Source organism: Podarcis gaigeae, assembly GCF_964106915.1.
Source record: "Podarcis gaigeae genome assembly, chromosome: 7".
Classification (NCBI taxonomy): Eukaryota; Metazoa; Chordata; class Lepidosauria; order Squamata; family Lacertidae; genus Podarcis; species Podarcis gaigeae.
The window spans coordinates 63,059,421-63,126,274 of NC_139683.1; the positions used below are offsets into that span (position 1 = coordinate 63,059,421).

Consider the following 66,854-nt stretch of genomic DNA (forward strand, 5'->3'; position numbering starts at 1 on the left):
GGCCTTCACTTCAACTTCCTTTACAGAGGTTGAAGTCTAATTTATAAGATAGATCATTCACATCAGTGATTCTGTCTTTGACATTTTTTTCAGCAGCAGCTGGTGTCTGAGAGTCTTGTATGATACTCCATACACGTTCCTGTTAACATACACAAGTGCCACATACCCCCTTTTTAAGATACCGTATTTTTCGCTCTATAGGACACACTTTTTCCCCTACAAACTTAAGGGGAAATGTGTGTGCATCCTATGGAGCGAATGCAGGCTCCTTAGCTTCAGCAATAGCAACGCAAAGCCTCCAAAGCACAGAGGGAGTGCTCCCTCCGCGCTCTGGAGGCTTCAGGTTCCTTTAGCTGAAGCCTGGAAAGCGAGAGGGGCCGGTGCGCACCGACCCCTCTTGCTCTCCTGGCTTCAGCAAAAGGAACCCGAAGCCTTTGGAGCACAGCACGAGATCCCGCTGCGCTCCAAAGGCTTCAGGTGGCTATCTCTGAAGCCTTGGGAGTGCAGCGGGACCTCGCGATGCGCTCCGGAGGCTTCGGGTTCCTTTTGCCGAAGCCAGGAGAGCAAGACTCTCCTGGCTTCAGCAGAGGGAGAGCTGTGCAGCGCCCCTTCAGCCAAGCGGGAGGTAAAATGGAAGGGGCTCCGTTTCTCCTGCCGCTTCACTGAAGGGGCACTGAGCAGAGAGGGGAAGAATTTTTTTTCCTTTTCTCCCCCTCCTATGTGTCCTATAGAGTGAAAAATATGGTAAATTGTTTTCAGCTTAATATATAGCAGGGCTGCAAGCTTTCCGAAGTTCACTAGGTTGGTTTGCAGCATGACCCTGTGCATCTTTAGGCAGAAGTAAGTCTCTCTATGTTCAGTGGGGCTTGCATTCTAGAACGTATGCCCAGGATGACAGCCCAAATTTACTAATTGGTGGCACCCAAATTTCAGTCAGAGAGCTAAAGGCATGTTTCTTTTTTATACTTATTTGGTTCCACAGCTACATATGACCAACAAGATATTTCAGTAAGATATCCTTCCTTTTATTTAACAATGTTTTGCAACTTTTATCAGCAATCCTGTGCTAGATACACAGTTTTCTGAAATGTGGGCTTTTCGTGGATTTCTACAGATTTCCACCACCATCCCATTTTTCATAGGGCAGGATGTGATTCAATCCCACTGAATATGGCTCTGGGGAAAGAATTTTGATTTTCAACAGAAAGTAGAGAAACATCTTCTCAGATGCTAACATTAAAACATCTGAGGTCTGAAGTGAAGGAAACTGGGTTACTAAAATGCATAAACGGCACAAGCAGAGCAATTCTAACTCCTGATTGGCTGCACTGGAGCAGTGGTTCTGACCTTCCTCCTGACTCTGCTGGGCTCAACCAATGAGGGGTCTCCACCTCAGAGGTTCTTACTGCACAGAAGCCAGTGCAAAGCCCTAAACTGAGGCATTATGGAGATATAGAGTGGATATGGAGGTGCTGGAGCTAGGCTGGGCAAGGATCCATTGGATCCTAAATACGGATGTAAGGAGGAAGCATATTCTGTTCCACCCAGTATTAGTAGCATGTGGCACTGCTTCTCTTCCACTGCATTTCATCTTCTGCCAAAAAACTACATTATTTGTCTCACTGCCCAGTGTTGTGAAATTATGTAAACTACGTAATTATGTAATTTACATAATGAATTCTGTTGTCACTGTATTATTCCACCCCATTCATTTCAGCGCAAAGGAAACACGATGCAAATGGGTGTGTGTTTGTAATCAATTACATATTGCTTGCAGACTGAAAGCAACAACAGCAAATGCCAATCGTATTTTCTGAGTTGAATTGTGTTCCAGACATGGGATGAATAAGTGAACGTTGGCAATTCCCGTTTCCGTTTTCACTGGAATTCTCTGGTATCCCCAGTGCTTTACATGATTCTATGATGTGCTGGACCTGGAAGATCCTATTAGAGAAGATCCTAAAAGAGAAGGAAGCGCAGGCGTTTCCTTTCGCCCTCCCTGCGACCTTCTGTGGTGGGTGAGATCCGCAAGTGCCACTATACTTGTGGATCTCTGGCCTGGACTGCTGGTATTTAGATCTCTTTTTGTTGTAGCTTGGGTGACTGATAAGCATTTTTAGCCATTAAATGGAGAATGTCTGTGGGATGCACATAATGTCCTTTTCTTCATCTCTCCCTCCCTCTCCCCGATTTGAGTGGTTCCGAGGTGATGGATGATTGGGCTTTGGAATACTTGATAAATGGCTTGATTATTTTAACAATTAAATATGTAATGAATATTTGGAAAGGTTCCACACAATTCTCATTTTCAGCATGGTTAAATATGGGCTTGCATAATTAATTTTCAAGAATGAGAAAGAAAAGTGGAGGAACGGTGAACAGATACGGGATATTTTATTAAATGCCATTCATGGGAAACTCATTAATATACACAGTGAGGGTAATAATAATCTCACATAGATGTGAGGGCAACGGTGGTTATTTGCTTGTCAAACCATTCAGCTCAGCTAGATGGTTCCATAATGTAATGTCTATGTGAAGTCCCACAAATCGAATGCTTTGTGCACATTCTGAAAGATGTAATGCAAAACTTAAGCTCTCTGCCATGCATGCTCAGAAGGCTGAGGACAATAAAGTATGAGTTTTAATTGTTCTGGTTGAAAGAAGGATGTATTTTTCTATGTAGGAAAGGGATATTGTAGGTTATGAGATCATTTCATATCTTTTGGATTTGGGGACATATTATAGACTAGGTTTCAGATGGAAAAACTGCCAAAGAGTTTCAGACTTTGTGTAATTTGTATTAGTTTCTCATTTGAATCAGTTTCTCACTTTTCCAATCCTAAATTCAGTTCTCCACATTGCCAGAGCAGTTTGTGGGTTGTTTCTTTAAATAAATAATAATAAACCCTCATGAAAATTTCTTAGCATTTCAACGTGAATTTCTTCTAATATACACATTTTTGTATGCACTCTTAACTAATATGCACATTTTGCAAGCAATTTCCCCTAATATAATGCATTTTGTATGTCATTTTAACCAATACGTGCCATTTAAGCACATTTCCCCCCCTCCCCAACACATGCATGTTTGGTTGGACAACTGCATTGCAAAAACTGAAAAGGTCACAAAAACTGCAAATTTCAAGGACAATTGTGTTTCTGATGACGTATCTGTCTGAGAAGTGTGATTTTGGTAGTTTCTCGTGAAAACAAAGCAAACAAAACCAAATTCCTCCCCATCCCTAATTAGCATACACTTGACTAAAAAAAACCCAACCTCTGTCTTGAAAATGCATATTTCAACGGGGGGGGGGGGGGATAGATCAGCACTACTCAGAAGAAAGTCCCACTGATCTATGACTTACTCTCCTATTAAGGATATCACTTGTTTATATCTTCCTCGGAATGTGAGATGAAGAGAGAGGGAAAGGGGTGGGATTTGCCTGCGCAGTTCTGGGGTCCTGCAACCCCTTGCCCACATTTGGTGGAAGGGGTGAAATAGCCTGTGTGCATGCAAACTGCAGGCATGTATTCTCTAGCTCTATGAACAGAACCCATTCCTCAGGCTAAGAGTACAAACAGAGCCTTTGCATGTTCAGATTGTACACATTACACTTTTCGATCACACATGTGTGTGTGAGAGAGGGACTGGATACAATCCCACCTCTGTTGGCATGTTTAGAGAAATGTGTGGAAAGAGCTTAAGTGTACACTGGAGTGCAGATGTACAAAGTGATAGGATGTAATGACTTGGAAAAAGCTGCATCTCTCCTAGTGGAAGATATATGCCAAGGAATCAATGGAAAGGAGGTATTCTTTTCAAAATAAGATGCTCATTTTAGTTAGTCCCCCTGTGTCAAGGTCACACGTTTGCCCAAGGCTGCACAGGTAAGGCCAGAAGGACTAAATTATCAGATCAAGTTTCATGTCTAGAGGACTAAATGCATTCAATATTTAACTTTCCTTTCTATCCATAGCCTCCTAAATCCTCAGAGGATTTAGAAATCACTCAAGTCTCCTTCTTAAGTCCTTTCTGAATCTCTCTAAGAAACAGAAATGGCCTAAAAAAAAATCCCTCTTCAAGCTTATGTTTCCGTTTCTACAGAATAATAATAAGGAATATCAGCAGAAATGTTTAAGGAGGCAAATACCTTCTGCTGTCTTTGCCAAGTAACGAGTAACAACCCCTGGCGCAGTAAACCTAAGGAAGCATCCACATAATCGCCTGGGATTTACAAACGTTGTGAATGTCCTGTCCTGAAGACACTTTCCATAATGCATCTTCATGTAAAGTCTTGACAGCAAATGAGGGTCAAACTAGATGTTACATTAATTGCATCATTGCATCTAATATGTAGGGTCGCTCTGGCTTTCTTTTCTTTTTAAATAGCTTTAGCTAGGAGGATGTTTAATGACAGGGATTGCAGCAATGTGGAGGAGACAAATTTAACCACTTCCTCCTTTGCTGCAGCCTTTCGGAAAACCCCTCATTTGTTTTGGTGTCGATGTAGGTAGCACCTTCAAATGAGTGGTTTTCAACAGGATGCAAGGAGAGTAGGAAATGGATTAATTCCAATAACTACAGCCACCCTCCCTCTGAATGCAATGTACTCCCCCCCCCCAAAAAAAAACCTTACTTATTAAATGTAAAGAGCACTTAGCATCATGTCTAATATGGCTCTGTCAGCTATTCTATGCATCAGGGCCTCTCAGTAGCACCTCTGAAATTTGTTGGGGTTTTTTTGGTCATTTGACACGAGGGATGAGAGACTTTGGGTCCACCAGATGTTGTTGGACTCCAACTCCTATAAGCCCCAGCTAACAGGGCTAATGGTCAGGGATGATGAGAGGCCTAGTTTAGCGACCACAGGCAAGACCAACCCAAAACATTTTGGCACCTGAGGCAAGCTACAAAATGGCGCTCACACACCCCACCAGGAAGAAGTGAAGCTCTACACTGGGAACAAGGATGTGCGCCTGAGGGGAGCATCAAATCAACCTCACACGATACGATACGATACGATACGATACGATACGATATCTTTATTGTCAGTTTTTATTAAAGGATTTTCCTAGTTAACAAGGACACATACAACATCTCTGTTTTCAATTCATAGAATCCTTTCGACAGGTCAGTTGACGTGGGAATGATAGGCTGTCATGGGGGGCTGCTCTGAATCACACCAGGCAAATGCAGACCCCCAGGGCCCCACCATTTCCCCCCTAAGGGTGGGAAGAGAACAGCAGCACCTGTAGAGGCAGCATTTTGGGGGACTGCCAAGGAGGCAGTAGATCTGTCCCCCAAGGATCACTCTGCAACCATTGCTGCCACCATGGCAATGGGCGATGAGTTCCTTGGAGGTCAGATCAGCTACCCTGGAGATCCTACCACCCGAAGTGATCGCCTCATGGGTGGGCAGGGCCTGAAAACACATCCTCACTCTTATTTTACATGCATCTGTAATGCCACCACTATAATTGGAACCAGAGAAAGCATGTCCTTATATTAGTCATATGTAAAACCAGAATAAGTTTATAAAAAGGTAAAGGTACCCCTGCCCGTACGGGCCAGTCTTGACAGACTCTGGGGTTGTGCGCCCATCTCACTTAAGAGGCCAGGGGCCAGCGCTGTCCGCAGACACTTCCGGGTCACGTGGCCAGCGTGACATCGCTGCTCTGGCGAGCCAGAGCTGCACACGGAAACGCCGTTTACCTTCCCGCTGGTAAGCGGTCCCTATTTATCTACTTGCACCCGGGGGTGCTTTCGAACTGCTAGGTTGGCAGGCGCTGGGACCGAGCAGCGGGAGCGCACCCCGCCGCAGGGATTCGAACCGCCGACCTTTCGATCGGCAAGTCCTAGGCGCTGAGGCTTTAACCCACAGCGCCACCTGCGTCCCCTCGAATAAGTTTATACAAGCCAATAAAAGATAGCTTTGACATAGACAGTTATTAGCTGGTCCAGACCTAAGCTGTAGCATTGGTCTTGGCTATTCCTTCATCAGGGTTATGGCTTATGGCTTCAGGTTCTTGCCCCAAGGAGCAGATGCACTAGCCTAACCTAACTTAAAATATTGGAAAGCTACAGAATAAGCTCCATCTCTAGATGAGTTTCCCTGGCTAATTATTAGTGACCATAAACTCTGAATGTTTTTTTTATGTTGGATGAAGGGCCGACACATATATAGGAAACTGAGATCACATCCATGCTACCCAGAATGAGAAAGTACACCACAGCAAAGTGTCTACTGACATATACTCCCAGATTACTCAGATAAGTGAGCCAAGCCACACCCTGTGGGTTTTCATCTACATATAATCTACATATTATCACAAAATTTGACTAGAAGACAGCTAAAAACTGAAGAAAAGGTCCAACTTGCCCTGTATCTTTTTTTTTTTATAATAATTTTTTATTATTTTTACAAAACAAAAAAAACAGGGAACAAGGGTATAGGAAAAACAAACAAATCACAGACAAATACATAAAACATGACTTCCCCATACCTCCCCTTCTCTGCATCATTATTTTATAATGTGTCAGCAACCCTTCAGTCTATTTCTCTATATATTCTCATTAAGTTTCCCCCTTTAATTTACGATTTACAGCTGTAGTTCTTTGTTTCTAGCCTCTCGACATCTTAACCGTCCAATATTTTACAGTAGTTCTTAAGGTATACTTTAAATTTTCTCCAATCTTCCTCCACCGCCTCCTTCCTCTGGTCACGGATTCTGCCGGTCATCTCTGCCAATCCCATATATTCGATCACCTTCATCTGCCATTCCTCCAGAGTGGGTAGTTCTTGCATCTTCCAATACTTTGCTAAAAGAATTCTTGCTGCCGTGGTAGCATACATAAAGAAAGTCTTATCCTTCTTCGGTACCAATTGGCCCACCATGCCCAGAAGAAAAGCCTCTGGTTTCTTTGAAAACGTCCATTTAAGGACTTTCTTAATTTCATTATAGATCATTTCCCAGTAGGCCTTAATTTTTGGGCAGGTCCACCAAAGGTGATAGAAGGTTCCTTCAGCTTCCTTACATTTCCAACATTTGTTATTGGGCAAATGATAGATCTTAGCAAGCTTGACTGGAGTCATGTACCACCTGTAAATCATTTTCATAATATTTTCTTTCAAAGCAGTACATGCTGTGAATTTCAAACCGGTGGTCCATAACTGTTCCCAGTCAGCAAACATAATGTCATGACCAACATCTTGTGCCCATTTAATCATAGCTGATTTTACCGTTTCATCCTGTACATTCCATTTCAGCAGCAGGTTATACATTCTAGATAAGTTTTTTGTATTGGGTTCTAACAGTTCCGTTTCTAGCTTTGACTTTTCACTCTGGAATCCTACTTTCCTGTCCAGCTTAAACACTTCATTTATTTGGTGGTAATGTAGCCAATCTCTAACTCTATGTTTTAATTTTTCATAGCTCTTTAATTTAAACTTTTCTCCATCCTTTTCTAGCATTTCATCATATTTTAACCAATTTGAGTCCATGTTAAGTTTTTTAACTGCTTTTGCTTCCATTGGTGATAACCATCTGGGGGTTTTATTTTCCATTAAATCTTTGTACCTGATCCAGACATTATACAATGCCTTCCGTACCATATGGTTTTTAAAACTCTTATGCACTTTCACCTTGTCATACCACAGATACGCATGCCAGCCGAGGTTATTATCATAACCTTCTAGATCTAAGATGTCTGTGTCCTCAAGAAGTAGCCATTGTTTTAACCAGCAGAAAGCTGCTGCCTCATAGTAGAGCCTCAAGTCCGGCAGGGCAAACCCCCCTCTATCTTTTGCGTCTGTTAAGATCTTAAACTTAATTCTGGGCTTTTTGCCCTGCCAGACAAATTTAGATATATCTTTTTGCCACCTCTTGAAACACTCCATCTTGTCCAGAATTTGTAAAGTCTGAAACAAGAATAACACTCTCGGCAATACATTCATTTTGATAACAGCTATACGGCCTAACAAGGAAAGTTTCAGTCTAGACCATATATCTAGATCCCTTTTGACTTCTGTCCAACATTTCTCATAATTGTCCTTAAATAAATTAGCATTTTTTGATGTTAAGTTTACCCCCAGATATTTAACTTTTTTAACAATTTCCAAACCCGTTACATTTTGAAATCTATCTTTTTCTTCCGGTGTCAAATTTTTCCCCAACACTTTGGTTTTTTGTCTGTTCAATTTGAATCCTGCCACTTGACCAAATATCTCAATTAGGTCCAACACTCTTTTCGTACTCTCCTCTGGCTGTTGTAATGTTAGAACTAAGTCGTCTGCAAATGCCCTTAATTTATAATGTTTCGCTCCGACCTGAATACCTTTAACCAGCGGGTCCATTCTAATCATGTTTAACAAAACCTCCAGGACAGATATAAACAGGAGGGGAGACATAGGGCATCCCTGTCGTGTACCCTTTTCTATTGATATATCATCCATCACCATACCATTCACGATTAATTTTGCTTTTTGTTCTGCATATATCACACCTATACCATTTTGAAATCTTTGGCCTACCCCCATTCCCTGGAGATTCTTCATCATAAAACTCCAATTGATATTGTCAAAGGCTTTCTCCGCATCCACAAAGATCAAAACTGCCTTTTTGTTAATGTCCATTTCCAACAGTTCCAGAATGTCTAAAATATTTCTCACATTACTTGACATATATCTCCCTGGGAGAAAGCCTGTTTGGTCCTTATGAATCTCCCCTACTAGCACTCTTTTAAATCTTTTTGCCAGAATGTCTGCAAAAATTTTATAATCCACATTCAACAGTGATATAGGCCTATAGTTTTTTACTTGGCTTTTGCCAGTCTCTGTCTTTGGTATAAGTGAGATGAATGCCTCTTTCCACGATTCGGGAGCCTTTTTCCCCTCCAAAATTTGATTGCAAACTTCTTTCAATGGTTGAGTCAACCATTCTTTTAACATTTTGTAATATCCTGCAGTTAAACCATCCGGTCCTGGAGATTTCCCCAATTTCATATTCTGAATGGCACCCTCTATTTCTTGTTCTGTTATTCTCCCATTTAAGGTCATCTTATTCTGTTCTGAGATTTTTGAAAGTCCATATTTTCTGATGAATTCCTCTATTTCTTGCTCGTTTGTTGGGCCTTGCGCGTACAGTTTTTTGAAGAAGCTTTGAAAACAATTGCTTATCTCATTTGGTCTAGTGATTATTCTTCCATCTTCTTCCAAAGATGTTACAGTATTCAGTTTTTGTCTTTTTTTCAATTGCCATGATAGCAGTTTCCCGCATTTATCTGCCGATTCAAATGTCTTTTGTCTCATCTGCTTTATCTTCCATTCTATTTCTTGATTCATCAGTTCCATATATTGCATCTGATAGAATTTTATTTCTCTTAATATTTCTTGTGACTTTGGTTTAGATCTTAACTTCTTCTCTTCTTCCTTTATTTTTTCCAGGATTTTCTCTTCCCTCTCCTTTTGCTTTCTTCTCTTTAGGGAATTCTGCTGAATAAGAAAACCACGCATCACGGCTTTACTTGCATCCCAGATTGTTCTTTTCTCCACATTTGTTCTTAAATTTATCTCAAAGTATTCTCTTAAAGTTTTTTGGGCCTTCTTGTAGATTTCTTCATCTTTTAAGAGGGTGTCATTCATTCTCCATCGAAATGTTCCCGCCGTTGTTTGTTTCATTTCCATTTTTACAGCATTATGGTCGGAGCATGTTTTTGGGCAGATTTCTATCTTCTTAACTTTTGATGCCAGATTGCTGGAGATCCAAATTTGGTCAATTCTAGTCCATGTCATCTTTGCTTCGGAGAAAAAGGTTCCCTCTCTTTCTAGAGGGTTCCTTGTTCTCCAAATGTCTATTAAGTCCATATTGTCGGTCATTTCAAAAAAAGCCTTTGGTAGTCTCCCGTCCTTGGATATCACAAGTCTTTGAGCTTTGTCCATGTTTATGGAGACTACTCCGTTCATATCGCCCATCATTACAATTTTATAGTCCATAAAGTCTGATAGAGTCTCATGCAGTTTCTTGAAAAATTCCGCCTTCCCCTCATTAGTTGCATACACCCCTACTATTAAAAGTTTTTCTCCTTGCGATTGAATTTCAACTGCCAAATATCTTCCTTGCTCGTCCTTAAATATCATTTTTGGGGCCAATTTTTCTTTAATGTACATCACTACGCCTCTTTTTTTGACTTTATCTGATGATATAAATTCCAATCCTAGTCTCTTATTTATCAGAAGCTTCCTGTGGGTCCTGGCTGTATGTGTTTCTTGGAGGCATATTATGTCCAATTGTTCTTTTTTTAGAATGTAAAAAACTTGTTTTCTTTTTCGGGGAAGGTTCAAACCATTACAATTCCAGGTTAATAGTTGCAGAGACATCTTTGTTTATTGATGGGTATCTGTTCCTCCGACCGCACCCAATAATTGTTCTTCTTCGGTTGGTGGTGGTGAAGTAAGTCCAAATGATAGATTTGAAATGTCTGTTGGTTCTCTTAGGGTCACAGTCCCTTTTTGTAAGTCCTCAAAGTTTCTTTCCAAAAACTGGTCCTTGTCCTGTATTGTTTTGATCTTTATCTTCCTCCCTTTAAAGTTGAAGGACAATCCTTGTGGGAATTCCCACCTAAATGGGATGCTATTTCCCTTCAGCAGGTCAACAAGGTCTTTAAAGTAGGTCCTTACTTGCAAGATGTAACGAGGGATGTCTTTAAAAATCTGTATCTGAGAGTTTCCTATCACCAATGCCTTCTGAAAATGTAGATTTAATATTTTGTCTCTCTCTTCTCTGGATCTTAATGTGATTAGACAATCCCTCGGCTTTTTGCCTTGTCTCCTGCCCAGCCGGAAGGCTGTGGTTATCTCAAAATCTTCTTCTCCTTCCCAGTCCTCCAACCAAAATCCATGAATATTCTCTGTGAGGAATTCCTTAAGGTCGTCCTTTTCTTCCTCAGGGACAAGTCTCAGCTTCAGATTCTTCCCTTTTCTCTCAAGTTCCATCAAGGCCAAAGTTGCATCATGTTCACCCACTTTCCTCTCAATTGGAACAAATTTTCCTTTAAATTCCTCAACCGTACTTTGAGCACTCTCGGCTATCCTCCTCGTTTCTGTATTTTCCTGTATTAATTTATTTATGGAGTTGGTATGAGATGAAATCGTTGTTGTGTTCAGGTCTAATCTTGTTGTAAGTTCTGTCAATTTTCTGGAATTTTCTGCCAACTTCTTGGAGTTGTCTGTGGATTGCTTTGTCAATGCCTCTAGAGACTGGTTTATTTTAAGCAGTGCCTGTGTCATAGAATCCATTGATGCTGTTGTTACTCTTTCCTGTGCAGCTGGTAAGCCTGCCGTGGAGGCCCTTTTCTTTTGTGCTTGTGCTTTTGTTCTGGCCCTTGTTGATATTTCCTCCACTGGATTGCTCATAGCCAAGGTCGTTCTCACAGGAAAGGTTTAAGTGGAAAATCCCACTGTTATTTTTTCCAATGGAACAATGTCTCTCTTTCCCTCTAGGGGGAGTAAAATGTATCCCAAAAGTGAAAGTCACAAAGAAGCCTTAAGCATATATCGATACAAATCCAATAGTCCAACACGAACTTTACTTTGTATCAAGGTAAAACAATCTTCTAAATAAGCCAAAACCGTTACTTTTTGTCAAATAGAGTCATTCACATCTACCGTCCGATTTTGACAGCTCCCTTTTGACAGTTCCCCTTTTCCGGCGATACAACTCTGATCAGGCAGCCCCTACCAGGGGGGTTTAGCGGTGAGGGGGGATGACTTCTCTTAATGTTTTCAGCAGGTTAATAATGTCTCTTTTTTTCTTCTCCCCCCCCCCTATTCCTGCCCAAAAGGGGGGGAGGTTACTCTCTGATGTCGGGCTTGTAGTTTTAAAAAGCACTTGTCATATAAAAACAACTTGATTTTTTCGTTGCTTGATTAAACATGCAGTTTCCGGGGGGCAGACTTCCTTGATTTAATGCCTCCCGTTTTCAGCCAAATCCAAGTTTTTAAGTCCCGTTAATAGTTGTTTTGAAGTTCTTACTCACGGGTATCGATGCCAATTGTAGTTTCAGGAAGGAATCGGCGCTCTCCGTTAATGGCGACGTGGCTTCACTCTGCGGGCTGGGTAGCGACTCTCAGCACCGCGCTCACACCCGATGCCGCTCCGGAGCCTTTAAAAAGGCTCTTTCGCAGTACCGGGGGGCGCAAAGGTGCCCACCGAGTCTCCTTGTTCGCAGGCTTCAGCGCCTGCGATTTTAGGGGTCCCCCGCTCGCCGTAGCGGGTCAGACCCGAACTCGCAGAGCAGTCTCGCCTCGGAGCTCGAGGCTAAGACCGCCATTAAAACGCTGGCGCCGACCGGAACCAACTTGCCCTCTATCTTGGGCATAACAGTTAAGAGTTTTCCTTAATTATGAATATAATTATAATGGATTGTTTTGCGTCTTACCGCTGAAGATGGTCCTTTCAGATCTGTATGCAGACGAAGCCTGTAGCAAAAAATAAAGCAAAACCCCACACAGATGTTTGCTGTGCACCTACCTGTACCATACAGAAACAGAATTTGGCCATGCTGGGCTGTCAATCTGTTACCTTTACGGTCCCTTCCATATGCCGTCCACACACTTCAGAGAATAAACTATTTAAAACAGAAGACAAGGCCTTAAATATTAAATATGGAGGGGGAGAAATCCTGTGATGAAAGCTGTCTGCAACTTTGCTAAAGCTATACTGCATGCTACTTTAAAGGAGAGGGTAGGGAGAGTCTCCTTGAAGCCACTGGAAACAACTTTCCCTGTGCATGGAATATGTTTGAAGAATCTTGAAATCTTGATAGTGTAGGCTAAGCTTGTGATTTTCATTCTCTCTCTCCCTCTCTTTTAAAAAAAGAATGCAAGTGTCCAACATTGACATAAGGAGAACTGACCCATAAAGTAATTAGAGGAAGAATTTGCCCTTTCCTCCACCTTTCCATCTCAAAGCCAGAAAAAAATGAAAGGTGAGCTTTGTTTACTTCCTGATCTATCTAATTTCTGTAACAAGGACCATCCCAGACTCCCCAGTTTTGCCGCAGCTGCTAGAAGCCCAACTCAGGAGACTGCCCCAGGCACCACAGCACCTTCTCAGGACAGCTTGGCCCTAATGGATTAGCTTTTCCCTGCACAGGTGGCGGACTAAACTTTTTACACTTATTACGAGGGCACTGGTGTCAGAAGCAGTGGAAACAGAGGCCAGTGCTCCCTTCTCGCATTTCTTTCCACATGGATGCTTTGGTAGCTGCCTCATTTAGTCCTGCTGCAGTTAGAAACACAGGCCAATGCTGGTCCTTAGGAAGGATGTCAGGAGCATTGGAAGCTGCCATTGGCCCATTTTGCTCAGTATAGTATTGTCTACACAGACTGGTAGCAGTTCTCCAGGGGTTCAGGGAGGAAGCTCCTAGCTGGGAAGTGAGTATGGGACCTTCTTCATGCAAAGTAGATAATCTACCACTATTTTATTCTCCATTGTTCAACTGAGATCCAGCGCCGAGGGCCTTCTGGCGATTCCCTCATTGCAAGAAGTGAAGTTACAGGGAACCAGACAGAGGGCCTTCTTAGTAGTGGCGCCCACCCTGTGGAACACCCTCCCTTCAGATGTGAAGGAAATAAGCAGCTATCCTATATTTAAAAGAAGGCAGCCCTGTATAGGGAAGTTTTTAATATTTAATGCTGTATTGTTTTTAACACTTGATTGGGAGCCGTCCAGAATGGCTGGGGAAACTCAGCCAGATGGGCGGGGTATAAATAAATTATTATTATTATTATTATTATTATTATTATTATTATTATTATTAGGAGTTTGATACGTCAATAGATTATCATTCTTCAAGGAGGCAGTGATGACAGTGAAGCTGTTCTTAATTACCCAAAGTCCTCAGAATAAGGCGGAATGTCAGTCAAAATTAATTAACTTAGCTGTAGAGTACATGATTTGCTTGCAAGTGGTTTGAGGTTCAACCTCTGGCAATCCCAGTTAAAAGGATTCAGTAGTGGGGAAAAGCTTCTGCTCTGGAGCGCTGCTGTCAAACAAGATAGATGTATAAACAGCCTGGGCTGGTAAAAGGCGGTTTCTTCTATTCCTAAATCTTCACACCTCCATGAGTTGATCTTTCAGCTCATGGATAGAACTGAGGAGTCACCCCTACACTAACGTGGTCACCAAATGCTTCCACCATTAGCTAGGGATGTAACCAGGCATCACTTCTTGGCCTGTCCCATGTTTGTCGCATGCAGCACTGTTTCCATTCTGCTGCAGTTTGTCTTCCTTTAAAAATGACATGATTTGTCTAGCTCTCCACTGTGGAGAAAATACATAGCTTATGTAATTTATGTCACTAATTGACTACATTACACTGTCATTTACTCTCTGGCTTGTGGGACATCTTAGGAGGCTTAGGAGTAAACCCTACACAAATCCGGAGTGGAGTCTCTAAGACATCTTGTACGCCTCCTTCCAGCAACTCCTGCAGCCAAGCTGGCGCCCAATGCATTGCTCTGCTTTCCTTTGGTCCACATCAGCAAGGCTGAGAGTGGGGTCTTGTCATCTGGGCTCATTATCTTCATGCCTAGAGAGGTCACTTTGGTGCTGCTAATGCAGCAAAAACAACACAGATAGCAGCAGTTACAAGTTACCAGTCTCTGCAGCCACACCAGGCGCTGTGATTCTCCAGCGGTTTGACTTCACCCACCGAAGGCACACTCCAGTGTCTCTCGAGACAGAGGAATGCCAACAACAATGTCATTGTGTTTTTCTGCCTCATTCATTTCAGTGTGAAAGAAACCCAATGCAAATGGGGGAGTATCGTTTGTGGAATGAAAGCAAAGGAAACCGTGCATACTGATCACATTCAGTGGATCGGGATGAATAAGCGAATATTCACATTTCTTCTCCTGTTTCCATCTTCACTAGAACTCTCTGACATGCCTGTCATTAGCTATAGCAGTTGAATACAGTGTCAGGTGTGTCAGAACCTTTGGTTCTATTGTTTTTCTATTTCTATAGTGAAATGATTCATGGAATCAGAGGACACTAAGTTCTCAAAGAAGTCATAGTATTGGATACATCTTGACCCACGATTTTGTCAGTAATTAACAGTTTTTGTACCAGTGCGGTGTTTTCTGGCTTCCATCATGCTTAAGGTAAAGGTAAAGGTACCCCTGCCCGTACGGGCCAGTCTTGACAGACTCTGGGGTTGTGCGCCCATCTCACTTAAGAGGCCAGGGGCCAGCGCTGTCCGGAGACACTTCCGGGTCACGTGGCCAGTGTGACATCGCTGCTCTGGCGAGCCAGAGCCGCACACGGAAACGCCGTTTACCTTCCCGCTGGTAAGCGGTCCCTATTTATCTACTTGCACCCGGAGGTGCTTTCAAACTGCTAGGTTGGCAGGCGTCCATCATGCTTACTTGTGCTTTAAACTGAGGCAGAAATATAAGAACAAGTAAGATAAATCCAATTATCCAGATAATGTAGTTTCATATTAAGGCAATCCAAAATAAACACCCCTCCTATTCATATGCATATCAGATTATTCCAGTGTTCACCAAGCCACTCTAATACATAAAGTTTTGCTATTAAAATGAAAACCATGAAGCTTTCTGAATCTCCCTGGCTAAACTTGTCCCATAAACTAATTAAAGCCTTGCTTCCATCTGTACACTTCATGTTGTATGTTCCCTTATGACAGATATTTGCAATATCTTTCCTATTAACATTCAAAAATATTCATCTTCAATAATTAAAGTATAAATTAAAAATAATTCCTCATCTTGCTTAACTATGCAGAGGGTAATAAAGCAGAATGTCCAATTCGCAGGCCTTTTTTTCTTATTTATACTTTATTAAAGTTTTTCTTTACATGTATTTTAATGATTGCTGATTTAGCCCCTATTAACGCAGAGCAGTGCATTATGGGCCCCTTATGGTGAGAATGACAAGCTACAGGAAAGTCTAAGTAGGAAAGCTGTCTTCTCTTCCAGGTCAGAGGATGAAATTAAGGAGACCACAACAGGAAGAGCCACCAAGAGGGGGTCACTGCTGGATCAGGCCCAGAGCCAACAGGGGGCTCAGACTCTGAGCTTCCATTTTTTAAAAAGTAAGTCTCCAACACTTTTGGAATGAAAGCTATGAAACAAAATGTGGAGGCAAACTTCAAATCAATTGCTTTCTGAGATATATGACCCTGCTTCCAACTTTCAGAGATTTTAGCCAATGAATGGGCAGAGCTGTGATCAAGGAGAAATTTAGAGTTGCATAAGACCAAATGAAGAAACATAAATGACCCATAGATTGGAGGTGAAACTTTCTGGTTCATCGTGAAGCTGGTTTTCTTCTTGGTGTCTGTGTCACTCTTCATTTCCCCCCAGATTCAGACAATGAAGAGGGATTGCCTGGTCCATTTTGAAGCTGTTTTTAGTCTTCCTAATACAGAAGCTATTGTTGCCCAGACAAAATAATGAAAAAACTTGGAGCCGTATTCAACTACATTGTTGCTCTAGAAGACACTGCAACAATGCTCTCTAGCACAATGGATCTATTCTTCTCTCCCCACTGCAAACCTCCTGCCCCCTCTCCAAATCTGCTTTGTGGGGTCAGGAGAACCCCCAGAACAGCACACAAGAGGAGGAGAGGGGAGATTTTTCCTTCAGGAAAGCAGTAAAGCTTGCGCTGACAGAACAATCTCCTTAGTGCTACATCTCCGGAGGAGAACCTGTGGCCCTCCAGATGTGGTTGGACTTCAGCTCCCACACATCTCTGATCACTGACCATGTCAGTGTACCAAGTTTTGTACCAAGCGTACTTTATGACTCCATAACTGTATAATGGTTAGAGCATGGTGCTGCTAATGCCAAGGTTGCGTGTTTGATCCCCTATGGGACAGCTGCATATTCCTGTATTGCAGGGGGGGGGGACTAGATGACTCTCATGGTCCCTTAAAAAAAGCTGCAAATTAGCTTGGTTCTTTAAAAATGTGGATTGAGTAAAATTCTCCTTCAGGCTCAAATGGGATGGCTTTCATTCCCAATGCAGTAAAAATAGAGCCTTCAAACAAAAAAGAAGTCTGGTGTTATTTCATCAGTGAATCCATAGTTGCAGAAAGTGTGTGTTCTCCTCAGCATGTGGAAACTCTCCCATCATACCAGAGGAAAGAATCCTGAAGATTTCCTAACATAGGATTCTAACATAGAATCCTTTCCTGACTTATAGCATGCAAACAAATAAAGTATTTGCTGGTAATTCTCAAAATGTAGTTCTACATGGTAAAAGAATGCCCAACTTTTTAATCTACATTAGAGATGCTTGACACATCAGGACTGATGCTGAGTTAGTAATATAGAGATACAGCATTGGAAAATTAGACGCTGAAGCGTATTTCAGAACAATCTAAAATACAGTAATGGGTTTATTTAAATGTAGCCTCTGTTCATTTTTGATTTTACATTACATTGTTATTGTAAATTGTTCTGTGAATGGAAATGAATCAAAATATAATTATGGAAAAGAGAAAAGGCAATCTTTGCTCATCTTGCGAAAGATGTCGTGAGTCTGACATAAGTTGTTTAGAACTCACAACAGCTGCACCTAGATCACTCATCTGCCCTGGCTGAGTTACTAATGCAAGGCTGAACTGAGTCAGATTGCCCAAATAGCAGAAATGAGCTTGATCCAAAAGCCAGTGGAACATCTCCCTTTCTTTTTATTAGCTTTTGGGCAGGGCCTTATTGCGATGCAAATGTACAGATATATATTTATTACTAGATCTTATAGTCTGTTCCGCCAAGTGTGTGGCAATACACTCCTTCCACATTTAGCATATTCTATTGTCCATAGCAAATGAAAACAAAACGATACCTTGAGGATTAAAATTATGCACTACACTTTCCTGGAGCGGTGTGATATTTAACTTGCGTAATCTACCGCGATGTTTTTGAGTTTCGTGCTACTTTGTTGATTTTGTACACCAGGGGTGGGAAATCTATGGGGATTGAGGGGGCAGTTTTGATGCTGATGAAAAGCTGTTGGGAAATTCCAGTAGCGGGAAGTGGCAGACCATAAAGTGGGTGAGGCCAGACTGGCACACAATCATATATCCATGACACAAACATGCATGTGCATGCAGACACAAAGCCTTCTCACGTGGCAGTACTGGCCTATCTTTAATTCTTAATAATGCTACTCAAGTGTCACCTTCCATTTTCTTCATGGGTGGTTTTTTCTCTCTGCAAAGCACGCTCCTTTATCTCTGGAAAATAAAAGTACTGTACAGTTGTACCTTGGATCCCAAACGCCTCGGTACTTGGACGTTTTGGCTACTGAACACCGCAAAGTGATTGTTCCAGTTTGCGAACATTCTTTGGAACCCGAACATCTGATGGAGCTTCCGTGGCTTCCGATTGGCTGCAGGAGCTTCCTGCAGCCAATCAGAAGGCCCGCTTTGGTTTCTGAACATTTTGGAAGTTGAACAGACTTCTAGAACAGATTCTCTTCGACTTCCAAGGTACAACTGTAGTTTCTCCTGAGCTTGTTCCTGCAGGAAGGGTATTCCTGACTAAAACAGGTTGCATGCATATACAGGTGTGGCTATATATGCACCCTAAGTTTTCTTTTTAATCACATGTAACATTTCTGCTTATGTTAATTTTGTTCGTCTAAAGAACTTTCAAAAAAGTAGCTGTGCTTGGTATACATTTGCTTGAGTAAACTTGCTGCAGCTGGAAGCCTATTTGAAATTCAAAGCCACATGCATTCATTGACTCAGATTGCCATATTTCCCATGCTATTGTTATCTACTTTGGCAAGTAGCTGCACTGCGGTATGTCAATTTCTAGTCAATTTGTTGTCATTGTCACGAGAGCTTGAAGGTTTCAGTGACATCTCCAAAGCTGATTAATTGATCTTCATCAGGTGGAAGCTTAAATGAACACTGTTCTCATTAGAAGTGGATTGCTGTTTCTTTTTCAGTGTCACCCACAAGTAGCAAAGCCTATGGAGAGGGGCTCGCAGGGGTTTTGTTTGTGTGTCAATACCTACTGTCCTCTTCTAGCTCCTAGGCTTCACAGCTGAGGCCACATCCACACCGAACATTTAAAGCACCCTTGTACCATTTTAACAGCCTTAACACCATTTTTAGGTGAACCCTGTTCCCTGGGAATTGGACTTGATTGTTTAACCACTCTGAGAAGTGTAGCTCTGTAAGAGGAATAGGGGTTTCCTAATAACTCTCAGTGCCCTTAACAAAGTGGTATGATGCTGTGTAGTGCAGATGGGGTCTGGAACATTTGTGTGGTGAGGAAAATTGCACCTGTCTCATTTCTATTTGTTATGCAGCTCTTAATCGCATCTAATGGTGCTCCAACCCTGTAGATCAGGCATAGGCCAACTCAGCCCTCCAGATGTTTTGGGACTACAACTCCCATGATCCCTAGCTAATAGGACCAGTGGTCAGGGATGGTGGGAATTGTAGTCCCAAAACATCTGGAGGGCCGAGTTTGCCTATGCCTGCTGTAGATCTTGAACAGTACAAAAACAAAAAACTAAAAACTGGTGGGATTATGACCCAGGAAGTCTCGATTATAATTTGCTTCATGTGTCTACAATTTATGGAACAACTGCTAAACCTTTAACCACTGCAATTGGCCTGATTGCTGCCCAAACTCTGGTAGGAGAGGGGATCTTGATGTTAATGTTTACATTCAGCCCATGAGAACCAAAGTCTGAAGCAAATTTCTTCCCTGATCTTGCTCTGCTTAATGACTTCCTCTCCCCGATTACTGAGGAAATCATTAGAAGTAGAAAGTGTGCAAATCTTTCATCGTGCCTTTTTAAACACAAGGGAGGTCACCCAGTGGTAAGTTGAGAAAAGATCAGTTGTTCCAAAGTTTTCATAAGACTTATTATGCTACAATTACTTCCATATCGCTGGACTTGACTTCCTACATTCATTCTCCAGCAGGCATGTAGCTGGGATGCATGCTCCTCCAGGAAACTTCACAAAGATGTGGAGATTTTCACAAACCTGTCAACTGGAGGAGGAAAGACTTGGTTTGTAAAGATCAAATCAGCACCAGAATTCTAGGGAGCCAGTATGGAATAGAGAGTAAAGTGTCAGGCTTGGTGGACTCATATTCAAATCCCCAAGATCATTGGATGGTCTTACATCATTCACCTTATATCAGCTAAACCTACCTCTCAGGTGTGTTGTGCGATAAAAAGTGGTAAAGAGAACCGCATGTGCTGCCTTGAACTCCTTGGGTGAAGGGTAGGATATAAATATATAACACCAAGAAGTTTAAAGGCATATTTCATTCAATAATGAGCTTCTCCTCATTCCATTTCCCACCCCCATTTGATTCATGTTCTGTATAATTTGGGACTTGTGCACAGAGTTAATGCATGCAATAATTATAATTCTCCCTTACTGCATTATATTTAAAGGTGTAAACTCCTCAATCTGCCTCCTTTAGGCAAATTACCCCTGAGAGAGCTTCTACATTACAGATGGAGTGAGTGTGATCCCATTAATTGAGCCAGAAAAGAGAGCATTTGAATCGCAGACTCCAGAGCATAGCAAAAACCCTTATCTCATTAAAAGAGGAGCTGAAGAGACTTTCCTATAGGGCCGCAACCTTGGCTGTCCCTTTGAACTGCATGCTGAGTCAGAAAGGTGAGTGATGAATAGATTTATCTGCCTCTTGAGGCATTTGGGTGGAGTTCCTTTGAGAACACCTACCTGGCTGTACTCGCCACCCGGGTGGAATCTTCCCCACAGAAGCAGATACTCAAGAAGGCATCTGGGACAGCCATAGAAAATTAACCTGGAAGAAGATAACTGTTCCATAAGCTACTGATGTAGGTTTAAATGATTCAGATAGGTACTTATTGCCAAGTTAATCTTGTAAAATGCCCAGGTTTCTTTTTGTAGGAGAGGTGTCATGCAACACAGGGGTGGGCAACCTATGTGGTCCTCCAGATGTCGTTGGATTCAAACTCCCAGGGGTGGTGGGTTTTGTTGCAGTCCAACTTCTGGGCCACAGATTCACCATCATTGAACCAAAACACTACCTTTTCAGCATCAGGTTATGGTTATTCAGTGAACCACTGCCAGTTGCAGGCGCGCCATCTGTGCAGGGCCACATAAGAACTATGGGACATCACATACACACGCCAGGCCGCTGCAGTGTGGGGCAGAACCCGGCATGCCTAGCCTGCTGATAGGTGAGTGTCTGTTGTGATGTCTGTGGGGTGGGGGGAAGCCTCAGAAATTCTGCTGTTTCCCCCCTCGTATAGCTCTTTTGGCATCCTTGAGGCATTTGCTTGAGGCTCAGGACCACAATATCTCAAGGACCGCCTCTTTCCATATGAACCTGCCTTCAAACCTACCTGGACCCTGAGGTCATCTTCTGAGGGCCTTCTTTGTGTGAGTCCTCCATGAGAGTTTTGGAGGGTGGCAACATGAGAACGGGCCTTCTCTGCAGTGGCTCCCCATCTGTGGAATGCTCTCCCCAGGGAGGCTTGCCTGGCGCCTTCATTGTACACGTTTAAGCGCCAGGCAAAAACATTCTTTTTTAACCTTTGGTTCACCTAATTGACATCCTATACCCTTTTAAAATATGGCTCTTTTGGGGAGGGTGTAATTGGGTTGTTGTTTTTATTTTGATTTTATATATTGCGATCTTTCCTGCGAATCACCCTGAGACATCCGGGTATAGGGCGGTATATAAATTCAATAAATAATAATAATAATAATTGAGGAGGAACTCCCAATTCAACTTTAAATTGCTGCTGGTTGTCTGTGCTTCATGGAGTTCACTGTTCAATGTGGCAGGAGAAAGTCAGCGCTAACCTCTTGAGGGATCCTTGGTAGGAGTTCGGGTCCGCCTCCACCGTCCATTTCTGGGGTACAGCACACGTACAAGCAAGTATTATTGAAGACAGCACTCTTTCCCCTTGGCATGCACAGAGGGTGTTAAGGTGCACATTGGGGCTCTAACTGATGTGGCCTGATCCCAAAGCTTCACAACTTCATAGGACAGGGGGGCTAATGCCAGAGCCCCAGCTCACACCTTAACACTCCAATGCATCTGTCCCACACTTCCATTCAGACTGCCTTGCAGAAGACTGGCTTCCATTTGGAGGTAGTTCAAACACCTCCAAAGTGGGCCCTTTAGCCCAGTAGCTGGAGAGGGTCCAAAGTGGAGCCAAATCCCTAGTAAACACAGAATTCTAGTTGCTGGGTGCTGGAAACGTCAGAAACTTCTGTAGGGTATTGTAAGAAAGCGATCAATAATAGACGGGATTGACTCACTAGCAATGAATCCTACAACAGGTGACACTGGCGATCCTGGAAAACAAATCCATTCCTACAGTCCTGTCAGGAACAATGCACTACAAAAGATGTTCTTGGCAGCAATATTGTCTGTTTCCTTTCTTCTCCCAGGCTACATATGAAGTCTTTCCTCTGGTCTCCTCCTCCCTCTTGCCATCTTCCGCTCAGCGTGGCTCCCATGCATCCCCCTTTTTGGTGGTGATACATGCTGTATTCAATGCCGTTGGAGGCTGAGAGTCCTCAGCATGAGCCAGATAAACAGTGTTTTTGTCAAATTTCCTAGACTGATGTACTGTAAAGCCAAATCAATGCGTATTTGAAATGGGAGCTGATCAACTCCGCTGCGGCAAGCTCTGAACAAAGATAGGAAAGGGGAAAGCAGATGAATTAGTACAGCGTGCAAAGGCTTTTAGAGAGATTTCTGTGTGTTTGCGGAAGTGGGGAAAAGATGGGGTTGCTCTGGGCAGGGATGGGATTGCATAGATTTTAATTGAACATACAATGCTCTGTACAATGGTAAAAAGCAAGAATGTTTTGATTGCCATTGAACTACCAAGGAAAAGAAGCTAAGTGCTAAATAAATACACCCAGACACTTTGTGGCAAGGGGGGAAAAATGAAGGCAAAGGTTTCACACTGAATTAACTGGGATTGGTCTATGAAATTACTGAAAAATTGCAGTCAAATGGAAAAGAATTAAATATTTTAATGAGAAATTAATTAGATTGCATTTGTCACGGGCATGGAAAGCAAAGTCACCAATATTTGAAATGAAGCAATTTTATGAAAGAAAAGAGTGGAGAGAGCATACGCATAAACATATTTTTTTAAAAAAATTACACCTGATAATTTCTAACTCAAATTCACTTCCAACAGATTAGAAATTGGTAGGACAGTCTTTATATCTGTGATGGCAGCCACAAGGTGAAATCCTGAAAACAGTAGCCATGCATGTAGCCTGGCAAAATCCCCATGGCAAGGAAAGTAGCATTTATTCTGTGGTAATCAGAGGCGCTAAAGCACTATCAAATTCTCATGTGTGTGCCCTCCTTAAGGGGAGGACCTCAATAATTTGTTTATTTATTTATTGCATTTATGGCCCACCAGTTCCTTCAAGGAGCTTTAATTATTATTATTATTATTATTATTATTATTATTATTATTATTATTATTACCCTGCCCTCCCCAGCCGAAGCCAGGCCCAGAGCAGCTAACATCATACACAGTACACATAAAAAAAGGAATCAATTAATTAAAATACATTTTAAGATTATTTCAGACAAATTAAAATCTGGACAAATGGCAGTTATCAGGTTAAGATTGAGAGCGGTTAATACTTGTCAGGACCAACTGTTTCACTGATCATATAAGGACCTGTGAACAGGCTGAGAGGCCTCATTCATGCTTGTTCTTATACAAAGGAAAATAGGTCAGACTGCCCCCTGGCCAAAGGTTTATTCTGTCCTCAATTAATCTCCATAACAACCCTGGGAGGAAGGTTAGATGGAGAGGCAATGACTGTCCCAAAGTCACCCAGTGAAAACTTCAAAGCCGAGTGCAGATTCGAACCCTAGTCTCCCAGGTCCTAGGTCCAACATTCCAACCACTACACCATGCTGGCTCTCACATATTTTCTAACATTAAATAATTGAGAGGAATGAACTACACATTGCAGAGATTGGGGTGGTGGTGGCTCCAGATGTAAGCCCACAGAAAGGGATGGCCGAAGCTGACATCCCTGACCCCTTCTCCCCACACAGCCTCCCCACTTCAGCCCCACAAAAACCATTCTCCTGGGAGCTGGGTGGATTCTGCTAACTAAGGAGGACTCCGGCGCAGGAGATCCCTCTCCCCCCTCAGTTATTCATGCCTCAGCCCACCCCTATTAAGCAGGGTCTCCTGCAGTAGCAGCCAGTGGGGTGGTGAAAGTGAGGTTGCATTGCTAACCTGACTTCCCAATGCCAGGAGTCATCCCCTGACACTTCTCCCCTAGGGTCTAGAGGTTCCCCTCCACCAGGAGGTTCTCACTCTGAGACAGACACCTTGGCATTGTCTCCCATACCAGGGCTGGAGAGACCTCATGCAAAATCCCCACTAAACCATGAAGCCAACTGGGTCACCTTGAACCATTCACTTTAATAAAATTGTAGAGTTGGATGGAATCTCAGGGGTTTTGTAAGCCAACCCTCTGCAATGCAGGAATCTCAGCTAAAGTGTCCATGACAGATGGCCATCCAACCTCTGCTTGAAAACCTCCAAGGAAGGTTCACCTGCCTTCCAAGGGAGTCTGTTTCACTATTGAATAGCTCTTACTGTCAGAAAGCTTTTCCTGATGTTTAGAATCTTCTTTCTTGTAACTTAAAGCCATCGGTTCAAGATCTACCTTCCAGAGCAGGAGAAAGCAAGCTTGTTCCCTCTTCCATGTGACAGTCCTTGAGATGGTTGAAGATGACTATCATATCTCCTCTCAATCTCCTCTTCTTCAGGCAAAATATACCCAGCTCCTGAAAACGCCCCTCATAAGGCTTGGTTGCCCTCCTCTGCACAAGTTCCAGCTTGTCAACATTCTTCTTGAATTGTGGTGCCCAGAACTGGAGACAGTATTCCAGGTGTGGTCTGGCCAAGGCACAATAAAGTGCTTCTATTAGTTCCCTTGATCTGGACACTCTACTTCTGTTGCTTTCTGTTGCTTTCATTCAGCCTAACCTACCTCACAGGGTTGCTGTGCCCAACAGACATCACAGGATTGTTGTCAGGATAAAATTGAATTGGGTAAGCATGAAGTTCACCTGCAGCTCCTTAGAAGAAGGGCAGAATATACTTGCAACCAACCTATCTCTCTATATATCTACCTATCAATGTTTCAGCTATGGTTTGCAATCACACCATTATATTACATCAGCACTATAATTTGAGGACATTATTTGGACCATGCTTAAAAGAAGAAGATATTAGAAGCCACAGTGATCCTCATACAGAAAAAAAAAACCAGAAGATGAATCGTTTGAAATGGAAGCCATGAATCAGGAGAACTCAGTCAAGTTGTTTTGCTGTTGCTACTCAAAATATGTTGGCCATGGAGACGGAATCTGTCCCGCCCCAATGAACTTGTCATACCTCCTTCAACTGTGAATCTTTTTTTAAAAAGAAAAAAGAAAAAGAAAAGGCATAACATTTTACCTATCAGAAAAAAGACAACCTATAATTATTTCATGACTTTAAAGGATCACAGTGAGCTTCCACCAATCTCTATAAGCAAGGAGATCAAAGTGACAATGTGATTACAGGTACCACTTGAAGGAAGTTATAAGGTGCTGCTGTTGGCTGTTGTTTCTGTCTCACCCCTGGAGTCCTATTTACAGTTTTGTCTTTCAAAGTGATAACTTGGTATAAAACCATTGTTTGTTTTCAAGGCATGCTCTTTCTTCCCAAAACAAACGGTTTAGTACCTCGCATTGCGGACATCAATTGCTCTAAGATCATTTTAATCTCATGTGCTGTGAACCTTTGAGTTGGTTTTAACAATTACTAACTAGGCTAATTTGTATGGCAACAATTTAGAAGCAAGGTACAAGAAAAATAGAACACCCAAGCTTTGCCTGTTGATGGGTTAAAAAAAAAAAGCACCACAGAAGCAATTTTAAAAGTTCACATTTGCCTAATCTATAAAACTAATTTATGACTGTGGAAGTAGGAGAAACAAAGGTTAACAATTAATGGCCTGAGTTATTTAAAAATGACTGAGGTAGGCAGATTTTCCTCCCATTTTGATGACTTTTCACATGCAAATGCTGGCTGCATTGTGCAGGAGTTTACAAAAAAAGTAATCTATGCAGATGTAGCATTTCTTGCCCTGCACCAGAGGGATGGAAATGTGGTTCCTTTGGAAATATTTTTTTTAAAAAAATAAAATAAAAATAAATCCAGTATGATAAATCCTTTAACATAGCATGTCTGCTTAAGATTTTGCAATCTTCAGCAGAATGACCTAATTGACTTCATATTGGGCATTGCAACTTGATTCTCTATGAATTCCGAATCACATTAAGAGGGACATGAAATGAGGATCCTGCTTTGTGAAACTTTTAAACCTGTCATAAAAATATATATACCCACTGTTTCAGCTATCTTTGGGGGTACAGTTGAATATGTTTTTAAGCCTTCAAGTGAGTGCCATGTGCCAGTTTAAAGACCAACAGAAACCAACTCCACCTCTTGATAAAGTTCTGAGTAAAGTTGTGTGTCTGGAGGAAGTGAGGAAATAATCATAGAGAGCATTGTTCGGCATGAAAAAGATTTTTAGTTTTTATGACATGTGGCTCGTCTTTCAACAGAAACTTCATCTCTCAGCCACTACATTTTGTCTCCACCACATACAATGGTTGTGTGGATGGTGTCACTATGTACTGGTATGTGTTATTCACTAGTTGGCATTAGACTTGGTTGTTTCTGGGTGGAGTCCGAAGTTTCCTGTTCTTGTGGGAAGGAAACAATGAAGTTCTTGTCTTCTACCCTGACTGGTGTGTCCTCTGAGTCTTCTGTGACAATGGAAACAGAAGGAAGTGGTACATTTATTCTCCCATTTTTCACCCTATATTAGCCTGCTAGCTGATACAGTGGTACCTTGGTTCTCAGACAACTTGGAATCCAAACATTGCAAACCTGGAAGTAAGTGTTCCGGTTTGCAAACCTTTTTTGGAAGCTGAACGTGCTCCGTTTTGAGTGTTACGCTTCCGTTTTGAATGTTACGCTTCCTGTTTAAGTGCCATACTTCTGTTTTCAGTGCCACACTTCCATTTTGAGTGTGACACTGAGGTCTGTCTGTTTTTGCTATTTATTTTCCATTTTTGTTTTTGCGGCGCGTTTTTTGTTTTGTTTTTGTGACAGTGTGGAACCCAGTTCAGCTATTGATTGATTGATTGATTGATTGTGTGGCTGCAGTACATTGTTTATTGCTTTCATTTTTATAGATCACTGGTCTCATTAGATAGTAAAATTCATGTTATATTGCTGTTTTAGGGATTGTTTTTAAAAGTCTGGAAAGGATTAGTCCATTTTGCATTACTTTCTATGGGAAAGCGTGCCTTGGTTTTGGAACGCTTTGGTTTTGGAATGGACTTCCAGAATGGATTAAGTTTGAGAGCCAAGGTACCACTGTACTGATCAATAGTGTACGTATAACACATAGTTTTACTATAATCTTCATTTGTGTTTTGCACTGAAAAACCAAGAGTCTTGTGGGATAAGCTTTCACGGGCCTTCTTTATGCATGAGGCCTTCCAAATAACAAGATGTTACTTGCTTTTAATGGATATTTTTAAAGGAGTACAATATTGATTATCACTGTATCTCAGAGATAGTGTGGGATGGTGGGAGTGAGGGGTGGGGAGTGGAATGAAGAATGCTGTATTTCCCACAGACTCTGGTATGATCTTATACAAGTGATAACAGAGAAGAGTGCGCACGTTGGTTCTGTGAAGATCACTGAATCAAGCTAGAGTTAATTAATCTTATCAATCATCTCAGAATAATCAAATTAACAAAAAAAGTAGTCTGATTCCAGACACAGCAGCTGCATTTTATCATATGAACAAATGGTTTTTCCTTCATATTTTAAATGACTGAAATTTGAAAAATAGATTTGTTAACATCATAAAGGGCAGCAAATGTTATTAAAAAAAGTGGTTGGTTAACTTGTCACTGTTCTGTCCTGAAACCTGGCATAATACATACAGTGTGGTATTGATAGAAATTGTGTCTTTTTTAGAGAAGGCCATCATAACGATTCCCTGGGAAAGATTCATTACTGAAAACCCTAAAGTAATTTTCATTTTTCTCCTCCCTCCACAAGATTTGATCTTGTGTACAGCTAAGCGTGTCTATATATGCTGTATTACTGTGAGATCTGTATTACTCAGAGATCATAAAAAAACGTGCCATTTTTCATAATACAGAATGGAGACTTTATAAACCCCGAGTATGAAAGACTTTAAATTGTATTGGAGCTACTGGAAACATTCAATGTGAAGTCAGTCTTCTGGTCTGATTAAAGGGCTAGACATCTGGCCTGTAGCTGACATGAGATGGAATCTTCTAACCCATTTGTGGCAGTCTGGAAAAAGTCCAAACAACTTCCTTGAAACAGCTCCAAAGCAAGTGGTGTAAGGCTTATACCAGAAACTTTTGGGAATATGTGTGAGTCTACACACACATAATATCTTAATTCCCCAGCTGCATTCATCATTTTCATCTGTTGAAGTCAATCACAATGAATTATTTTCCAAGGGCACTCCAGTCACAGAAATTTGGGGAAGGGCTTTAAAACCTGTGAAACTATGCAACTCAATGGAGAGATCTCTATTCTATCCCCAAATATCCATGCTAGAAGCAACAATGTGTTTGTGTGTGGGGATATTTAAAAGAATATTATTTGTAGTGTGGGAGCTTGTTTATCTTAAGCAAAAGCAATATTTTTATTTTATAGGTCAACAGGGCAATCTCATGCATAGGATTTAGGGATGTGTCAATCTGTCGGTTTTGATTTCCCTCCATTTCTCATTTTTGCTATTCTTAAATTCAGTTCTCCACATCAGTTAACAAACTGTTAAAGAAAAAAAAGAATCCTCATCGGAATTTTAGCACTAATTTATTTTAATATGCACATTTTTGTATGCAGTTTTGACAAATATACACAATTTTGCAAATAAATTTCACCTTACATAATGCAATTTTGCATGTTATTTTCACTAATATGTGCATTTCTATGCACACTTTACCTTAGTATATGCATTTTGTACACATTGCTTGGCTGAAAAACCACACTGCAAAATTTGGAGAAGTGCAAATTTGGAAGTATGGCTCTGTTTCAGTTTGTGTATTGTTTCAGGAAGTGCAAATCAGATAGGTTTCCCTCTAAATGCAAACCAAATTAATTTCTTTCTGCCATCCCTAAAAGAATGGCAGACTTAATGTTATATACTTTCCTTGGATTCTATGTAAAATATTTATTAACTTGACTATATGATTAATATTACTTTTCTACTCCTCTGTTTTAATTTGTACATAAATGATATGTATAAAAATCAATTGGACAACGGTAGAAATCAATGCATATAATAGTGTGTAGTGTTAAAATTAATTGACTCAACTTACCCAAAGTGAATTTGGACGCCAAAGCATTTTGCCTAATGTTTTCCTACAATGTAATTTTCTGGATTTGCAGCAAATGATCACATAACCAAAAGATTATAAAACGACGAGGCATAACAGACAAGTGACAAAACTTTGGCACAAAGCCTTTCCCCACTGCAATCCAATTTAAAGCCTAAAATAAAATCAAGATTATATGTAAAGTGATTAAAAGCAAACGTTAAGTAATACAGTGGGATGTCTCGCTATTTCAAAAGCACATGCCATAAAATTAGAAAGGAACACTAATGCATTCATAAACACTAACCCCTTAATCCAGAGTGGGACATGCTTGCGCATAAATTAAATGCCACAGTTATCAGGATCTAGTCGAAGCAGGAAATGTGTGCTATTCAACTTTAATGGCAGCTTCAGACTGAAGAAGCTAGTATCCAGCCTGTTCTTAGTGTTTCCCTTCTGGAAAGTGTTGCACTGCTGTAAGAATGTTCTATACATATTTGTCAGGTCAGGTGTGGCTTCCCCACAACAGCACTGTCAGTGCACTGAACCTAATCCCCAGCTTTCATGAACATCTCTGCGATCCATGGGAGAGCTGTTGGGAGATCGGTCTACGTTGCTGACTTGCTGCATGTAGAACAAAACTGCAGTATGAGCTATACGAAACATAACCTAGCGGGAGCCTTAGACCTGTGCCTAAATATAGTCCTCCAGGTCAATCTCAGAACTCTCTCCAGACTACCCAAATCCCTCCCCTGGCTACAACCCTCACCAGGGCTGGTCCAAACTCTCCTCAAGTCACTTTCCTATCTGGAATTCAATAAGATGGGAATCCTCCAAGGACAACACCTGGCCAATGGGCCTTTCCCATTCTTGGTCCTGAGAGCCAAGATTAAATTCACTTATTTTTCTCCATTTATGGATGTGTTCAAACATCATGCTCTGGGGGAACTCTTCCAAAAGTTATCTCGTTGCACCATTTGTGTTTTGGAAGTGTCTTGCCTAATACGAAGAACTTAAAACAAGGATAAAAATAAGGGGCAATTTTCATTTTCAATTTTTTTTTTAAAAGCACACCAATAAATAAAATTAATGTAATTACTGCCTACTGTAGTGAGAAGGGTTTGTTTGCTCTAATCTAAATAATGCAATAAAAATGTGCTTTCCCTAAATGGGTCCCAGCTGCAAACAATCACAAAGAAGAAAGAAAGTAAATCAACACTTACGATCTAGTAAAGAAAGAAATATTCCAATGTTTTATCTGGAACGAAAATGAAAACAGCTAACAGATATCAATAGCCAAAATGAACAAATAAAAAAAAATTTGGTCTTCTCATGTGGTTATTACATATCTTAGCTAAAACTCCAGAATCCAAATATTAACATATCTAGTCGATGGAGACCAATATCGTCAAAGGAACAATGTCGGTCTGTTGGTTATCCTGGGGTGCATTTGCAGTTTTAAAGTAATGGCTTTAGATTACCACATAAATTACATTCAATCACCGTCAAGTCACATCCAGTCTGTGGTTTTTTATTCTACCATTACGCAAAACTGGGGGAATGGGAATTGTCACAACAGGGCAGGTCTTGCTCATGAGAGCAAACCAGTCAAGCACATAGCATAATTTTTACCTTACACAATCCTGTCCCCTCCAGTGTGTTGACCAACTTTAAATTTGTATGGACAAGAACATCCTATCTCCACACAATTTTAGGGTAAGGGCTTCAATAGCAGAAACAGCATACTCCATCCTTGTCTTAAGTGCCAGGTCAAGTAGCTCCCTAAAGCTTTCCAGGACTGCCAAATCAATAAAATCTGTTATCTGTGCCTAGGTGTTCCATGCAGTGTTAAAATAGATAAAGGCAATCTTAAGGGCAGCAATGGACAGTATAGTGACCTCCTTCCAGCTAGGTCGCTGCAGCAGATGAGGATAAAGAGAGGAAGCGGTGCAGCAGTGGCAAGGGCGGTGCAGTGCAAACAGACTGGCAGGAATGCTGCATTGGCTCTGCTGGCACGTACGCACCATGCCAGCATGCCCCTTCCCCTCTCCATCCCAGTTTGCTGCAGAGACTCAACCAGATGGTGGTCAAGTGAGTGGGACAGCCTCACTACAACATGTGCTGCTGTTTAATAAGGGGCATCATCCCAACTCCGCAAAATTACACTCGTTTATCTTCTCTCTCACACACACAAAAGAATAAACCCCAAATACCTACATCTCCCCTCATCAGAAGGAGGGTAGGGAATCCCCAACACAGAACTATACTACTTCGCCAACCAAGTGTGCCACATAATCCCATACATTCTAGAAGACGATACAAAACAATGGGTACACCTGGAGAGAGCCATAATCAAAAATATATCCACCACAGCATATACATTCCTCCCAAACAAAGGGAAATCCCCACAACACTATACACTATACAGAAGCAGGCAAACTGTCCCCAACCCTATGCCCACTAATCCCCCTGGCTCACCACTCATTCTTCCACCAAGCAGCACAAAACTTCCAGATAAAAACCTGCCAAGGCAAAGGCTTATACCGCCTAGCAGACTTCTACCAAAATAACAAATCCACACTGACACAAGAATTACAAGGCAAACTAGGGGACACCCAAATGCCCTGGCTAACACACCACCAATCACATGCCTTCTCAAACAATCCAGTAGTAAAAGCAGCAGCAACTAGGCCCCTGACAACCTTTGAAAACCTCCCCCAAACAACAAAGGGATGGTATCCACAATATAAAAAATAATGCTCCAAAATCCCACAAACCCCCTCAATGTAATCAAAAAACAATTTCAAAGGCTATGAAATTAACCTCACCCAATGGACTAGAATGTGGTCTAAACATCTCTTTAAATCCATCTCAGCTAAAAGAAAAGAACTCACCCTGAAACTCACTTACAGATGGTACCTAACACCATGGAAACTAGTGCTGATATGCCTAGGAGCCTCACCAAAATGCTGGAGAGGCTGCACCTCCACAGGCACATATCTCCACATGTGGTGGGAATGTCTCCAAAGCCAACTCTTCTGGACATCAGTCATATAAGAAATATGCAAAATAACTAAGCAGGTATTAGAAGTCATCCCAGAACTGGCTCTACTGAACATCTTCCAAGATAATGCTGCCCACATTATAATGAGCCGGTGAGGCAGAGAAGGAAGGGGCCAGAGGAAGTAGGCAGCAGTGAGGGGCTAGCTTTGTGAAAACAGAGGAGGGTTATAGCCCTTGAGATTCATATAATCTTAGAGTCGGAAAGGGCCCAAAGGTCATCTCGTCCAACCCCCTGCAATTTGGGAATCTCAGCTAAAGCATCCATGACAGATGGATGTTTCTCCAAAATAGAGACCCCTATATCCACACCAAACTCTTAGTTTCAATTTGCTGCTTCTGCTTACCACTGCTTGCTCTTTTCCACTGTCCAAACTCTGTCATAACCTTTATCATAGTTGTGTGTCAGGATTAGGTCACAGTTGTTGAAAGTGGGAAGTTGAAACTGAAGGCCACTCAGTCAAGAAGTCCACAGTATACGTGAGACTTGCTAACCTGTCTAGTTTGCTAGCCACCAACCCATATTTACATCTTTGCATGTGCTGCTAAAGTTCTGAATAGGATGCTGGGATGTGAAGTGACTTGAAGCAACTTGCACCTGAGTGAACTCTACAGGGAGGTCGGGTTCATGCTAATTTGAGCTTTTTCAGTAAATGGTGACCTTGCCCCACCAAACTGGGAAGAACAGGGTTGGACATTCCTCAAAGAGAATGTTCCAACTTGTTTGGATGAAATCAGCCTCCTGATCTTTTCGTTCTTTAAAAAAAATAATAAATAGGAAGAAAGAGAAAAGGAATCTTCAACCAGCTGGAATCTTAATTAAATATCAGTGTATCAAAACAGGAACGATGCAATTTTGTCTGATAGAATTCTGAATTTAGAAGCAGGGTGTGTGTTAAAGGCAGTTATTATTATCAATCATCACTTCTTTAGAGTGCGGCAGCTGAAAGTTTTATGCCACATAAACTTGTTGGCTCTTGCTGAGCAATATAGCAAGATCTAAGCAACGTCACTCCATGAATATAAAAATGTTCCTGTAATTTTCTTTTTCTTTTTCAAGCGAGGACATTTAGCAATGCAACATTGCTTCCCGGCTTCATTTTATAAACGTCTGCTGGTTAAATCTCAGAAGGCCTTGCATGCAGATAATTAACCATTCATATCTAATTGACTTAAATATTAACGTTTTCTGGATGGAGGAAACATGTGAAAAGGTTAAATGGCTTGTTGAAGGTCAAAGAAGGATGGAATGGTAGCAAAGAAAAAAGGAAAGAAAAGAAAAAAGCTGATGACAGCTCGGTAATCTCTAGCCCTACTCTACTGAAGAGCTGCACTCTGATGCTTTAGGTTTGCAAAATAAGGGACTTGGTGGGAGAAGGTAATTTCATACCATTTTTAGTGTCCTGTACAACCTCACTGCCTAAATCAGAATTAGGCTCATGCACCAAGTGCGGCCCCACAAGCCTTTCCACCTGGCCCTCAGAACTCTCCTCAGGCCACACACCACCTTACTTCATACTCTAAGTGCTTTTGAATCATGATAATGCCTCTTCTTAGTTTGGATGAAGGCTAGCAAAGGGTGTGTGAGCATCTGTAGAAACCTGCCTACTGCACAAAGGTAACATGAAATTAATATCCATTGCTCCACCCACTGCGGCTTCTGGTCCCCCACCCCAAGATATGGACCTTGCTCTGAGAAAGATGCCACAGCCCTGCACTAAAATGCTAAATTCAGTAGACACACTTTGTAGGGGGCAAATAAGATTAAGTACTGTGAAAGTTCAGACAGCACAAGTGGAATGTGATCTTCGACCTGAAGCACATTTCCAGAGGGGGAGAAACACCTCAAGAATCTGTATACACACATTAAAGGGGAATGGATACTATACCAGTAAGGATGGAGGGGAGTAGGAATTCAATGAAGTTTTCCATTTACAGGTGAACCCACCTAATTTACATGTCTCTGAATTTTGCAACACAGTTCTCTAGCCAAGCAATGGTGTATGCTATGATTAAATGTGCATTGAAATGCATATATATTAGGGGAAATAACATACCAAACTGAATCATATTAGGGAATATGGCTTTGCAAAAAATATGTAGAGTTTGCATAGCAAAATGTGTATATTAGAAGAAATTTGCACTGAAATGCTGGTGAATTTCCATGAGGACTTTAAAAAAAAGAAAGAATTGCAAACTGATGTGGAAATGTGGAGATCCGAACTTAAGAGGGGGAGAATGAGCAACCGAAATTGGCAGATTTCTTCATCCCTATTTATGAGACCTATTAAACAGATGATGACACTGGAGTGTGCTTAAATTACATCCAGTACTCCTATTACTAACACTGCCATAGGTGCCAACTCCCTGGGGCCCTGGGTGCCTGAGCACCCATAAAATTCCCCATGAAGGGGCCAGGCACCCACAAATTTCAGGGCCAAGGCCAAGTACACTGCATGGCACCCACAGCCCTGAGTACCCACAGTTGTGGAACCAAGTTAAAAGTAAACTAAAGAGCAGAATGATGAGCTTCCACAGAGATGATCACATATCATTTTGTACTTCTTAAGTGGATTGTTGATCAACAGCACAGAATTTCCTTTTATATGCAGTGTTGCTTTTCAACTGGTGGTTTTTCATAGTGGCCTGGTTCTCCTAGATCGGCAATCACAGCCACTTTGCTCCTTAGCCAGTTGTGCTGAGAGCCACAATTGTCACAGTTCATGTCCGTCTGGTAAGGGCTGCTGGTTTTTAAAAAGGCTTTCCAGAGGCTTAGAGGCTTTTTCAAGGGCCATTCCCAATATAAACAATTTCACGTAAAGGTAGAAGAAGAGTTTGGATTTGATATCCCCATTTATCACTACCCGAAGGAGTCTCAAAGCGGCTAACATTCTCCTTTCCCTTCCTCCCCCACAACAAACACTCTGTGAGATGAGTGGGGCTGAGAGACTTCAGAGAAGTGTGACTAGCCCAAGGTCACCCAGCAGCTGCATGTGGAGGAGCGGGGAATCGAACCCAGTTCACCAGATTATGAGTCTACCGCTCTTAACCACTACACCACACTGGCAAGGTGTGGTTGCCTTGGAACGTAAACCCTGTGTAAATAAGGAGTTGCCTGTATATATCACTGTGCAACAGCGTGCAACAGCTCCCTTCCTCCTCTCCAATAGAAAGCTGGAGATTATTGAATCCGTATCTAGGATGATCTAAAGGAGCAGTTGGTTCCCTCCCTTCAGGGTGTACCCTGATATATGTACCCTGTTCATGATAAAACAGCAATAAACCGATCAAACATACAATAGTTACTAATACGTAATCTCCCTGTATACAAGTTGTACAAGTGAAAATAAAGTATTTCAACTGCCCATATCAATACATTGCAGCGGATAATTAGCCTTTATGTAACGAGGACGGCATGCTCACTGGAAGAAGGTCACCCAGTCATGTTTGACCACAGCCATGCTCCTGATTCCATGGAATGAAACCGTTATTTTGCCAGCTGCTTCTGAACCTATCTGATCTTGCATCGCATTCAAGGCCTTTGATTGAAAAGATGCTATCACCTTTAATGTTGCACTCTCTGCAGAAAGCAAGAGTACAGAGTCAGGCTCGGTTCCTGAGGTTTTTTTTATTTGTTTTTGTTTTTTAAGAAAGCCGGTTCAATGTAGCCTTTTAAAATTAAACCGCATTTTGGATTAAACCAACACATGCATTAGAGAGTGCTTCATGAGATTCTGTTTATAAATGTCTTGGTGATACGATCTAAATTAGATTGTTTCTATTGGAGGAGCCCTTTATGCAGAAGCAGTTGCCATGTCCTACATGGACAGCATCATTCTGTTGCGCCCAGGAAGCTCTGGATCCCTTTCGAACTATTATTATTTTGAATTTTTGAAGTCTATTATTTGATCACACATTAAAGGAATTCAGAATTTTTATTCTGAAATAAAACTAGAAACTGAGAGTATTTTATATCAGCTTGCCAAAGCAAATAAGGTAAAGGGACCCCTGAACATTAGGTCCAGTCGTGGCCGACTCTCGGGTTGCGCGCTCATCTCGCTTTATTGGCCGAGGGAGCCGGCGTACAGCTTCCGGGTCATGTGGCCAGCAGGACTAAGCTGCTTCTGGTGAACTAAAGCAGCGCACGGAAACGCTGTTTACCTTCCCGCTGGAGCGGTGCCTATTTATCTACTTGCACTTTGCCGTGCTTTCGAACTGCTAGGTTGGCAGGAGCCAAAGCAAATAACTTATCCTAAAAACCAAGGGTTTTCATTTTCATTTTACAAAAATTACATTGGCACAATGCATCTCTAGGCCCCATGTTCCAGACAATTATTTGGGGATGGGAAGACTGAAAATGGCTTCAAGTGTGGGAAGGCCATAGCTCAGTAGTAGAACATCTGCTCCAAATCTGCTCCTGGGTTTTATCCCTGGCAACTCCAGGTGGGGATGGGGTGCCAATCATTATAGATAGATCAAAGGTTTGACCCGATATAAGGCAACTTCTGAAGTTCTAATCACATGGTAGAATTATCACATCTGCTGATATGTGACAAAACAGAGAGGCAACTCCAATAACACAGGGTTGTTTCATATGTGAGCAAGAATGCCTTTCTAGAAGACTGTGGCCAGGGCTCAGGACTCACCTTGACATGCCCAGCTGTGTGGGCTTACCCATGTAAACTCAGTTGAAAGAGTCTTACTACATTAGTAAAGCATCAGTGACTTGAATGCGCTATAGACATGCAACACCAGATGGCAGCAGAGAGCAGGAAATTTCAAAATGTGGTTTTCCATAGAGATTTTTTCTTTTGTTAAAACATTCTGTTTTTTAAATTATTTATAGCGTTCCCCCCCCCCCCGTGTTTAGATCCACCCTTAATCTCAGTAAGTGTGTAGAGAATGGCACCCTAAGGCACTTTTGTATACTTAGGTGGTACTCCCAACCCTTCCCTTCCAGCTACACTGCCTAGCCCAATATTCTGTGCCACTCTAGAGGGTTCCCTTATCCACAAAAGAGTGTTTGATTGTACACATACCGTACTTTTCTGTGTATAAGACTAGGTTGTTGTAGTTTTTTACTAAAAAAGAATGTTAAAGGGGGGTAGTCTTACACGTGGGCAATCTCTCCCCCCCATTTTCTTAATTTTGAGTCCCCAAAAATAGGGGGTATCTTATACACCAGGACGTGTTATACACAGAAAAATACAGTATATGTGACACAGTAGTTGGAATGAGAAGCCTGAAGCAACACAGTTTGTAAGCAAAAGGACATATACAGAACTTTGGAATATGGATCCTAGCCTGGAATCCTAGCCTAGTTGGACCAGCTAGATGGCATTTTCTTGGGAGGACTTCCATTGTGGTTGAATCACATATCCAACGGTTAACCAACAATCTGGATTCTTGTGAAATGCCTTGCATTATATTTCTGAGTGTGTGCAAGATACTTTTGTGCTTTCGAAAGGACAGTGTACTGTTATTGATTATGTGCATGTTATAGACAAGCAGGTTAGCACTGGCCTCCCCTCGGAAAAGAAAACACCACTCACTTTTGTGCATCAATGGCTTAAACTCGCCATGTTAGCATGTAGAGAGATAGAAGTAGACATGTCTCGTGATTCCCTAGGGATAGCTTAGCAAGCTCTTCATTGACAGATGCCAAGAAGGCAATGTAACAGTAGCAAAGGTAGTTTGACTTGATGCTAGGGTTTTTTGTTTTTTAAAAAGTTTGCATTTACTGATTAACCTGGCCTCCATGCCTCAACTGGAAGAGCTGTGTTAACAACACAGTCACAGGAAGCTTAGTTACAGTTCACAAATGCACACACACTAGGGATGAGGGGGTTAATTTAAATTTAGTTCACATTTAAAGGAACTGACCTCATTTGCTCTTTCCTAAACAATATGCAAACTGAAGCACAGGCATCCTTTGAAATTCACTTTTCTCCGAATTTTGCAATGCACATCTCCAGCCAAGTAATGTGAACAAAATGCATATACTACAGTGAACTGTGCACATAGATATTTGTGTGTGTGCATAAGTGAAAATAACATGGAAAAATGAATTCTATTAGGGGAAATTGCTTCGCAAACATGTGTATACGAAGTAACATTGCATACAAGCTTGTGTACATGAGGAGAAATTTGTACAAAAATACTGGCGAATTTTCGCAGACAATTATTATTATTTTATTTTATTTTTATTACAAAGAAAGAGAAACAGAAGAAAAGAAACCTATGAGCTCACACTGTGTATGCAATTCACCACCAATACATCCATCCACATTTAAACATTTGAATCGACATAAGCCAACAAAACATCCAGATAGGTACCCAAACGAAATTGATTTTTATAAGAAGCGTGATCAAATGCAATGAGTACTTTTTGTGAAAGATCACAAAGCACCGTGGAATTGCGGAGAACTGAACTGGGCCTAAATTAGAAACTGGAAGAACTTGAAGGTAACATATTCATCCAATACACACAGAGACAAACATTTTAAGAACGAAAGCAAAATGACAACCGGTGGATATGGCCTGATGTTGTAAGCTGAGAATGAAGACAAGTTCCAGAATGTGGGGGGGGACCCAAAACAAAACACAACAGAAATCCCATAAGCACCACAGTTAGCTTACCGCCATATGCCCGGACCAAAGAAAAAAGAACGAGAGAAACGCCAGCAGCAGTGGTGAGCCTAGGGAGACCTTGTGTCATTAGCCCCTAACCCAGCAGCAGAAGAAACTCATTTAGCCCCACGCTGGACCTCCATTAAGACAGACCTGAACCAGACTGTTGCTGTGCTTTTGGCACTGCTCTCGCACGCCTCACTGTTGGGGACGCAGCCATATCTCACCTCAGCAGGGATGCCTGGATCGGACGTTCTTTTCATTGACAGATGCCAAGATGCAGGCACAGTTAACAGTAGCAAAGGCAGTTTGACTTCACACTGCCTTTTTTATGTTGGCATATAGTAGCGCTAACTGCTAAGCCTTTATGAGAAGATGGGGGTTTTCGTGTGTGTGTGTGTTTTTAAATACTTTGGCTTCTGCAAACCACTGGGCAAAGAAAAACACAAGGCATCTGTAAAAGCTATCATTTAAAGCTACAACCAATAACGAACAACCCCAAAAGCTGCTGTTGACAATCATTAATTCAAACCTCAGGACTTTAATAAAAAATCAATGAAGCAAGAGATATCAATATATTCTAAGCGCAAACCCGAGAGTTCAGCCTCCCCCTACTCCCAACCCCATAAACGGGGGAAAGGACACTTTAAAAAAAAAAAGGTATGAAGAGAACAAGCCATCACAAAGAAGACACACAATTTTTCCCCAAGAAAAAAATTAATTAGAACATTTAAGTGATTTATATAGAGAAATGCACATCTTTAAAAATTGGATTTTGGATTGATGTTTGCTTAAAATCTGTAATGGCTCCGTCAAGAAGACAGAATGAAAAATAAGAGCAAATAATCAAGATGGCAAGGTGTTGCTGTTTGTTGTTGCTTTTTAAAAGAGAAAACAAAAACCTTTGCTTTTGCAAAGAGAGTATTCATGAGTACTGTTCAAATTCTTCCCACTGTATACTTCATTACAAAGCATCTGCTGTGAAAAGACTGTGGCTCCCCACCCCCACCCCACCGCTCTCTCTGATTCATACCTAGCAGCTGTCAATCCTGCCTTCCTAACCTCCAGGCTTAGCTATTCTAATGTGCAGTGTTGATTTTGAAGACTGTTGAGAAGCTGCACTTATTGCAAACTAAAGCAGAGGTGAGCTACTGGGCATACAAAGCAGCGTATTATGACTGCTCCGGAATCTGTCTGCACTGGCTTTCCCCCCAACCTTCCAGGTATATGTAGTTCAAGCTATTCTTCCAGTTTGCAGCCAGAAAAAGATTTGGACTCCGCCTGCCTTTAGGGATTGTTTGTTGCTTTTGTGTTGTTGGTATTGTGGCAACGGCAAGAATGCATTCAAGCACCCAGGGCCTTCAGTGATATGGGGAATCAGATTCTAAGGAAGGCAGGCCTCTCCTTAAACCAGGGGTCAGCAACCTTTTTCAGCCATGGGCCAGTCCACCATCCCTCAGACCATGTGGTGGGCTGGACTATATTTTTTGGGGGGAAATGAATGAATTCCTATGCCCCACAAATAACCCAGAGATGCATTTTAAATAAATGCACTCATTCCACTCATGTAAAAACACCAGGTAGGCCCCACAAATAACCCAGAGATACATTTTAAATAAATGCACTCATTCCACTCATGTAAAAATGCCAGGTAGGCCCACAAATAACCCAGAGATGCATTTTAAATAAAAGGACACATTCTACTCATGTAAAAACATGCTGATTCCCAGACCGTCCACAGGCCAGATTTAGAAGGCGATTGGGCCAGATCCAGCCCCTAGGCCTTAGTTTGCCTACCCATGCCCTAAACATACCAGGATCCAGCACGTCTCCCACTATAACTGTGGGTTGTATCTCATGCTGGTCCTACGCAGAACAGAACCATTGAAATTAATGGACACGAGTAGGCCTGCCTTACTCCTGGATTTCCCCGGATATTACCAGGATCTCAAAGGTAGAATTGAAATATGGCAACCCTAGACATGACTCACTTGGGTCCATTAATTTCAGTGAGTCGACTCTGAGTATGACTAATGTTATATACAACCCTATATCCTCACCTGATAATGTAAGGAATGTGTGTTCCTTTTCCCCCAACAACCCTTTTTCCTAATTAAAGTTCAGGCTGAGCCAAAATGGCCCCCTGCCATCAGTGAGAGGTGGCAGATAAAATGAGGGTAAAATGAAGGTGAAGGTGAATTCTCTCTGTAATCATTTCCTTCCCAGATGCATCTGGGAATACACTGCTGACATAGCATTGGTCCCAGAGAATTTTTGGCGAATGAAAATGGTGACTGCCATTTTCACCATATAGCCCTGTCTCCGGGGGAAATGGCAACCATTGGGAATGTTTCTCCTTGCCAGTATTATGAAGCCGACGCCCACAGCAAAAGGAAAGAGGAAGAGAGAGGAGTAGTTTCACTTCCCTTTCAGTGCCATTAACTTCCACTCCTGGAACTTCAGCCACAAAGTTCTCTGCTGATCATCATTGTTGCACATCACAGTAATTAAGGCCAGTCTTCGCTCATATGTGTGTTAGCAATCCTACACTTGCCAGTGCAAAGTCCTATTGTGTTCAATAGGGATCCCTTCCAGGAAAGTGGGTATAGGATTGCAGCCGGGAACACCTGTGGCGATCACACAGGGTCACCGGACATTTCACCATCTATTGATCCCTGTGCCACCACTTTATTTCTCGCTGCCACCACCCAGGCCCTACCTGGTATAATGCTGAGTCCAGTCAGGGTTAAATTGGAACATAAACTTTTGTTTATTTATTGCAGTTTAACAAGTGTGTGGTTTCATAAATGGTATCAGTCAATTACAACCATGGGGTGCCTATCCAGACCTATAATGTCCACTACCTGTTCTCACTCACTAAACCACCTCTCAGATATTTACTTGTCTTCCTAGCCCCTAACTATTCCTGACTCAGCTTATTTCGCTACACTAACTCAACCTACCCACAAACTCTATCCCAATTCACTCCCATTCCAACCAACCTCCCAACAAACTCCTCCCTTTGCCTCTCCCAGAGCTGGTTTTATAGTCCCTCTGACTCCACACCCTGGGTCCTGATTGGGTAACCTGTTTAACTATTTCACCTCCAGCACTTTCATATGTTAACGTCACAACACCATCGGGGGTGGTCCAAGCCGCCCCCAATTTTCAAGACAGGCCCCCTCAATATTCTGCAGCCTGCAGTGTGCCCCGCCGGGCCTTCCTGCAGCTACAATGGGCCCCGCCAGGCTCTCTTTGGTCCCATGTGGAGAGTCTGGGATCCTTTCAGCTGGAGATACTGGAGATCTTCTGCATGTCAAGTAGGCAGTCTACCACTGAGATCTCCCTCTCCCCTTTCTTTTCCTTCCGACACTATTGCCTAGTACCACAAGGCATTTGACATGGCGTCTCCACACTCAGAGTTTGCTCTCCCCTCTTTATTTCAGAGCCTGCAGTTGGGTGGGTTGACGGGACACCATGACACAGTGCTGGTCCCAAGTTATCTCCTGAAGGCACAAGTGAAGCAGGTCTGGTCAGTGCCTTTGTGGGAGACTCCTGGGAATCAAATGTACCTTGCCATGGGTTCCATGATGGAAGAAAGGGCCGGGGGGGGGGGGTTAAATGTAAAACATTTTTTAAAACTCACAACACACATATTGTAGTATGTTACCAGAAAAGATAGGAGGCAGAGGTGCAGGGTGACTATTTTAAGCAGCATCCATATAAACAGTGGTACCTTGGGTTAAGAACTTAATTCGTTCCGGAGGTCCATTCTTAACCTGAAACTGTTCTTAACCTGAAGCACCACTTTAGCTAATGGGGCCTCCCGCTGCCGCCGGAGCACGATTTCTGTTCTCATCCTGAAGCAAATTTCTTAACCCGAGGTACTATTTCTGGGTTAGCGGAGTCTGTAACCTGAAGCGTCTGTAACCTGAAGCATCTGTAACCTGAGATACCACTGTAGAACCATAGAATTTTAGAATTGGAAGGGACCCCAATGCAGGGATCTCAGCTAAAGCATCCATGACAGATGGCCATTCAACCTCTGCTTAAAAACCTCCTGAGGGAGACCATTCCACTGTCAAACAGCTCTTAATGTCGGAAAGTTCTTCGTAAGGTTTTGTTGGAATCTCCTTTCTTGTAACTTGAAACCATTGGTTTGAGTCCTACCCTGCAGAGCAGGAGAAACCAAGCTTGCTCCATCTTCCATGTGATAGCCCTTGAGATATTTGAAGATGGCTATCATATCTCATCTCGGTCTGCTCTTTTCTATCTCCTGTCAAATCTCGTTCCAGTCTCAAATGTCCCATTGGAAAAATAATGTTTTTTTTATAAATAAACAAACAAACGCACATCAGCAATGCAGAGTCTGATTCTTCTTATTCTCCTTCTCCTCCAAAAATAAGAGTTATACAATGATAACAAAGTGAAACCAAGAGATGGAGAAGTTCCTTGAGTTGCAAGGAGCAATGTCCTAACATTTTGTCAGTTTAGAGACCAGAGCTCACGATCTGGCAGTATATTCTCGCTTGAAGGAGGCTTAGAAACCATGCGAGAGTATTCTTCCAAGATTTTTGTGTACAAGCTGAGCCAGTGTACCAGGTGAGCTGTGTTGAAGCGCCACCTACTGAAGCATTGCTACATTGCCCTCGTCCCCCACAATGACAAGCTCTTCTGGAATTAATTATATCACCAACTCAATCTGGTTAAACTGCAATGGACATTGCAAATGAATTGTTGTGTCGAGAAGCAGAGATTTCTGTCTACGGGCCCCTCACTCCCATTGCAGATGATGTTGCATTGGCTAGCGTTCTTGTGAATATATATATATATATATATATATATATATATATATATATATATATCATATAAGGGGATCTGGAGGATGAAGCAGCAATGATAGTGTAATTTACAGAAGAGACATCACCGCATTATGGGGTGGAAGGAGGGGGGGGAGGATAAACTAGCCCTTAATTCTAATTGCTTCCATTTGCCCTCTGTCTTGATTTAGAATAAAATAGCTTTAAGTGAATGTGTCCTGACCACAGGAAGGAACAACGTTAAACATTTTAATTATACAGGGGGTAAAAACAAAGCCAAAGCAAAACAATGAAAAACAAAATGTAAAGAAAGAAAAAGCTAATTGATGGAACATTAACATAAGCATTTAATGTAACCAATCTGGTTTGCAGAACAAGGAGAAGAGGAACACAGCCCAAACTGAGAGCAATCAGAGCACATGGCCGTCTAAGAGGGTAGGAAACCATTAACCAAGCCATTTAAAGAAAATACCATCTTTTTTGTGCATTCTGCTCACCCCAGAATATCCACCGGGCTTACAAAGGAATAAAGGGAGGAAGAGAGAGAAGGAGAAATTTATTATCAAGCTGATAAATACCACTTTTCATTTTCCCTCTTCAAACCAAGTCACATGAGAATTGAGTAATGTTGTATGCCATAAATGCAATTTTTGGAGCAATCTGTAATTGCCCTGGGCCTTCGCCTGACATAAAAGAGCTACATTTATGCAACGTGACCTCCATATGGGCATTCCCAATTTTGCACAGAAGGGCTCAGCCTGAGAAATCCTAAAGCCCTGTCTGTGTGGGTAGCACAAGTGACTTCTGCAAAGGCCTGGTCCAAATGGATATCGACACGCCAACACGAATATGCACCAACCACATTCTGAGAATGCCAATACGGTAAGGTCTGAATAGAGATTTCCATATTTAAAGCCACACGGAACACTCATAGTTGCCATTGGATCCATCTTGCTCTGTTTGAAGTGTCATTTTGTCTTATATCTCTTCATTACATGCCTCAACATGAACGTGGTTCCCAGATTTATAAACTCAGTGGATCTTGGGTAAGACTAACTGGGAGCTCCAGTGCAAAGGGATTGGTGTATTTTTTTAATCTGGAGATGTGTAAGAAAGCTGTGAAACGTGAAAGCTGTGAAACATGAACAAACTGAGATTCATTCAGGGAACGCGCTGTAGTTCGTAGTGTCGAGATGGACACAGTTCAGAACAACCTTTGCCAACCTGTTGCCGCCTGCCAGATGTTTTGGAACACAAAGCCCATCATCCCCAATCAGCACAGCTCTACTAGCTTGAGCAGATGTGCATGATAGTCCAAAACATCTGGAGGGTGCCAGTTTGGCGACCCCTGGCCCAGAACAATCAATGCAAAAATCAAATGAACATATTCTGAGTCAGACTGAGTCTCATCCCAAATCAGAATACGCCTTATTCTGAGGTCACACCATACATTCAAAGTGCTATGTACCACTTTAAACAGTTTTGGCTCCCCCCCCCCAAAAAAAAAAAAATTATTCTGGGAACTTCTTTTGGTTGAGTTGTTAAGGAGGACTGTATTCTCCTCCCAGAATTACATTTCCCAGAGTTCCCTATGAAGAGGGAACATTCAGGGGTATCAATGCAGGGCACCTTTACATTTTTATCCATTTTAAACAAAGGAAAATTCTATATCTTTTTCGTTTTCTGCCAGAATTTGATAGCTGCAATGGTTCTCCTGCGAGGCCAGACTCTACCATTTTAGGGGATGTACAATAGAAATCATGGGGTGGGGAAAAGGAGTGGGGTGGAAGAAATGTCACCCTCCAAGCAATGATTCTGTTACCCTAAGGGTCATTGGCAGGTGGGATTATCCCCTCATGGGTTTCTGGGAATACTGCATATACTCCTTCAGAAAAAGAGGCAGTGCCAGTTTAGATCAGTGCAGTGGTTCTTCTGCACAGGGCATTGAGCCAAAGGGGTGCAAAACTATCACCATCAAACCTATATTTATACAGGTAGCTACTCAAAGTTAGGGGGTGTCAAATCTTGTCCCCTGAAAGAGATCACACTATTGACCTGCATAGGGAAAGAGATCATGGCAAAATAGCCAGGAAAGACTGGGATAGGGGAAATGTCACCTACAGTAAACACTCTAATACCCTGAGGGTCATTGGTGAGAGTTAGCCTTCTGACCCTGCCATGGAAATTTGGAGATACAATGGAGGTCTCTGTCCATTGACTTGTGTAAGGAAATCACAGAGAGGATGGGGGGAAATCACAGAGAGGATGGGGGGAAAGCCTTGAACAGGACTTCCACTGTCGGCGTTCCTGGTGTGCATCCTGCCCATTGTATTTTTTTGCACACGTAATCCAAATGCAAGACTGTAAGCATTGATTATCATGCCGGATGTCAAGGTCCAAACCTGTTTAGATGGGTGTGGCTGTAATGCAGTCAGTACACTGGTTTCCTAAAGCCAACAGCTCTAAAACTGGAATCTACTGTGCTGAAGGCACAGTTTTGCCCCTCTGCTCAGAGGCTCTTTGGGTGTATCTATTGGGTGGGGGTGGAGTGAGTGGACCTTCACTGACCTACATTACCTCTTTGAGTAAGAACTGGTCCTCACCAGAAATGACTTCACCAGGTGGGGTGGATGCTACGCTAGCTTCTCAGCAGGTGGGTTGCTGCTGCTGGCCAGGAGAGAGGGCAGGGAAGGGTGAGGTGGCAGGGAGGTCAATGCAATGCAGATGCAAACAGAGAGAGGGGTGTTAGTGATGGAGAAAGGGAGATGCAGTTGAGGTGGTCCAGTGTGGTTTAGTGGTTAAGAGCGGTAGACTCGTAATCTGGGGAACCGGGTTCGCGTCTCCGCTCCTCCACATGCAGCTGCTGGGTGACCTTGGCTAGTCACACTTCTTTGGAGTCTCTCAGCCTCACTCACCTCACAGAGTGTTTATTGTGGGGGAGGAAGGGAAAGGAGAATGTTAGCCTCCTCCTCCTCTTCTTCTCCATCTTCTTCTTCATCTCGGGGTGTGTGTGACAAAATCCCCCCTGGGTGTATTGCCACCACACTAATAGGGACACCCATAGGGAAGGGACGTGCAGCGTCCATAGGGATGGGGCACACTGCGGGGCCTCAGCTGCCTTATAGCTGTAGGGGGGAGGCAGTGGGCAGACAGTGGGTGGGATGAGGCATATGGTGTCCATAGGGATGGGCCATCCCTATGGGTGGGCAGCCCCACCCCTGGGCGCGCTGCCCCAGGTGCCGGAAAGGTTTCCTCCACCACTGGGGGGGGTGCATTCAGATGTGGGGATTATTGTGTTAGTTCTCCTGCTTACAATGCTAGCTTCTGTCCTGGTTTCTGTTGTGGCTTCTTGAACCACAGGCCGCCACCTCACGGTCCCCTCAGTCACCTCAGTGGGTGTGGTGTGACACAACAGCGGCTGTCATCAGGCACACCACCACCCTTTCTGCGCAAATGTGTTTCTGATCCCCCACCCATGAAAATGGCAGGGAAGAACTGTATGCTGGAATACCGCCCCAAATTTTGTCATATATGGCAGGATCCATGAAAACAGCAGAAACCTTCCTGTGCAAAAGGTCCCATGATTTTCTGAGTCAACAGAGTGGCAAGGAGATTTTTTTCTTTTTCCCCTGGAAGCAATTAACACAGAAAGAAGCACTAAACTTCTACAAGATTCTGCTAAATTTCCAGAAGTGGCTTTTATCAGAAATTATCAGGTGTGGAAACATCAAGAAATGGAATCAAGTGCTATCTGAATAGAGGGTGGGGCATGAATGTTGCTTTAATATGAACCTTTCTTTTTCTATTGGATGATAGGTTCAGGGAATGGATTAAAAATGTGGCATGGGACCCAAAATCACTAATGGGTTCTCTCAAATAAAAAGTAAATATTTCAGTGCCTTTAAACCATTGCTTTTATTAACATTTCCTTCTTTCCAATTTCCTAATAAAAATAGTTTAATTTGTATACTCTTCAGGATGTAATGAGGACCTGCCACAAACGGTTCTAATTTAATGTTTTTCTGGAGTTCATTTATGGAAATCTGGAAGGATTTTGAGTGGCTTGTCAGAGCAAATAAAGGTACATCTTAAATGAAATTTGGCAGTTAACATCACCCCAGCTTGCCTGAATGGCATGATTTACAGTAACTGGATAAAGGCTCCAAAAGATCCTCTCTCTCTCTCTCTCTCTCTCTCTCTCTCTCTCTCTCTCTCCTCTCTCTCTCTCTCATGTGTGTGTTTGCTGTCATTTAGCTTTCCTGTAGACCCATTAAATGAAACTCATTATCAAAACCGAACCTTGATTATGCTGTATCTTAGAAATGGAGCTCAATAAAGTCAACAGTGATCAGAGAGGTTAAAAATACTGTCCTTGGGATACCTCAAAATCAAGGGGACCTACAGGTTTTTAGTCCCTTATGAGCATTACTAAATCATTCATTTATAAGTCATTCATCTTACCCTTTTTTGGAGTGGGGGAAAATGATAAATTGATTCAGAAGTACCAGTGCACAATTAGTTTCCCAGAGAAAACTCCTAATTATGAGTAAAACATTAATTCATCAAAAAAGCATGCACCACAGGTCATGAAATCAGCTCTACAAGCAAGACCTCTAATGTATCCACCAGGAACACCAGGTTTCTCATTTAGGTGAATGGAGGAAGGGAACAAATTAGCATGGACAGTCAGATCAGATCCTTCCATTTATATTTAGGCAAAGTTGTGCATATGGGTGAAGTGTATGACCCATTTATTTTCCGTGCAAGTATCTTAATGCAGAATAAGAGAACCTTGATTATGCTGGGATGGGGAACCAATCCATGCTGAAGCACAGGCTCAGAGAAGCTATAACAGCCACTCCCTCATTATTATTACTACTGTTATTAATAATAGTTACTACTACTACTACTATTAATAATAATAACAACTATTATTATTAATAATAGTAGACACCATTGTTATCAGGAAGAAGGAAAAAAGGAAAGAAGGAAGGAAGGAATCATAATTTTGGAGGGAAACATTCCGATAGGGTGAAGCCAGGTCCTTTGGGCTGGGGGCAGCTCTTTTTTGCTATCCATGGCCACCATTTTCTGTTCTGCAATTTCATCAATATATGATTGTTGGCACCTCACTTAAAAAAATAAATCAAAAAAGTTATTTCCAAGCAAGCAAGATGAATTATCAGAGTTCAAGAGCACATTCCAGGCTTTCACAAAAACACCCCTCACAGATCCTACCTCAAGTGCTTTTGCCTGGCTGAAGTGTATCCTTTAACACGGACCATTTGTCCTACACACACATTAAAAAAAATGATGTGAAAATGCTTTTTAAAAAACGTTTTGAAAAATACAATGAATTTGTCATAGTTCACTTTCGCCATCTAGTGTCACATTTGTATATTGCCCTTTACAACACACTTAAAACTTTTTATTTGCAGCTGTATAGCTAGTCCCTAGTTGCCTAGATGGAGCTTAGAGAGGGACATATGAATGTATGTAGAAACAAGCCTAATCTAGAGTAGTAGAATAGCCCCACCCACCACTGCCAATTGGCTCTTGGAAATGTGGTCCTCAGGCTGAGTAAGGTTCTTCAGCCCTACAATACACGAAAAACACAGCAGAGACCAACATGTTAGCCAATGATGCAGGAATATTTTATTGAAGTGGTATTTCACTGGCTCATACCTTTTGCCTTTAAGTGCATCTCATTTATCTTGGCTCAGAAGTTTTATTTGACGTCTAAATCAGAACTAGAAAGCTGTCAGGTTATCTCATAATCCTTTTATTCCTTGCTGTTATGACTTAAGGTAGTTGCTTTAACAAATATACTCTTTACTAGTGGGACCAACAATATTTTGTGCCCTCCTAGGTATGCGTGTTGTTTTTTGTTTGTTCGGTTGTTGTTGTTTTTGAGCAATCCAGCTTAGGGTTTTTTCTAAAGGCCCCCCCCCCCCCCGTAAACCCTGCCCCCTCCAACTTCCCATGTTCCTCTTCTGTGTGGGTGGTGTCCTTGTGGCTACAGAAGGAACAGCATTCAGAAAATTGTAATCATTATTATTATGCAGGAGGATCTTCAGAAGAAAAGGTTTCATTTAAAACCAATAACAGAAAAGAAAGTTAGTGCAATCCTATAGAAGTCTGTCCAGAACTGGATTCAGCGGGCTTTATTACCATGTAAGTAGGTGAGACTCACTGACATAAATGAACCTAAGTTACCCATAGCCATTAACATCAGTGGGTCTACTTTGAGTAGGGCTAGCACTGGGTACAGCCCAGTGTGTGACAGCCACACAATTTGTGACTAGTTATTTCCATAACAATGCGTCAGTTTCACTCTTCATCTCACCACCTGGTAGCAACGTGTAAATTTCACCCTTCCTCACCTCAATAAGTGGAGCCCCTGCAAACAGATATGAAGATTCTTCAAACCCCAGCAGCTCCTGAAATCAGTCCGTCCCCTGTCCCCTCGCTTTATGGCTGCGAAGTAGAAAACTGCTTTATGATGAATATGATGTACCTGAAGATCAAGCAAAAATGAATGAACAAAACTACAGTGGTACCTCGGGTTGAGAACTTAATTCGTTCTGGAGGTCCGTTCTTAACCCGAAACCGTTCTTAACCTGAGGTACCACTTTAGCTAATGGAGCCTCCCACTGCCGCTGCCACGATTTCTGTTCTCATCCTGAAGCAAAATTCTTAACTTGAGGTACTATTTCTGGGTTAGTGGAGTCTGTAACCTGAAGTGTCTGTAACCTGAAGCGTCTGTAACCCGAGGTACCACTGTACAGATCCTGAATACATCTATATGTGAGTAGGTCAGCTACACATTTTCTGAGAACTAGCAACTAGTGTGAATATATCTGCAGCACTGCCTTAATGCAAACACTGCTCTGGAGATCCCTCCTCCCTTTCCATATATTTCCTATTTCCTTATTAAGAAAAAGTAGGAAATATGGTAGCTCCTCCAACCCAAAGTGTTGTTTTCTTTAATGAGCATATAGATAACAGAGAGCAGAGATGGGAAACCTGTGGCCCTCCAGGTATTCTCATAATACGCCTCCCATCATCCCTGATCTTTGGCCATGTTGGCTGGGGCTGATGGAAGCCCAACAACTTCTAGAAGGCTATAGGTTCCCCATTCCTGACACAAATGTTCGGCATTATTATGATATCATGAGTTAAGGGCTAATTGGTATATTTGAACTGTGTACATTGAACAAAACCGATATGCTCTTTTTTTGTGAGTCAGCATAAGATAGTTATGTGTCTCAGTTCAAATCTATGCTGAACCATGAAACTCGCTACTCAGATCAATGACTTTGGATGACTCACTAAGTCTGCAAGTCTATATAAATTTATCTTGGACTAAACCTTGCTGAACTTACTGTATTTCTAAGTAGAAAGGGTAAGATTGTACAGAAAGGTACAGTCCTATACAAATTTACCTGAGAATAAGCCCCACTGAACTCAGTGAGACATGCATCTGAGTAAACAGATACATGTAAGGTTGCAATCCTGCACCTGCATACTTGGACGTCTCAAGTATCTCAAGAGCTTCTAGGCCCAGATTTCACTGTCATTCTCAGTCACTGTCATTCTCAGCCACCTGAAACTATTGTTTTGGGGATAAAATGGGACATCTACATGCACACTGCTCTACAGTCTTTGGAGAATAAAAATACTTATCGCGAAGTATTGGAAGACACAAGATTTACCCACCCAGGAAGAATGGCAGATGAAGTTGATGGACTATATGGAACTGGCGGAAATGACTGGCAGAATCCGAGACCAGGGAGAAGAGTCGGTGGAAGAAGACTGGAAAAAGTTTAAAGACTATTTACAGAAATACTGTAAAATTAATGAATGTTAGAAAAATGTGGAAATGAAGTTATATGGCTTTAGTAGAAATGTTATAAGGAATTAAGTATAAATAGATTATTAGAGTATTAAAGGAAAAAATAAGGTTAGAATATGTTAAGATAACTATAGGATAGAAAACAGAGGAAGATGGAAAGGAGTTGCTGAAACGATTAACAGAAGTGGAATACAAAAAGGGAGGTGTGAGGAGGTCATTGAAATAAGTGAATGAAAGATAAGATATTGAAATTGATTGATGTGTTTTAAACTGTTTTTATTTTGTTTTGTTAGTCTAATGTGTTAGTGTTATGTAGTGTTTTTATGTTATGTAATGTTTTTGTATTGTATTGTATTGTTCATTTTGTTTTGTAGTGTTTAAATTGGAAAAGTAATAAATATTATAAAAAAATTAAAAAAAAGTAACAATAAATAATAATGAGCCTGGCAGATTCAAATTACCGTTTGTGGACATGTCAACCATTTGCTGCCATCTTTTATTTTCAGGTTGTTAGCCATCAATTTTGGGGGGAAATAACTTGACTCACCTTGGGGGAATGAAAATCTTGACATATGAACTTAGAAATCACGAGAGTGGGATTAATTTTATTTGCTTGCTTCAAAACATCTCCGCCGAGCACGGAAACAATTCAGCCCCAAAACCATAGGGGTGAGATGATAAAATGTTCTGAGAGATAAATGTGCTTCAAATAGACAATAATGGCTAACACACTGTACATGTTGCAGCACACATATCTTCGGACGAAAACATTTTTTCACTTTAACACTTAACCCAAGTGCATTCTTTTATTTTAAAAAATGAAAGACAAATCTGATTGGCTGTTCTTCAGACACCAAGATGATTTCTAACGCAGATAGATCGGCACCCTGCCTGGAACACTGGAACTACGAGGCCACCCTGTAGATTCCAGGCAGTGGGTCTCCCAAGCAGACTGCGAAGAGTTTGTTCCCGTGTCAACTTAAAGATCTTATTTCTGTCACTCTCTCTCCCCGTTTCCATGCACTTTTCTTACTTCCACTTTCTTGTAATGATATTCACCTCCTGCGTACACATTGGAAACAATCCTTAGATCACCATATCATTTTAGTCTACAGATTAGCTTTTCCCCTCTTTGAGCACCGCGTGTCAGGAGGTGTTAATAATGGCGCAAAAGCAATAGCAGTATTTCCATAGGCTGACCTTCTCTTCTGGAGCCCCATTTTCTGTAAGTTCTATTTCAGTTTAATGGCTAGGAGAACAGTCGGCGATGAAGCCATTCCGACGCATAAATTATTCACAAAAAGAGAGGAGGTGAAACGTGGGGGGGGGGGGGATTTCAGTCCCCCACGGTTTCTAAAGTCATTGTCTCATTCAAGAGTCAAAGCGGGGCATTCAACTAAGTTTGACTCAGAGTAAACCAAGCCCATTGAAATTAAGTAACCTAACTTAGGGCTCATGAACACTTCCTCTTGGCCCGCTGCTTTCCCCCGGGGAAAACTGCTCTTTAGCACTCAATCAGAGCAAACAGCAGTTCGGGGTTTTTTCTGGATTGACGTTTCACTTTGATTTAGTGCTAAAGAGTGGGTTTTCCCTGGGAAAGGAGCAGGACAAGGGGAAAAACACTTGGACTCATATTTTCTAGGCAAGAGACAAGTGTGGGCGAGCCCTTAGTCGTATTTGTTAATTTCAGTGGGTCTGTTCTGAGTAAACCCCACCTGAATACCATTCAATATGGTACTGCAACTACTACTACTACTACTACTACTACTAATAATAATAATAATAATAAAGCACTTCATATGGACCAGTTTGATTTCTTTGTAATTTGCGTTTGTTTGCATGGGTATTGGGCTAAAAATATTACTGCAGACATTAAAACAAAATAAGAATGTTTTGTCAATCTTCAGCTACTGGAATTTTCTGTATTCACCTAAGCAGCCTTATCAATTGAAGCATGTGCAATGACTTCTGCTTGCACAATGAGGCTTCCCGTCTCCTTCCTCTGGCTTGGGAGACAAGGGAGGCAAGGGAGAATTATTCCCTTGTCTACATGTTTCCTTCTTTTTCCTACAGGGGGATGAAATTCTTCCTGCCCTGTGCTATTCCAGCCTACATGCAGGGAATTGCATGTTGGCCATAGGGCTTACATTATAGAAGGTGATTCTCAGTTTCAAGGGGTGTCCAATGACCATCCTCTGTCCAAGTCCTATCTAAAGATAAAGAAGGGAGAACAGAAGGGACCTTGAAGCTGCTCTTTGACAGCTCCTGGACTCCAGACTGAGCAAGCACACAGATCCTTGCATCACTGTCTCCCCTGCTATGGTGAGGTGTATGGTATTTCTATTTAAATTATAGTAATTATTTCTAAATTTGCATGTATAAAATCAAGATTAGGACATGTAAATTTTATATCAATCTGTGCCCCACCCTTTTCCTATTTTGGATGATGCATAGCACTGTGAGGAAAAAACAAAAAAAATTCCTTCCAGTAGCACCTTAAAGACCAACTAAGTCAGTTCTTGGTATGAGCTTTCGTGTGCATGCACACTTCTTCAGATACACTGAAACAGAAGTTACCGGACCCTTCTATATAGTGAGAAGGTGGGGAGGGGTATTACTCAGAAGGGTGGTGGGAATGGGTGATTGGCAGATAGCTGTGATGAGCCTGTTGACGACTCTTAACAACTGCAATAGGTCTTACAGGAAGAAGCAAGGGGTGAAAAGGTGAAAAATGGCTTTGTCATGTATAATGAGATAAGAATCCAAGGTCTTTGTTCAGGCCAGGTTTTAAGTTTGGTGATAAGTTGTAATTCAGCAGCTTCTCTTTCCAGTCTATTTCTGAAATTCCTTTGTAGTAAAACAGCTACTTTGAGATCTTGTATAGAATGTCCTGGGAGATTGAAGTGTTCTCCTACTGGTTTCTCTGTCTTGTGATTCCTGATGTCCGATTTATGTCCGTTTATTCTTTGGCGTAAGGTCTGGCCTGTTTGTCCAATATAGAGAGCTGAAGGACACTGTTGGCATTTGATGGCATACACAATGTTAGACGATGAGCAATTAAATAGTCCCGAGATGGTATGTGTGATGTTGTTGGGGCCAGTAATGGTGTTGTCCGGGTGTGAGGAGTAAACTACAGTTTCCATGATTATTTTAGGGAAGTGATGCCCTTTAAACGTATGGTTTACGCATACCAAAGACTCAGAAATCAGTAGCACAGTGTATCAAGAAAAGGCAGACTGTAACAATTGAGTCTTCAAGGCATGGTTCTAGACCTGTGCTGAACTCAACCTTTCATGGTTCTATAAGAAAGGAATTCTGCAACCACAGTGCCACCACCGAGAAGGCACCATCCCATGTGCTTGCCAACTAACTGACCGCCGTTTGACAGCAATGTCTCAGCCCAGTATACCTGAAGGAGCATCTCCACTCCCATCGTTCTGCCGAGGTCCAGCGCCGAGGGCCTTCTGGCGGTTCCCTCCCTCCGAGTAGCAAAGCTACAGGGAACCAGGCAGAGGGCCTTCTCAGTAGCGGCACCCGCCCTATGGAATGCCCTCCCATCAGATGTCAAATAGATAAACAACTACATGACATTTAGAAGACATCAGAAGGCAGTCCTTTTTAGGGAAGTTTTTAATGTGTGACATTTTAATGTATTTTAATCTTTGTTGGAAGCCACCCAGAGTGGCTGGGGAAACCCAGCCAAATGGACAGGGTACAAATAAATTGTTGTTGTTGTTGTTGTTGTTATTGAACCCTCCTTGTCTAAAGTGAAATAAATTGCTCTTTACACTCTGTGTTCTCACAGAGAAATAGGTTTCTGTTTGTGTGGGGGGGGGGGTTGAACTTCAACCTGAAAACTGCTTTCCTGAAACCATCCTAGGAAGATTCCCCCCCCCCCCATTCATCCATTTAATGAAGGATTCAACTAACTGCCTCCAGCATCTTCGTTCTGGAGACTTCATTTGGCTCCATGAATTTGCCTGAAGTCTTGAGAGGACGCCAACCTTCTCCTGATCTCCACTGTCTTCCTGGTGTGGTATTTTCCTTGCATTATGGGACACTTCCTCCAAAAATTGCATTTTAAACAATGAATGCCGGCCAAAATAGACAAAAATTTCTGAAAATCTCACTGTTCACGCTCAGATTAACTAACATTACCCTTTACAGCGCAAAGTCACCTGTTCTTTATTTTATGAGGAATTGCATGTGCTGCGATATCAGGAAGATGTGTTTTAATGATTAATAGCATTGCACTGGTAGAATGCAGGGCAAAGAGCCCTCCAACTATGTGGCTGTATATTGGAGGTGCCCCCTGGCACCTTGGCAGAAAGTACATCCCAGATTCTGCAGCATTTCTGCTAAAGAAACCAAGGCAACAAGGCTGGAAGAGATCTCTGCCTGAGACCACGGACCAAGAGTATGGGCAACATCTTCATATTTAATATATAGGATGCCTATTCTCCCCCTCCCCCCATCTTGTGTACTTCACAAAGCATAAATAAAAGAGATCAAGTGTGATGGGTGTATTCACTATGGACAACAATGCACCTCACATTCTACTTTCAACTAACATCTGTCTTTAGCCAAAGGCGTTTGATATAAACAGAAATGATAATGAATGATATTCAAGCTGACAACCCAATCTTTGATATTGGCACCACTATTTTAGATTTCTTTGAAGGCCCACAAGACTCAGAATTGGTTATGCTGCCTGCTCCAACTGCAAGATCTAAACAACCTGTCAAAACCTACCTCCTTCTCCTTCTCCTCCTTCTCAGGATGAAAAGGTCTTTGGTTCCCCTGGTCACACACACAAGTAATCTATTATTTGTTCATCTTCTGCCCAAGCCTGCTCTAGAACAGAGTATGAAGAGCTGTTCACAGCAGCAACAACAACAAAAAGGTTTTGTACTGAATGAATAAAAACTTTTTAAGGCAGGTATGAAATTTAATCTACCTAGCATATGTTTCACATCTAAAAAAAAAAAATACCTTTCAAATAACAAATGGTCGGCAAGTTTGGTCCCAGTTTTTTTGCAGAATGGGTCTTAACCTTGTGCCTTACCTGATTGCTGTTTTAACATGCTGTACCCATGTCTACCACTTAGATTGGAGACTGAGAAATTTTCCAGCCTATGGAATTCTCTTGCGGGGAACCTTCTGGGAGATATTTGTTAGTGGTGAGTAGGTCCAGAGGCCAACGTGGGCAGGACAAAGGATGTGACACTTATCATTGTATAGTAGGCTACATTCCAGTCACACAAAGGCCAAAGGTGACTAGAATATAGTCATACACCAAAGGTGGCCTGTCCCATTTCACCACCTGAGATGAAACAGAAATGTACCACCCTCTGCCCCCACCACATTTGCCACTGCTGGAATGCAGCCCCTCTCAGTGAACTCAGCAAGAAGGAAGCATTCTGCAAGGCCTTGCTGCTCATTTTCTCTGCCCTAGGGGCAGGGAAGACGAGTGGCAACATTGTGTGTGGAAAAGCCCCCCTCTCAATCAAACTCAGCAAGAGTGGAGAGTGTTCCAGTGGTGGTAGAGGTGGTGGGGTGGGCAGGGCACCATCTCTTGCACTTCTGGCACCTGAGGCAGCTGCTTCTCCCTGCCTAATGGGTGGGCCAGCTTTCTCACACACACACACACACACACACACACACACACACACACATCTCTTCATTGTTCATCTAAGCAAGCAAGATGCATAATTCACAGACGCATTCCAGCCACTCAGAAGGACTTATGGAGGGCAAAGAGCGGGACCAAAGAGCGTGGTTTGACCCAGGGAGAGTCTTGAGGGCCAGATAATTAGACCTGAAGGACTACATTCAATCTTTTGACCTAAGGTTCCTAATTCTACCACGGTGGATAGGAAATCAACCCTATATATAATGAGCCAATCCCAAACCAAGGTTGGCTGAGTGGGAGTACAGAAAACTTCCCAGTCTACCATATAATGCCTAGTACCTTCTTTCCCAGTAGTGTTTCTGTTTCAGCTAAATTTTAAACCATAAAAGACCACGAGCCGTTTTATTGGTTTGTTTCTTTATAAGGCATTTCTAAGCCACCTAGTATTTGGAAAGTCTATTGAGTGGTATGCAAAACCACAACATTAAAACCATGCAGTGTCATTAAAGACAGAGATACAACATAAAAGCCAGTGAAGCAGTTATTATAAAAACAGGATCCAATCTTATGGGTCAGGGAAAGCATGGGTAGAAAGATATGTGTCTACTAGACTTCAGAATTAACTTATGGTTCACACGGAGCAAGACCATGGGTTGGGTTCTACATAGGCCTACCACTAACAGAAAGTTCTGTCCATTCGTGCAGGGAACTGCAATTCATTGCAGTTGGCTCCCTACACCTGCTCCCAGTATGTTTCCAAGCACAATTCAAAGTGTTGGTGTTGACCTTTAAAGCCCTAAATGGCCTCGGCCCAGTATACCTGAAGGAGCATCTCCACCCCCATCGTTCTGCCCAGAAGCTGAGGTCCAGCGCCGAGGGCCTTCTGGCAGTTCCCTCATTGCGAGAAGCAAAGCTACAGGGAACCAGGCAGAGGGCCTTCTCGGTAGTGGCGCCTGCCCTGTGGAACACCCTCCCATCAGATGTCAAAGAGATAAATAACTACCTGACATTCAGTAGACATCTGAAGGCAGCCCTGTTCAGGGAAGTTTTTAATGTGTGACATCTTTTTTGGTCTTTGTGGAAGCCGCCCAGAGTGGCTGGGGAAACATTATTATTATTATTATTATTATAGAGAGCGAGGGGGAAGGGTCCCAGGGTGATGAGGAGGAGGACGACAACGACCCGAGGTTGTCTCAGAGTCCGTCAAGCGATTCGGAGGATTCCCAAAAGGGAGCCCCCCTGGCCAGGCCGAGGGGCGATAGAGGGGGAAGCAGTCAGAAGCAGGAGAGCGGAGGGGGAACCCCCAGTGGGAGTTGGAGATCGGGACCGGCTCCTCTGTCGGAACGGAGTGAAAGGGGTGGAGTTACCAGTGTGTCAGAAAGAGCAGAACAGGAAACAAAGGGGGGAAAGAGTTCGGAGCAAGACGTCCTGCCGGAAGGGGTGGAGAGTAGCACCGAGAGCAGTGTAACTGTCGAAAGGAAGGTCAGAGGCAACGTACGCGCGCCAAGTTCAAATGTGGAGGCGCGCGGAAGTGAGGAGGGTCCTGGGGAGGAGCCTGGTCCCAAAGCGCGAAGGAGGGGGGAGCAGGCGTCAGAGGACTCAGCCTCTGGGGAGTCCCGGAGGGAGGGAACACAGGGGGGCAGGAAGACCCTGCGGAAAAGGAAGGAGAGGAAAAGGTGGAGCAGTACAAGCCTCTTAAACTGGTGCAGAGGCGGGACGGATTCAGAGGGGACTTCTACGATCTAAGAGTAACAGATCCGGAGCCACGGAGCTTGGATGTAATGCCAACAATGTTCTTCAATAAAACCTTTTGTATATAACTTGGACTGGACTTTGGTCTCTTGTGAGCTGGGACCACGGGTGGCTCTGACAATTATTATTATTATTATACAGTGGAAACTTCTGTTTGAAGGTATGAAGGAGGCCATTTTTGTCCATTTCTCCTTCGGTCCATTTGCACCACCTCTCCTGTGCTGCTCCAGAAGGTGCCACAACCATCCAGAGCAAATTTCCAGAGGGCTGCAGCTGGAAGAAGGGATTGTTCAAAACCAACTCAGCTCCCCCTTCCTGCCTCCACCTCCTCCAGTGGGAGACCACAGGAACTCGATCCAAGCCACGATGAGCAGATCTTAAAGAACGGAGCTGGCTTCAAGGCACAGATTTGGCAGAGGAGGCGGAGGTGCATACTTAAGCTATGCAGGGACTCAGCCATTCGAGAAAGCATTCATTTGCTGTATCCTAGTCTACATTTATTCAAAATCCACACTCACTCACCCAGACAGATTTCCAGAATAATGCAGCTTGCGGAGGTATATTTCCAAACTGTGCAAGCTCTAAGTCAAATCGGACAGGCCATATTTTGAATGAAGCGATGGGTTCCCTTTCGGCTTTTTGCCTGCATTTCTGTGCATAACCAAATGCAAGTTATAATTTGTGAAGAGTCCCAGAATAGTAAATGCAGTTCATGTCTGGGCACTTACTGGATCCTGCACTTTGAAATGTAATTGAACAGGAACAAGTACAAGTGCAATTGAATATGTAGGCTAGAGGCACTAAGCTGCAGCCTCAAAGAGGTCATGCCGAAATGAATTTTTAAAAAGGGACTATAAAATTGCATCTAAGATAGATGGGATGCAAAAGCAATATTTAAATGAAATTGTTATGGATATAAGTCACTTGCCAAGTATTCTAGCCCATTCCCAACATAAAATATGTTTTTGCTTCATATATAAAACATTGTTATTATTCACATCTTATGTCATGTTAACGTATTATAACTTAAATGTTTAATGTATATATTAAAATCCGGTGTCATCATTAACATAGTTGATGAATCTCCTTGAAGGAAAAGAGACTGGGCAAGACATGCCGAGAGACAGATAATTTTTACAATTAGAATTAAAAATATGTGACTTTGAGTGTGAGAAGACAAAGATGCGTTTTTCAAAAGTTCCGCGTTTCCTCTTTTATTCTCCTCCCCCCCCCCCACTTTCTTTCACTGAAACCTGAGTGCCATTTGTTTCCTCTTAAACGACACTTCAAATATTTTACCATAAACATAAATCACATCCCTTTTTGAGAAGGCAAATGACAAACTAAATTTCAGGACTGACTCCTGTATTCCTATGTGCTGCCCGGGACCAAAGAGATGAGCAGTTGCTTTATAGATTGTATCTGAAGGATAAACAAAGAGAGGCACTTGGAAATAGAAGATACGGCAGTTGAAACTGACATGCTCCCTCATCACTGATGAATGTCATTCGCAGCCATGTATCCCTTCCCTTTGTGCATGAGCCATATATCTCATTTCACCAGTTTCATGGTGAAACAGCTTGCGAGTTCAGTAACACTCACCCTCTTTTGCAAATAAAATAGTGTCACATTTTAACCTTCATTTCTGCTTCTTGCTTAATTGAGTGCTTGTTTCCCAACAACTGTAGGGACAGCCTTTCCAACCCAGTTCTGCCCTGGCAATGAGTCAATCTTGACTTATCTCAGTTTCTCATCTTTTCAATCTACAGTTTAGTTCTCCACATTCCCGGTTTGCATTTAAAAAATAAAAAAAGTCCTCGTGACAATTAACCAGCATTAATAAACACATTTTTTGTATGCAATGTTCACTTAATATGTTACTTTTTGTATGTTATTTTCATCAGTGTATTAAGTTATTCAATTCTATCCACATTTCCTCCTTAATATATGCATTAGTTGAGTGGAGAATTGTATTGTAGTTCTGAAAGATAGCTGAATTTTGGGTTGTGTGGGAAGTTAGTAATTAAATATATTTTTTCATGTTGTAAGCTGCTTTGAGCTTGGTTTGAGCATATGGAAAGGCAAAATACAAATATGTATGTATGTATGTATGTATGTATGTATGTATGTATGTAAAAAGTATATTTTAAAACCCTGTCAAATCTTTGCTAAAAGTCTGGAAATATTGGAAGGAAAAACTGATGCTCGGCATTTCTCCACTGATCCCCATTAAGATTTCCACCCCAAAAACAAATAGTGTGGATTGGTTAACTTTAAAAAAACAGGGCTTCAAGAATCTGATGAGAAGTCCCAACCCATACAAAGATACACACGGAGAAAGCAAGTTAAAAATACAAATACTGTATAGTGTGGCTTTATTTATCATATAAATGTATTGTGTGCCTATATTTATTATATAAATGTACAGCTAAGTACATTCATTAGACAAGATCATGTTGAGAGGCCAGGGAGTGGGACTTAACTGAATTTGCAAGGCTGGAAAGAAGGCATCATTTTCTCATCCTGGATTGAAATACAACTATCCCAACACCCAGAGCAGCTCCTGCAGTTCCAGCTGACTTGCCTCGCTCCAGCTGCTCTGCTCTGCTCTCCTATAGTTATTCTGAGCATCCTGGACTGGGTTTAACAGATGGCTTGAGGTCCATGGGATGAGCCGCTGAAATGGCCAGCTAGGACTGCCAGCCAAAAACTTTTAAAATTACCAATCGTCACAAAAATGTGCATCGAGAAGAGAGAGAAAACATTCCTACGGACGACAGTGCCAGCATATAAAGTAAGAAATAAATTAAAGGATTACCAAAAGCTACTATGAATGAGAAGCTGCCAGGCATGCTTGTAATGTTGGATGATCACAATAAAACTTATTTTCATATGCACTAATGCAATCATATCCGTTGGCGACTTTTTGGTACATGATACAAGGCCGTCTAACGTTTGTTTAGCCAGCTTGTTTATAAAGTTCAACTGGAATGTGCTTTTCTTATTTCCCTGGTAGCATTTTCCAGTCATAGCATTTGCATTTTAACAATCAACTGGATTTCCTTGATATCACAAGGAGCAGCTGAAAGCAACCTGCTAAAGCAGAACATTGCAAATGTTAGCTGGACCAAAGATTTTAAAATTGGCTTTTTGAACCATCCATTGTGCAGGTAGAGGTGAAACAAAACCCTTCCAAAGATTATGTGAGAGGAAGACATTTCTCTGAAATTTTTGGAAGGGAGGTGCTATGTTGTAAGAACTGGTATTTGGTTGCAAAGTCCTAATTGACTTTTCACATTGATTGACCTTTTCAAAATATATCTCAGTCTTTGAAGTGTTAAGATTGTCATTATTTTTATAAAAAAAAACTGTAGTATTGTCTCATCTAATCGTTGGGAGTATGGATCTGTCACAGGTGGTGGGGCAAGTAAATTAAAAATATTACTGCATTGTGGATTAAAAACATTGCATCACAATCTTATGCATGTCTCCTCAGAAGTCTCCTATATCATCTCCTGAACATCTGATGGGAGGGCGTTCCACAGGGCTGGCGCCACCACCGATAAGGCCCTCTGTTTGGTTCCCTGTAACATCACTTCTCACAGTGTGGGAACCGCCAGAATTTCCTCGGTGCTGGATCCCATCTCTACCATATCAGTATATTGGAAAGAACCAGAATAAAAGGAAGGAACTGATGGTAGTAAGGCTGATGCTTCCACAGAATGGGAAAGCAAGCACACATCACATTCTGTTTGAAAATGGTTAAGTATTGATATATGCTAAGTTCTCTGAAACCAATGAAGAAAGACATAGGTGAGGAAACTTGGGTTGTGAAGGCCTCATATAATGCTTTCTCTTTCATCATGTGAAAGAGGAGGCTGTTACGTGGGTCACTTTTAGTCACAGATCTGCCATAGCACCTCTACTTTACCTTAGCACACAGCTCCTTGAATCATTAAACATCAAATACAATGTAAGTAAATTGGATGCATCCTTCTCATTGATTGTGACTATCAGCCGAGGTGAAATTATTATGAGCTGTTGTGGACAGTAAACCTCTCTCAATTTCATTCCATCCTGGAATGAAAATATGCCTTTGTAACTCGCAGCACAGGCTGATATTTCCCATTGTGGCATGAGATGTCAGGTTCTGCCAGTCATGTCAGTTGATGTGATGTGATGGGATTTAATGTGAAGGGACTGATGCTCTGCTGAATGTGTGTTGTGTCACTGTTGTGTCAGTGCACTGTGTTCCTTACAAAGTACCGCGGAAGAAACCAGGATTCTTGGGACAAGAACAACTGTATATTTCTGACATGGGAAAAGTGCAGCCGGAATCATGACATGTGTGTAAGATGTTAAAATATATTATTCTTGCACAAAGAATATTGTTGGCAAGTTTGAGAACATTTGAGAACATGCAGTTCCCTCCACTTGCAAAGCTTAGCAGCACCAGGAAGCATCTCTCCCTTAGCAAAACAAACATGTGATGAATGATCACCATGAGGTTGCTAAAAAACATAGAAAACCCAGTGTTGCATTTTTTCCCCTTTCCCACAACATTTAAGCACTGCATGTATCCTCTCTTCTCTTCACATCAATGGCTGTCACTGGCAGAGTTGGGCAAATGCAAGCAACTGAAGTTATGGAGATAATTTGTTGTGGGATTTCCATTTTCAGTGGCCCTATGTTGAACATCTAGTTCTGCTCTGAGAGTCACTTTTGTAAACAACAACAACAACGGTTATTGCTTTTTCAGAAGAAAGATCAGATAGACAACAAACCTTTAACAAGGCAATGTAACATTCACTCTCCCCTTCAGGAACAGCTTGTCGTCATATCTAGTTATGTGAGTCTACAGACCAAGAGTGGGAACCTTTCTCAGCCCAAGGGTGCATTCCTCATGAGCATCTTTCCGGGGGCCAAATGTCAGTGATCCCTGGGGGCAGAGGTAAAAGTGGGTGGAGCAGCAGATGTAACTCTTACCCTTGTGCTGTAGGAGACATTCCAGCCATGTAATAGTCTAGACCAGGCTTCCTCAACCTCGGCCCTCCAGATGTTTTGAGACTACAATTCCCATCATCCCTGACCACTGGCCCTGCTAGCTAGGGATCATGGGAGTTGTAGGCCAAAAACATCTGGAGGGCCGAGGTTGAGGAAGCCTGGTCTAGAGGTTTCTCTCCATCTAGGGAAGCAAGAGACATCAGAATTCAGGGCAAAATTCAGCTACAAAAAGCACTTAAGAATAGCCTGGAGAAGGGGTGTTGCATTGGGAGATTCTTGAGACCAGATAGAGAGGCCTGGAGAAGCTCATTTTGTCCCAGGTCTGCTGCAAACCCATCACATAGTTACACAAAACATTGTTGCAGTTGGTTCTATTGGTCCAGCAAACAAGCTTGTCCAGATATGGACACGAGTGCCTGGAGGTCTTCTGTTGTTGCCCTGTGTGTCTCAGCCACCCTGGGTCTGGAAGGGAGATCTGGTCACATCAGATATCCTACCCCTCTCTTCAGTGGAGAAAGAAGGGTGCAAGAGAGGGGTACACTCTGACACCAGCAGATAAAGGGGGAGATAACTTCTCCTATGATGTCCTTCATCGATGAATCTAAATACTTCTCTGGGGTGTAACTGAAACTTCTCAAGGTAGCATTGGGCTTCCAGGTGTAAGGATGTTTGGGAAGACCTGAGATGACACAGCTTTTTTAAACAAGTACAAAAGTTTACTAAGATGGGGAAAATAGGGAGGATTAAGGAAATGATATCTAGCCAATTCCCCAGTGATGCAAAATAAAGTTGATTAAAACACCACCCACTTCTCCTGAGTTCTCCTTACCAGACTGTTACTCTCAAGTAGCAGCCTTTTATTCTTTCTTTGACTCTCTGCCAGCTTTTCCTTATCATGCTGAGATCCACCTTGATCTGCTTGCCTTCAGGCTCACTACCGTTTTTATATCATTTGTCTATCTGCCTGCTGCCAACCGCATGCCCTGCCCCTCTGGTTAAAGGCTCTGTGAAGTTTGGAGCTTTTTCATTTTCCTGCCCTCAGACAAGAGATCTGCCATTTTTCACGTCCACAATGGTGTTGTACTGCCCTTCCATCAGAGCCCCAGGGCAGATCAGGCATCACGAGATAACCCTATACTCTCCAAACAAGCAGACAAGAAAGATTTGCATTGCCATATCATTCACAAAATTCCATAAAACAAGGTCCATCCAAGCAGTCCATGAAAGCAAAACCTAATTCCTTCACATCCTGTCTAAAACAGAACCTGATCTGAACAAAACTGTCATTGTCTCTCTGTCTATTCCTTGCTTTAACTTGAGGTGTAAGTTCTTCAAGCAGAGCATGTTGCCAGATTTCGGCATCACGTTGATCCATTGTCAGGTTATCAATATCCTTCCAATATGTGCTGATAAGTAGTCTCACAGCTTACCAAATGAAAATGTATTCTTATTGTTGTTTTTAGCATCATTTTGAAACAAAGGTAGTGGAGCAAAACATGAAGCACATAGTACTCTTTCTTGCATGATTGTGTTGATTTCATTGACTACTGCCATCAAAAAATGTTGCATTTCTTGGGATCTGCAGCACATATGACAGTAAGAAATGACATTATCATGGCACAGGTGTCATGGAGCTGATCTGAAGGCACATGAGGCAGAAATGTTTCTGAAACAGGTCTCAGCTTGGCTGGTGTCTGAATGGGGAAAAAACTGGAAGCTCTAATACTGTGAATTCCTTGAATGAAGGGTGGGAGAACAAATAAATGACAGCGTCATCGTAGTGCACATTATTCACTTAGAACGCAAATGCAGAAACCAAATGCTCTTGGGCATGGATTTTCTAGAGTGTGACGTATTAAGGAATGCCTTTCTCCAAATTCACATGGATGCATGAATGAACAGTGCAAAAATGGTGTATCATGGAGGGCAGAGAGAACCAGCAACATCCCACTTTTGTATGCAGCATGGAATGACTGTGTGTGTGTGTGTGTGTGTGTGTGTGTGTGTGTGTGTGTACAGGAAGAATGGGATTCATGCATCACTAGATGCAATACCAAACCAGTGGGACCCTTGAATGAGAAGGCCCATCATGAGGAAGATTACATTTTTAAAGGGCTCATTTCCAAATGCAAACCAGCTGCTCTTTTAACTTGGCATGATCAAGCATACAGGATTGTTTGAAGGCAGCAGATTGTGAACCAGCCTGTACATGTATTTAGTCCATGGCAACTTCTGCAGTCATGGTGGTTGTTGCTATTTACACATGGAAAACAGTCTTGCTTAGTGAGTCTCCTTGATTTATGAGATGGAAGTAGATGCAAAGGGCAGAGTATTGCTGGTGTTTTTCTGTTAATCTCCTTAGGTTGTGTGGGAGTAAATTAGCAGTTCTCCCAGGCCACGTATTTGTGGGAGCCGCAATTGTAAATCCAAGTATGCCTTCACTGCTGCAATCCTATGCACACTTGGGGGTAAAACTCATTTCAAGAGGAGCATGCAGTCTACTCTGAGTCATTACATGGGATTTCGAAATCAATGCTGCTCTTCCTGAAACACCCATGTGCAAAATTCCACATTTCCATACATAAGAGTCATTAATTCAGAA

At 42.1% G+C, this 66,854-nt stretch overlaps 1 long non-coding RNA gene across 1 annotated transcript; it reads right to left on the reverse strand.

Annotated features, from left to right (window-relative positions):
• Positions 1-25,153: 25,153 nt before the first annotated feature.
• On the reverse strand, positions 25,154-60,090 carry LOC310848494. The gene is made up of 3 exons (XR_014566456.1): positions 59,771-60,090; positions 56,617-56,738; positions 25,154-25,484 (listed from the first exon to the last, which is right to left on the reverse strand). It is a non-coding gene; the product is annotated as an uncharacterized lncRNA (long non-coding RNA).
• Positions 60,091-66,854: the final 6,764 nt, after the last annotated feature.